Genomic DNA, 62886 nt, shown 5'->3' with positions numbered 1-62886 from the left:
CGCACATACACTCATAAATCACCAATCATGAAATGGGCAAATGTGTTGAAAGAGTCTTCAAAAAAAAAAATTCACTGAAGCTGAATGCAGCCTCTCACAACAATGCCAGCTGGTACACTGATACAGATGGGTTACTAGAACACTCACCTAGCGGGGAAAGCCTGTACTACAAATGGCCCGCCCTCCAGAAGATAAGTACGGTTTTTTCTGCCTCCCTCCTTGTATACATCAAGGAATTTACACTAGAATTGAAAAAAATTTAAGTTATGGGATATAAAAGGTAAAGGAGAAGCAGAGTTCATGGATAAACCTGAAGTTTCAAACTTGGATGACTAGTTAAAACAGTGGTATCATTAACAACCACAAGTAAGTCAGAAGGTGGCTGTGAATAAAAAATGATTTTAGCCAACTTACAAAAATGACTTCACACATACAGAAGCACATTAGTAAGTATAGCCCCAAAAATTATCCCCGCAATGGAAATATAACAATTTGCCACAGGATCGGGGCTAGCAAAATGATTTTGTCAAGTTTGCCTTTGTCCCGTCTGCTGGCCCTAGGCTGAGGGGATTCATATCTTCACCTAACTTTGACTCCAGGGACAGCTAGTTCAGTGCGCTCGAAACACCACTTTAGACTCCCTCACCCCATGACCTTCTGCTGTGCCTGCTATACTAATCCCCAAGCCTAATGCACCTTTTTTTAAAAAAAGGATTTTATATATTTGTTTTTAGAGAGGGAGAGAAACATCAATGTGTGGTTGCCTTTTGTGCGCCCCCTACTGGGGGCCTGGCCCTGCAACCCAGACATGTGCTCTGACTGGGAATCGAACCAGCAACCTTTTGGTTTGCAGGCCGGCTCTCAATCCACTGAGCCACGCCAGCCAGGGTCTAGTGCATCTTTTTGGTATATTTTCTCTACTCCTGCTGTCCATCTGCCAAGCATTGCCAAGGAAAGTTACAGACACGTGCTCATTTGGATCAGTATAGAAATTAATGCCATCTGCCACCCATCCGGCTCTCTCTGTTGCTCTAAAACCCTTTATTAACTGTTCTGCATTCACTATCACTTTCCATCAGTTCCTTCCCTCCTTCTCCGCCTATTTAAGTTCTCAAACCCTCCTCTACTCTCAACTTCGAATTCATCAGATTAATTGTGATAATTCAGGTACAGCAGGTACCATAGTATCTGAAACATCAAAAGTTCTAAATAAATCCTTACTGCCCTGACCGGTGTGGCTCAGTTGTTTGGGCATTGTCCCAAAAAGTGAAAGGGCGCTGTCTCAATTCCTGGTGAGGGCACATGCTGGGGTTGCAAGTTCTCTACCTGGTGGGGCACATACGAGCGAGAGGCAACCAATCGATGTTTCTCTCTCACATCGATGTTCCTCTCCCTCTCTTTCTCCTTCCCTTCCTTTCTCTCTAAAAATAAATAAATAAAATATTGTAAAATAAGTTAATAAATAAAATAAACACTGTTATTATTATTAATACTGAATGAACAACAGAATATGTTGGTTAAAAAACTCAGGCTTCGGATTCAGACAAACGCCAGTTTGAATCTCAGTTCTGCCAATTACTAGTTAGTGTGCAAGTTGCTAAAACTCTTGAGTCTCAGTTTTCTCATCTTTAAAATGGAAACAGTATTACTACTTTACAGAGATTTAGTAAGAATTAAATGGAAGTATGTATGTAAAGCCACGAGGAGAGTGTCTGTCACATGACAGTTCAATGTTAGCCACCAGGATTAGGGATTATTGTTATTATAACATCCAGTTACTACTTTTTTTCTGAAAAAAATCATCATTTCTCCTGTGAGAGACCACAGTTTGTAGTGTCCTCACCTCCATTTCTTCACAGCCTCTTTTTTTACAACACATATTTTTTACAACATATTATTTACAACATATATTTGAGTACCCTACTATATGCAGGGCACTGTTTTAGTGCTGGGGATACTACAGACTTGGAGGACGAAGTATCCTCATCTCTAAGATTCATACTTTCATCTCCACCTTGGATCCTTGTTCTTCCTAATCACTGAGGGGGTTTTCTTGCTACCTTTCTGTTTTCGTCTTCTAGTATCATAAATGTGTACCTCTTCACTGGCATCTTCCCCTTTGCTTTAAAGTGGCTGTAGGGCCCCGGCCAGGTAGTTCAGTTGGTTGGATTGCCATCTCTGTACATAAAAAGGTTGTGGGTTCGATCCTGGTCAGGGTGTGTACAGGAGGCAACTGATCAATGTTCCTCTCTCACATCAATGTTTCTCTCTCTACCCACCCCCCTGTTCTCTCTCTAAAAATCGGTAAGCTTATCCTCGGGGGAAGATTAAAAAATTAATAAAGTGACTTCAGGTTTTGCCAACTATTTCTGTTTGACCTGTATAACTAATTTAATTAACATTTTATTTCACTCCTTTTAATTTCCAAACTTCTTCAATAGGGGGTCTCTCATCTCCATTTCCTCATGACCCAGTCCCTTCTCAATTCTCTGTCACCTCGTTTCTGCCCTCACCACTTACTGAAACCACCGACTGTGTGGTCTCCAGTGAACTCCATGACACATCTTAAGAAAGTCTCTCAATCCTCATTTTCCTTGTCCTGGTTTCAGCTTTTGTCATTGCTAACCTTCCCGTACATATTATTTCTTTGTTTCTTATTTTCATTGATTGCAAACAATTTAAAATACAGGAAAGGACATGAAATACAAAATCAATATATGTATCAACCACCCAATTCTATCAAATCTTGCAATATCAACTTTCAGATTGTGTTTAAAAAATAAATATTATAGATATAGTTGGTATTCCCTATATACTCTTCTCCAGTCTCAGGATTCTACCACTTTCATATTTGTTGATGATTATGCCCTTTCATGTTTTGTATATTTATACTGTTATATCTAATCACCATAAGCAACATACAGTATTTTCAGACTTTGTATAAATGGTATACTGTACATGTTTGCAATTTTCTGTTTATGCTCAGCATTGTATTTTGAGATCTAACTCTGTTAATACATATAATTTGAGTTATTTATTATAATTTCAAAATAGTAATGAACTTAATGATTACTGTGATTTGTTTATCCATTCACCTGCTGATGGAGATTTAATTTGCTTCAATTTTTTTCTGAGATTGTAAATAATGTTGCAATGAACATTCTTTTATGTGTCTCCTTGTATACAAAGTATAGAATTTTGCCTGGGTCTATAACTAAAAATTGAATTTCTGGGTTGAAGTGTATTACATACAATTGTATCATATGACATCAAATTCCTTTTTATAGCAGTTCTACCAACTTATACTCCTTTCAGTGACCAGAGTTCTATCTGTTATACATCCTTAATAACACTTGGTGCTGTCTGAATTTTAATTTTTGCCAAACCAATGGTTGTGAAATGGTAGCTCATAGTTTTAATTTTCAATTTACCCAAAGAGTAATGAAGTGAAGAATCCTTTTGTGTGTTTATTGGCCATTTGCATTTCCTTGACTATGAGTTTCTTATTCATGAATTTTGTACATTTTTCTACTAGTTTTCTTTTTTTGTCACTGATTTATAGGGGTTCTTACATATTCTGGATACTAATTCATTCATTCATTTAATCTATATTTTTCTAGCATCTACTCTGTTATAGAAATGGTTATAGGCACCGGGAATGAAGCAATGAACAAAACACACAAAAATCTCTGCCCTCGCGGAACTTACATTCTAGTGGAAGGAGGTAAGCAATAAACAAAATTAGTAAGTAAAATAGATAGACTAATGGATAGTGAAAAATTCTCTGGAGAAAAATAAACAGGGAAGAGGGATAAGGAGCATGTGTGTACAGCATTGGGAAAGAAGACTGTTGAACTACAATTTCAAATAAAGTTGTTTAAGAAAGCCTCACTGAGAAAGTGATATTTGAGCAAAGACCTGAAGGAAGTGAAAGTTCAGGTAGGGTAAATAGCAAATGCAAAGGCACTGAGGCAAGAGTGTGCCTGCCAAGTCCTAGGAATAACAAGTCCTGGCAATGTGACTAAGCAGAGTGAGTTGGAGAGAATGGTAGGAGACAAAGTCAGAAAGGTGATAATAGCTGGTTAACCTCCCAGGTTATCCTTTGTCAGTTATATGTATTGCAAATATCTTCTCCCAGTATGTGGCTTGTCTTTGAATTTGTTTATGTTGTCTTGGAGTGCATACATTTTGGAGTATAATATAGTTAAATGTGCCAATCAATTTCCTTATTGTTTGTGCTCTTTAATATCTTTTAAAAACGTTTATTTTTTTGAGAGAGAGGAGAATGGAGATAGAGAGGGAAAGAAACATCCATGTGAGGGAGAAACATCAATTGGTTGCCTCTTGCACATGTCCCGATGGGGGGACAGAACCCACAACCCAAGGCATGTGCCCTGACAAGGAATCAACCGGTGACCTTTCTGTTCATGGGCCAAAGGTCAACCAACTGAGGGCTGTGCTTTTTAGTATCTTAAGTAATCATTCTCATTCCCTATTCCAAGGTCATACAGATGTTCTCCTATTTTCTTCTGAAAGTTTTAAAGATCTGCTTTTTCACATTTAGATCTTTAATCTGCCTGGAATTGAATTTCCCCCTCTATTGTGTGAGGTAGGGATCTAATTTTATAATTTTCCATGTGGATGATCAATAGTCCCTTCACCATTTAGTAAATAATACATTTTGCTCCACTGATTTCAAATGTACATGCTGCATATCAGCTGTCCACATATGTATGATCTGTATTGGGGCTCTGTATTCTGTTCTATCTACTTCTATACCACACTGTCTATATTACTAAAGGTTTAAAATCAGCCTTTTTTAAATATTTTATTTATTTATTTTTAGAGAGGGGAAGGGAAGGAGAAAGAGAGGGAGAGAAACATCAATGTGTGGTTACCTCTCGCACACCGCCTACTGGGGACCTGGCCTGCAACCCCAGGCATGTGCCCTGACTGGGAATCCAACCAGCAACCTTTTGGTTTGCAGGCCAGTGCTCAATCCACTGAGCCACATCAGCCAGGACTAAAATCAGTCTTGATATATAGTCCATTGTAGATTCTTGAACAAGTTAGTAATGATTGAAGCATTCCTCTGGGAATAGTATCCTTACAACTGTCAACAGAGCAAAATGGTCAATGGAGACATCTATCACAAAGGCTTACATAAAGTGATGGTGGTACAGATAGAGAGAAAACATGTAATCTAAAGGTAATTCCAAAGAAAATATTAACAAGGTTTGTTGATTGCATACAGAGAAATGAGGAGAGAAGAAGAAAGCATATGGCTTTGAAGTTTCAAGCCTACATGAGTATAAGAAATTATGACGAGTTAGTTTTGTTATTCAGTGTTGTGATAACAATGGGGTATATTAGGCAAGGGGTCAGGGTCAGAGACATATAATTGGTCGTTGCCTGTATAGAGGTGACCTGTAGGGGGCACGAAGTTCTGAGCTTTGGGCATTTTTCGGATTTAGAGGGAGGGAGGAATAAGAGCAATGGGAGGAAGGGACATCGGAGAGATAGGGTAACCAGCACGTTGAGTTATAACCACCATAAAGATATTTTGAATGGATGATGTGGGTTCTGTTGGCTCAACACTTTTGAGTTGCCTCATAGGTATGACTATGTTTTGTTTCCATAGCTATCTTCAAAGTCGCAAGGACAATTCTGGTGTCACGGGCAGCATTTAAGACCTATTCGTTGCTGGACGTGGTGGAGACGCCCCCGGTCCGTCGGGTCTCTTGCTGCAGTTCTTCATTTTGGCCGCAGGGGGCAGACGCTGCGGCGGCCTGGAAAATTGGTGGGGGCGCGAGGTGCCGCTCTCTCTCGGGTCAGGCTTTCGGCTCCCGGCGCGCGCGGCGCGGAGGTTTTCTTAAAACGACGCGCAGCTGAGGCGGGAGGGTAGGAGGACACGGGAGGCAGTGTCGTCGGATCCTCCGGCAGTCTGCAGCCCCGCTGAGAACGGAGACCGCCTGGATGGAGCCGCCGCTCCCAGCCGGAGCCCAGCCCCTCGCAGTATCCGCCAGAGAGAAGGGGGAGGGGAGGCCGCGGAGGACGGGGTGGGAGGTCGGGGTGAGGGGACTGCGGAAGGCGGCTGAGGCGGAGAGCGGGAACAGTCAGGCCTGGAGGCCGAGCCTAGCCAGGGAGGGGGTCGGCACTGGAGGCAATGCCTCCGGCACAGGGGAGGGCTGGCAGAGGGGCGGCAGCCTCTCACGACTCTGCACCTTGCCACCCGTCTCTGGCAGCGCGTCCAGTGCAGACCCTTGACTAATGTGCACATACTGTCGAGGGTATAGAGATGAGAGGTCCTCTCCGGGAACCCTGCGTCCTGACCCTAGCCCAGAGGAACGGGCAATATGAGTAAGTAACCGCCTGATTCCCACAGAGGAAGGGGAGCCTGCCATTACCTCCCGATCCCAAACCTCGAAGAGCCACCCACCCTCCTCCCACTGATGCAGCCTGGACAACAGGTTCAGGGCCAGGTGTGAAGTGCGAGTACTCTAACCACGGGGCTTTGTCCTCAACTTCCAAGCCAATGGATTGCTCCTGTCAGTGTTGCTCAGTGGAAGGACCCAGTGGGTGGGGAAGCAGGAAGCCTGGGTTCTTAGTTCCTGCCCCAGCAACTGACACGTGTTGTGTAACCTTGGGCAAGTCAGTAAAGCTCCCTGGGCCTTAGTGTCCTCATCAGTTAAACAAAAACATTAACTGCTTACCTTGTAGCCTTTGCGGTTGGAACTGAGAAAATAATAAATGTGAAAGTGGTTTAGAAAAAGTAAAAGTGCTATAGAATCGCTTAACCTTAACAGAAGTGCTTTTTCTTAATCCCATTCAACTTGTTGCTCTAGTCTCCCCACCCCTTTAGTCCCCTTGCTAGAAGGCATCTTCATTAATTCAGTAATGGTTCAGTGTAGCCCGGTAACTGCCTCATTTATTGACTTGACTGTTAGAAAAAGTCATGAAATATACAGAAATATATACGACATTTGGCATTTTATCTTTGTGTTACCTTCCACTCTGCCTAGCACATAGGAGCTCAGTAAATACTGGTGACTGATGGCTCAAAAGATTATTTTGATAAGCTATCAGTGTAGCTGCTGGTCTCACTCCCTTGCCATTAATGCCTCATTTTAGAGGTATCTATGGTGACTGTTACATTTCATAGGCCCTTATCTACCCCTGTGTGATCAAGCTACCTCCCTTAATTGTTCACAGGTTTCTTGACATTAGAGTTTAAAAATTGGTGATCACTTAAATTCTGCCATCACTTACTAACATTAGATTCCACCTAAAAACAGTTTTTCTCAGTCCCTGCTTTTAGATGGTCCAGACTCAACCTGTATTTATGTCTAATTTTACAGAAGAAATTCCCACTAACCTACCTTGCCCTTTTCTGTCACTCTTGCTGCCAGCCTAACTGGACATCAGCTGGTTCTATGAAGTAGCTCTTCCCTAGGTGCTACTTGGTCAGTCCTATTGATGTGAGAAACTCCTATTATTTTTCCTAGATTTCATCAAACTCTGGAAGACCAATTTAATGAAAGTCAATTTAACAGGAAACTGAATTGGAAAATGAACTACCACTGCTACTTCCAAAGACTAGGAAAGGATGGAGAGATGTGGCCCTTGGGAAAATCAGTACATTTTTTGTGTCTTGGTTTCCCCCTATGTAAAAAACAAAATTATGTGGATTAAATAAAATAGTTACATTGTTGAGATCGTCACAGCCCCGGATCTACTCCCTTGGTTCCACTCCCTTGGTTCCGTAGTTTTGGAACTCTATTCCGCTAATAAGGAAGTGAACAGCTGGCCTTGAGATAAATGTTTCACTCTATCTGAGCTCTTGTACTAGAAGAACTTTTAAACTTGGCAGTGGTAGCTCTCCTTACTACTTGTGTCTTTCCCACATAAAATCAAATTCTTGTGGTCCATAGCTGCATAAGTTATGGGGGTATAGCAACAACTAACACTTAATTGCTTGATCTGTGCCAGCTACTCTTCTAAACACTTTTCATGAATTAGTTCATTTAACCCCCATGTGAGCAGTACTATGAAATAATAATATTTTTATCCTCATCCTCCTTTTACAGATAGAGAAATTAGACACAGAGGTTAAGTCACTTGCTCACACTTGGGATGCAGAATAGCCAAGATTGAAACCCATGTAACACATCTCAGAAATACATTGTCTGAGAAGTTTCTTTAGAAATCATTTATTAGAGACACCTGATATTATCATACCATCTATAACCCTCAAATTCTTATCTCTTGGTTTCTTTCTGTGAATTGGGCGTCCAGATCTTTTTTACTTTTGGCCTATTTTAATCTTTAGTTCTGTAGTTATTGCTATCAACCATGGAGAAATGTACACGAGAGACTAACATTGCAGTTAAAAATACGTTTTTTAGAAACAAACACTAATATATTTTTTTCAAGGCAAATAGATTATGATGCAACCTGCTGTTTCATCTTTAACCTTCCTCGAACAAATCAAAGTATTTCCTAGGGGTAATGCTGAGAAATCCACATTTACAGTTTGTCATTCTGTTCTGTATGACAACTACCAAATTCTTGTTTCCGTTGTTTCCTGCGCCTCTGCCTCTGGACCACCAATCTGTTCTATATGAGTTTGTGTTTGTTGAGATCATACAATATTTGTCTTGCTCTGCCCGATTAATTTTACTTAGCATAATGCCTTCAGGGTCCATCCATGTTGCCTGTTGTGTGATGGTTTTTTTTTTTTTTTTTTTTTTTTTTTTTTTTAATTTATTTATTGTTATTTAATTACAGTTGTATGCCTTGGTTTTTAACAACACATTCTAGTTGAAGCCTTACTGCTAATGTTTAACACCATTTCTAGTCTAGTTACTTTGAGATTACATTGGTATGTGTTCATTTTCCTGAAAATAAGTTCTTCTTCCTTGACCCTTGCTTTGTCAGCCTTTATCTAGTTTCTGGTCTTTGAGTTTATAGGACTCTCTGCTCAACTCATGAACTTTGCAGACTGAAAGAATCCCATATTCCCCTACTCACCTTAAAATACAAACCCCTACAAATTAGGATCAGAGTAGGAAAACAGCATTCTTTTTCTTAGGTTATTTCCCTTAGTTCTAAGTAATTTCTTTCCCTAGGTTATCTCCTTAAAAGTTAACACATTTGAAAAACTTCATAAAACTGAAACAAGTCCCCCAAAAGATAACAAACAAATCAAACCCTTCAAAACAATGCCATTTTTAATGTCAGAAGTTGAACAGTTAAATTTAGAACTTCATCTCTGTTTATAGCTTAATCTAGTTGTTTTATTCAACCAATATTTATGTATTAGGCAGGAGACAAAAGTGAATATGCTAGGGTTCTTACTTTCAAGGATCTCACATCAGTTTGGGAGATAAATATAGCTGTAATGGAGTGCGTAAGTGCTCTATTACAGGAGGAAGCAAAGGAGGGGATGAGGCCTCTGGCTCTGCTTGGGGGTTTTGGGGGGAACATCACATAAGAGGTGATATTTGAGGTGGGTCTTAGTAAGAAGAATGTTCCTGGCAAAAAGAACCCCCTGAGGGGCGCTAGATTTGGGGTAGGCAGGGATGTATTCAGAATGGCCATTTACCAGTACGTTATACCTTGATTCTGAGCTACAATGGATAAATAGTAAATGAAAATAAATATTTCAGGAGTACATAGGAATTTAGAAGTCTCACATTTCATGCTGGAGGGCCAAGTTTTTCAGTCATGTTTACCTAGAACTACCAGCATGAAGTTGGAAAAGCAGAGGAAACACAAGGGATGTGGAGACAGTCTGGTGATGTCTGCTACCTTGTTGGTCACTGGGGTTATTTTGACCAATCCACCCGGCTGGGCACTTCCTCTTAGTCCTCCATGAACCTGTATTGTCTGAAGAGATAGAACCATTTTTGGTCAAAGCCATGGAGATATCATTGGAAAGCTAATTTATGAAATTTCTCATTGATTCATTCAACAAACTTGAGTGATTGCTAGGTGCCAGGCACTGTGCTAGGTACTAGAAATACTATGGTAAAAAGATAGCCATAGTTCCTGCCCTCATGGAGTTCACACCCAGTTATTAGCTCTTCACTCTGGTATGCATGCCCTGAAGGTGTATGTGCTGTAATTCTTGCTCCTAAGATTGTAAGTTCTTCTTAGGTTATAGACTGTTCTATGTTCTGTATGGCACCAAACAGTGTGGGTATTTAGATACTGATCACCACTACTATCCTTCTAGACCTAGAGCAATATCTAGCTGTTGCGATGCTCAGATCCAGGGGACAAGTTACAGCAAGCCTGATCAATACAGACTACATTTTTGTAACAACACAGCAGTGTATTCTGTTGTTAAATGTTTGGATTTTTCAGTAGCTATTCGTTGATGCATTCTTCTGTTTCCTAGGTTAATAATCCAGATGCACGCGAAGGAACAGCTTGTTCAAGATATCATTCCTATAAATAGCCACTTTAAATGTGTTCAAGGTACTAGCTTTAATTGCTTAGCTAGTTTTATAATGTTTTTCTATGGTCATTATTGCCTTGTATAATACCATACATATTTAAATTTGTTACTGTAAAATGAAACATGTCACTCTTTGCATAAATCTACCATTGAGAAGATGATAAATGCATTGTCTAAGAGAGCTGAAGGGTTACATTGAAAAATATATATATATAAAATATATATATTCTCAACTGCTTCCCTGACTGGGGGTTAGAAATGTATGTGGTCTGTTACCTATGTAGGTAGTCTTTTATGCTGTCTGACTTATATGTGTATTTAAGTGGCATTCTTGGATTTAGCTGACACACTGCTCATTGTCAGGTATCAAGGTTGCTTGGATTCACACACATTCAGCACTTTATCCCCTCGCTGCTTGAAATTAAAACATTTGGCAATATGCCTTGAAATACCATAATACCGTATACTCCGTTGTGCTGATTCTCAAACCTTGGCAATGGTAAATCATAAGAAAAATGACTCAGGGGAGAATGTATTTGGCTTTTTGCCCTCAAATTTAGAGAGGGAGAACAGAACATCTGTTGTTTCATCTGCTACCATGAGAATCAAAAAGTTGGGAGGACTGTGTAGGAGGTGTTGCTTCTGTCATCTCACATTGCTCTTGAAAGGAAATCGATTACTAGAGAACAAATGCATTATGTTTCCAGTAGGTGCATTGGCTTCATCGGAAAGAAGCATTCTGTGTCAGCTATAGCTCCTCGAGAAAGTTGAATTCTACCTAGCATGGATTCTTTCTTACCCTACATTGAATTTTTTTATCACAAAAGTGATACATGTACTATAAAAACTTTGGAAAGAACAGAAAATTATAAAGCAAAGTAAACTCCTATCCTTTAGAGTTAAACACCTAACATTTTCCCTTTTCCTCACATAGAAATTTTTAGAGTGGGTGAGACTCAAACTACATATGGTTTTTTGTCTGTTCTTCAAGCCATCATATGATGAGTGCTTTTCCATTGCCATTAATAGCTGTATAGTATTCTGTTTTATGGATGGACCATAATGTAATTATTTCTCTGTGTTTGACGTTTGGGTTTTTTCCTGCTAGTATGAATAGTAATGTGATAAACTTCTCTGTACATAAATCATCCTACATATCACTTCTTTCCTTAGGATTTATTCTTGTAAGTAGAAATACTAAGTGGGTATGACTTTTTAAGATAGCATGTATTAAGAATTGAAAATACCTGTGATGAATGGCATCCACATTGTATAGAAGAATGAAGTCTTAGCCATTCAGTTGGCCCTGTGCAAGAGAGACATATTGAACAAGGCACCTGTATACCTTGCAAGTTGCTGTAGTCACTTCACTTTTCATGGTGTAGCATCCTTTGTTACATAACCAGCCCTTTATAGAGGAGAAAAGCCAAAGAACACGACTTTAGATTAATATCTTATTAACTCTATACCTTTTGGTACTACTTCTAGAGTCTCTCTCTTTTTTTTTAAGATTTTATTTATTTATTTTTAGAGGGGAAGGGAAGGAGAAAGAGAGGGAGAGAAACATCAATGTGTGGTTGCCACTCATGCGCCCCTAAATGGGGACCTGGCCTGCAACCCAGGCATGTGCCCTGACTGGGAATCGAACTGGCGACACTTTGGCCTGCACTCAATTACTGAGCTACACCAGCCAGGGCCTTCTAGATTCTCTTTTACCCTGTTCTCTTAGTATTGTTTTTAATAAGAAATACACAGAAGAGTGTTAGTTTGGAATCTTGGAAAATATGTGTGCTCACAAACATGGTTCCCCATAACAAAAGGAACAGTTACCTCGAGTTTTCATATATTTTGTTTCCTGACCTGTGCCTCCATTTTGAAAAGTCTATAAATACTCAGGTTTTAAAGAATTAGTTACTTAAGAACAATGGTAAACATATAATAGCTGTGTTCTGATGCCCCGCTATCTTTTCCTTCATCATGCTAGTGAGAGGATTGAGATTTTTTTTAATATTAGACAATTTAATATTAGACCAGTGGCTTCCGTTGTGCCTGAATAATGGAGCCAAATACACGAATACACATGTCTAGTGAGGAACTAGAAAAGGCTGAGACTACTCCATATGGGCCATAGTAGATCCAGGCTAATCTGAAGGAGTCAGTACCCAGAGTGCAACTAGCCAGGAAGGTCTGGCAGGTTCTGTTGGCCAAATTCAGGGAAGTCAGAGAGGAAGAGATGGATTGGGTCTAGACGCTAAAGGTAAGGAAGGAAGTCCAGGAGAGCCATGGAGGGAAAAGAGGACTCTGAAGTTGAAGACTATGCTTTGTTCCAATTTATACTTCTTGTTGGGTGTGAGAGGCCTTGCAAGACCCATAGGTATTCGTTACCGCCTGAAGGTAAAGAACTTTGTGTATTCTCTGTTCCTACATGGGGCAGGGGTAGAGGTAATAGGGTCACCGTTAAACTTTCAGAGACTAGATCTGAGTTAAAAGTAATTCACCTCTGGGCTTTTGGGGTGACTTCCTTGGCTTCTTACAAGAATTATCTCAAGACACAGATTATATGAAATTTGTGTGTTATAGTTGGGGGGATTGAAACTTATCTTCACTTGAATTAATATTTTATGTTCCCCACTATTGTAATTCCTTGATTTGCTTTGAGGCGTTCCATTTGGTTACTTGTTCAGTTCATTTTTCTTTTAGTTGAATTGCTCATGATCTTTAGCACTGTATTTTTCGGACCATAAGATGCACCTAGGTTTTAGAGGAGGAAAATAGGGAAAAAATTTTGAAGCAAAAAATGTGGTAAAATATTTAATAACATAAATAACCGCCTCCCAGCGAGCCAGGTAAGCTACATTCGGACTATAAGACGCACCCCCATTTTCCTCCCAAATGTTTGGGGGGAGTGCATCTTATAATCCAAAAAATACAGTACTTAGTGTTATTAAAATTATTTTTAAATATTAAACAAAAAAGCAAATGATTTTTTTAAAAATGTGTTCTAAGACCTAGAAGTGGTGATTGAGAGAAGCAGTTCTTTAGTTAGGCATATACCGTACTTCTTTTGGTTGTAATGACTGGTTTTCTCTTCCCTGATCTTGCGCTTTCTTCTTTTCCCTCAGAAGCGGAAGAAAATCTTTTGATTGATATAGCTTCAAACAGTGAGTATCTTTCTGAATGGAGTTGATTTTCATTCAACACACATTTACTTGAATACCCACTATACTAAGACACCTCTTTGGTGCATTTTTTGTCTTGTCATCTTATCCTGTATTCTCCATTTTCTTTAGGCAGCCATACAAATCAGCATTGTTTCACAGAAACATTTAGGCTAAGCTTAAGAAAAAGCAGGTGGCTGGCAATAATCTTTTAAAAATTTGAAAATATGATCTGCTTTTCTAATGCTGAAAACTTCCTTGAGCTACCAGTATTGTTGCTGTCAGTTAAATCATTGGTATGGAATTGATCATTGTAGGAAGGGCCAGGAAATGTTTAAAGTACATAAGGTTTATGACTGTTTTTTGTTGTTGTTTTTTAAACTGCTGTTATGTTTTAAGATTTTTCATACCCGTTTATTATTTTTGCATGTTAAATTATAATGTTTTCCTTTATTTGTTATATTATTTTGGAAGAGTCCCTCTTGTACCAGACATACCTTTTTTTTTTTTCCTTAAAATAATTTTGGGCTTTTATTTAAGCTCCATCCCCTTAAAAGGATCTCTTTATTAGAGAGAACATCATTTTCTCACTGTTTTCATTGTTTCATTTGTGTCTATTTGAAGCAAATCATCATTGACTTTCTGTGCAAGCTGTTCTTTGCTTATCTAATTGTACTCTGTTGTGGGGAGGAGAAAATGGACACTGTACGCTTGCCGTGGGAAAGAGTACATGACCGCATGAATCTGAATTAAACCGGTTGCCTTATCTTCGTTGAGTCCTTGGATGAGTGGGCCTTGGATCTTATCTTGGGGCTGTGTATTATACACTTTTGTTTAAACATAGTCCCTGTCCTTACTACCATTAATTTGCACTGAACAGTTTAGGTGAGCTTTATTCTGCATTGGGTTTTATTATCCTTTGGTCATGGAGTTTGGAAGTCTTAAGGGCTGATCCTGAAAGGCTTATAAGTAAGCTCAGTCGCTGGCTTCCATTACTTCTACTGCAGGTATCCAAGAGAGCCCATAACTAAATATCTATGTCTTCTCATGCTTAGAAAGGCAAAAAGAACACTTAGAAAGCAAAATTTGAGCAAAGGTACTTCAGCAGTAACTGACATTGCTGCTGAAAGAAAATACTGAAATATCCTGTTCTTGGTACAGAAGGAGGTGTATCATCCAAAGCTGAAAAGTTAAACTGAACTGTACCTTATCTCTTATGAACACCTAGTCTGTGGCATTCATTTTCTTGGCCTCTCCTACATAGAAATTAGCCATGTGTTGCTCTGTCCAGAGTTCAAGTTACTAGATCATAGAGGGGAAATAGTTAAGTAAGCATTTGAAGAAAATCCTTTTTTATTTCTGCCCATTTAGTAATATTTGCACCGAAACCAAATTTTATCTTGATCCTTGGGCTTTATACATAAACCTCAGAGCATACAGTATGTTGCAGGAGGGGGACCCTGGGTTCGTTGGTATAAATACATAAGCATGCAAAGCTCACAAGGAAGGTCTGGGTCACTAGCATATAGATAGTATTTGAAACCAAGAGAGATGATGTGATTGCATGTAGAGCTGTGCTATCAGATACAAGTGTGACTAGTTACATGTGCCTATTTAAATTAATTAGAAAAAAATTAGAAATTCAGTCCTCGGTTACACTAGTCCCATTTCAAGTGCTCATTAGCCACATGCGGTCAGTGGTTACCATGTTGGGCAGTGCAGTTATAGAACATGCACATCATCACAGTAAGTCTGATGACAGTGCTGTGATGGAGTGAGAAAAAGGTTTAGGATTGAACTCTAAGGAACTCTACTTTTTAAAAGTTAGATAGACATGGAGATACTTCAAAGGGCACTGAAAATTAGTGACCTGAGAGAGAGACAAACTGGATCAATGTGGTGTCATAGAGCTTTTGGAAGAGGTTATTTCAAGGAGTGGTCAACTGTTGACTTCTGTTAGTAGGTCAGATAAGATGGCAGAAGAGTACTCATCAGGACTGAGCAATGTGGAGGTTATTGGTGATCTTAACAAAGCGATTTCAGAGTGATGGAGGGAGCCAGTCGTATTGGAGTGAATTAAAGAGAGAAATGGGAGATGAGAAGTAGCAACTTTGGTGTTTTGAAGGAGCTTGACTGTGGAGGGGAATATAGATACAGCCTAGAGTCAGAGGGAAATGTGGGGTCCAGGGAAGTATTTTTGCTTTTTAAATATGGAGGATTTAAAACATTTAATTTAATGCTTATGGGAAGTAACCTATGAAAGGGACAGGTTAAAAATATTCGGGGGAGGTGTCTAGGAATGATTGTGAGTGTGAGATTCCTGTGAGAATCAGAGGGGTTGTAATTCACAGAAAAGGTGGCCTTTCCCAGCGGTACTTTTCTTCCTTGTATCAGAAGGGAATGGAGAAGATGAGTGCAAATACAGGTAGGTTTCCATGTGATCGCCTCCGTTTTGTCAGAAGTAGGAGGTGAACTAATCAGCTTGGAATGAGGGGGCTTACAAAGAGGGGGATGCTAATTTGAGGATAAATGAACAGATGTAAGTAGTTGTTCTAGAGAGTAATAGGACACTAGTTGAGTATGGAAACTTAGATTTGCTCCCTGTCATAGAATGCCCAGTTGAGGTTAGCAATCAACTTATAATGGTGTGCGTGTGCATGTGCGTGTTACTCACTCTGGTTGCTCAGATATAAGTAGAGAAGAAAGTTAGTTGGATTTCTGGGGTTTGGAGGTTAGCCAGGTAGGTGCTGTGAAAGAAAAGAATGGTAAGGCAGTTCTGGGCTTTTGGAACAGCATAATGATGGCATCTGCTTGGTAAAAAGGGAAGTGAAAGCAGAAGGGAGTGCGTGAGTGGGTGCTGAGAAAGTGGAGGGATCAATGGGCTGGAGATTCCTATGTGAGCAAGTAAGCTAGAAGGCATAAAAGGTCAGAGCGGCATATTTGAATTAGAGATTTGTGAGGCGGTGATGTTTCTAGGATGAAAAGGTCCAGGCTGTAACTAAGGAAGTCCCAGTAAGGACTGGGGGAGTGGTTGGCTGAGGTAGAGCGGCAAGGCCATTGGATAAGGAAGTTGAAGGCATTGGCTGTTTTCTGAGATAATTTTGAAGGGACGCAAGATCAGCGCCGGAGTTTGAGTAGGAGTTTGAGTGGAGAGGAAGTCTTATGAGTCTGGTATTGAACGCTGGATTCAGAAGTTTCCAGGAAGACGGCAAATAATCTCACGGCGTAAAGAAGGAAAGAAGCTGGTATAGCTCAGTGGGTAAGCCTCAAAGGGGACGGGATTTTTCCTGAGGGAAGAGAAGGAATGGCCTAGAGATGGCATTTACAAAGGGTGTGGGAGACTCCATTTCAGAGGGCTACAGCGGGTGTGCTGCTCTCAGGGGCCAGCCAGTTTGCAGGTGACTCTGATTTTCAAGAGAAGGAATGGCCTAGAGATGGCATTCACAAAGGGTGTGGGGGACTCCATTTCAGAGGGCTCCAGCGGGTGTGCTGCTCTCAGGGGCCAGCCAGTTTGCAGGTGACTCTGATTTTCAAGAGAAGGAATGGCCTAGAGATGGCATTCACAAAGGGTGTGGGGGACTCCATTTCAGAGGGCTACAGCGGGTGTGCTGCTCTCAGGGGCCAGCCAGTTTGCAGGTGATTCTGATTTTCAAGAATCTGGATGCACATAGAGTTACTCGAGGAGTAATTTAAAAACTACCAGTGTTTGGGCTTCACCCCTAGAGATTCTGTTTTATTGGCCTGGGGTGGGGCCCAAGCATCAGTATTTTCTAAAAGTGTCTCTGGTACTTCTAATGCAGCCATAGTTGGGGACCACCGAGAGTTGCAGGGAATGTTGAGAAAAGTTGAGGTTCTAGGAGTGTTTGCTGATCACAAAGAATCCAGAGGGTTTTGGAAGGGAGCCAGGTCAAAGGTAGGGCGGTGGGATAATTTGTCCACTTTCTCATGATGAGAGAACATCTAGTGTTATTTTGTAAGCAATTTCTGGAATCTTATGTCCATTAAATGGGCTAATTTATTTTTTATCTCTGCTAAAATGTATCTTTCAAGGATTGTGGGAGAGAGACTATGTGTTCTTGTTCTAAGTTTCTATCAGATTGAAGCTTCTCTTTTTTTATTTTTTATTTTTTTTTACTGCTTTTAACATAAATTATCTGAGAAAGAAAGGACTACTTGTGCCCTGAAGGAGTTTTTCCCTGTATCTCAAGGCTGCTCTTAACTGGCCGCTTTTATTCATACGCCCTCTTTTTTCCTCCTCCTTACAGTGGCACCGTCATTTCTTTTCTTATTTTTGATCTACTCGGGTGCCTTCTTTTCCATTTATTTCTCTATTTTTCTCTCTTTTCTGGTCACTTAATCTATGGAGGTGGAAACTTAAGGAAATGCAAAGGGGCCAAAAGAGAATCCAAGGTTCATTCAGCAGTGGATTTCCACCATAAGAAACTAGGACTTTCATTTCATTTTCTCATCTCTCTGTTATTTACAAGTGTGAAAGAGTCCAGTTAAATAGTCATTATTAAATGTCTTCTGTCTGCTAAGGCTGTCGTCATATCATGCGCTGGCAAAGTGACCAACCATCTCTGTTTGCCTGGGACTTTCCTGGTATTAGCTTTGAAAGTTCTGAGTCCCGAGAAGCCCCTCAGTCACAGACAACCCCCGGAGACCGTCAGCAGTGTTGTGCTGGATGAGCCGTATGTGTGCGCCTTTTGCTCTCAAGGAACTTATAGTTTCCAGGGGCATAAGAAAGCAATGCATGTGCTAAATCAGTTAAAATAAAAATGTAAGCAGGTACATAGATTTCCTAGTCATCACATCCAGATGATTGATACAGAAGATAACTATAGGGCATCACAAAAAAGGACATAGTAGGTTGTGTACATAAGAAACTAAAGTCCTAGATAACTTTGCTTGTAATTATACTATTTTCCAATTGGTTGTGCTTGAACCAGACCACTCTTGGACATAGGTCATTATATTGTTTTTGTAAGTTTATTCAAGACATACATATTTCACTAGTAATGAGGTATAGATGCTTCTTTTCAGAATAATTCAAACGAATCCCATCAAATCCCATCATTCTTTTCTTTTTAATTAGTTTGTAAATTTGATTGCCTAAGTACAATCTGCACCTAGGAACAACCATGCTATTTCTTTTGTCCCCATTTTCCCCCATCACTCTCCCCTACCCTGCCTATGTCCTCCCACATTCAATCCCCCACATTGTCCTTGTCCATGGGTCCTTTATACATACATGTTCCTTGACTTGCCCCTTCTCCCCCCCGCCCCGTTATCTCCCTACCCTCGCCCTTCTGGTCACTGTCAGTTTGTCCTTTATTTCCATGTCTCTGGTGATATTTTGCTCGCTTATTTGTTTTGTTGATTAGGTTCCACTTATAGGTGAGATCATATGGTATTTGTCTTTCACCGCCTAGCTTATTTCACTTAGCATAATGCTCTCCAGTTCCATCCATGCTGTCTTGCAGGGTAGGAGTTCCTTCTCTTTCTGCTGCACAGTATTCCATTGTGTAAATGTACCACAGGTTTTTTTTAACACTTATTTTTAGAGGGCAAGGGAGGGAGAAAGAGAGGGAGAGAAACATCAATGTGTGGTTACCTCTCACATGCCTCCTACTGGGGACTTGGCCTGCAACCCAGGCATATGCCCTGAGTGGGAATCAAACCAGCAACCCTTTGCTTTGCAGGCCAGCACTCAATTCAGTTAGCCACACCAGCCTGGGCATGTACCACAGTTTTATAATCCACCCCTTTACTGATGGGCAGTTAGGCTATTTCTAGCACTTGGCTATTGTAAATAATGCTGCTATGAACATTTACTTTCTTCACACTTCAGATATTCTTACTATATGAACTGGATTTGAAATGGTAGGAATTTCCAGCTAGGAGATCAGAGGAGAGTGGTTGGAAAATTAACATTTTGCTAGAATTTAGAGGTCCTTGCATTAACCGAGAGATATATCAGAACATAGGAAAGAATGATTTTAGTATGTATCATGTCACTATATTGAGCTGCTCATTGACACAGTTCACCAGCCCCTTAGATTTCCCTGTCTGCTTTGCCCCCCAACCTCGCATGACCCCACTGCCACTGCATTGAATCCCTTGATCTTATAGACATGCTTCCTGCATTAGACATCTGGCATATATGTGATCTGGGCATTCTCCTATTAAACTGGTAAGCTGAGAATATGATCCCAAGAAAACAGTGTATTCTATATCTATATGTCTATGGATTTCAATTCTTTTTAGGTGGCTGCAAAATTCGCGTTCAGGGAGACTGGACTAGAGAGCGCCACTTTGAAATCTTTGATGAGGAACACTGTTTGAAGTTCCTGTCACAGGTCCATACTGCTCAGGAAGGTAACACAGGACGCAGCAGTTTTCTTTCTACTATTTGAATGGGAGGGGAATTCTGACATGCTGATACAGAAGCAAGCAGCCACGAGCAAAGTGCCTCACCCCGTGATCCTTGATAGCTGTTTTTTTCAAAATTCAAGAATGAACCCAGGGATGGGCTAGGGAACAAGTGTATTCAGCTTGAAGGACACTGAACCAGTTTCCAGAATCTTCAGTGTCATGACGTGACAGCTTGATCCCTGAGCTACCCCCATTTTCATTTTCTTGTTTTAAATATTTTTTTTTATTGATTGTTTTGAGAGGGAGAAAAACATCGGTATGTTCTTCTGCTTATTTATGCATTCATTGGTTGCTTCTTGTATGTGCCCTGACCAGGGATCGAACCTACAACCTTGGTGTATTGGGATGGCAGTCTAACCAAATGAGCTACCCGGCCAGGGCTGCCTCATTTTTCTAGTCTCTTCCTTTATATTCAAGAGTGCTGCTGTCCCCTGGTTTTGAGCAGTGCTGAGTGAATGGCTTTGGTTACAGTAAATTTCACTCAATAAAGGGCTCCCCAGTTTCTAACCGTGACCCCTATCTCTCCAGTGCAATCACAACTTCTTGTTCCAGAACAGAAGGACTCATCCAGCTGGTACCAGAAATTAGACACTAAGGACAAGCCTGCTTTTTCAGGTACTGAAAAGATACCTCCCCCCCAGTTGCACTGATTATTGCAGAGTCAGTAGATTTATCTGGACAGATAACATAATGTGGATTAATGTCAGTGTTAGGCTTCTCCTATGGAGGGGTTTTATGGAGTCCATGCCCACTGTGCACTCCTGATCCTTTCTGTGGCATGTTAGCTCTTCAGGAGCCAGCTTAGCAGTATGGCTGGAAAAAATGCAGGCTCCAAGGCCACAAGGCCTTGGTTTGAATCCCAAATTCTATAACTTACTAGGTACATGACCTTGGTCAAGTTACTCAACAACTTCTGAGCTTCCATTCCTTTTTCTGTAACATGGGAAGATTTTTGATGGCACCGACCTTGTGGAATCTTTGTGACAATTAAGTGAGATAATGACATAATCACTTACTGTCAACTAGGCATTGTGCTAAGTCTTCGATAAACATTAGTGCTTGTTATTTAAGGTTCAAATTAATGTAAGTTACTGTTGTTCTAGTTAATATGTCACTGCTTCAGGGACAGATGTGCTTCTTCCCCCGATGTAAGTTATCACTACCTTTTTGTTTGGTATTTGCCATTGAGCAAGTAGTGATCAAATAAAAACCACTGTCCAAAGCAAAGCCCTGTTTGTCCTGGATAAGTTGGATGTTATTGCTACCCCTGGCCCCTGGCCCCTGCCCCTGCCCTTTGACGCTAGGTTCTGTGTCCTTCAGGGCTTCTTGGATTCGAGGATAATTTTTCATCTATGAATTTGGACAAGAAAATGAATTCACAAAGCCAGCCTGTGGGGATTCATCGGGAACCCCCACCCCCACCCCCTTCAGGGAACAGAATGTAAGTCCTATGTCAAAACATTTCCCATGGAAAAGATTTTTCTATTTTAGGCAGTTTCACTTTTGAATTTCTCATTTATTTGCTAGGCTTCCACGTGACAAAGAAACTTCTAACAAGGAGCAGCCCAAAGTGACCAACACCATGCGGAAGCTCTTTGTACCAAATACCCAGTCTGGGCAGCGCGAGGGTCTCATCAAACATCTCCTGGCAAAGCGAGAGAAGGACTATGTCAACATTCAGACTTTCAGGTTAGTCTCTCTTGTACTGCTGAAGTATCACAGAAAATGGCCTTTTGATAATTAGCTTAAATAAGAATCAAAGCATAATAAAAAGGAATGGTCAGCTGGTTCAAGCCCTTGTCTCTATCCAAAGTAGTGTAAATGCTACAATTTCCCTTGGATTTATTGACTACTAATGATACTGTCTACTAATGTTTCTGGGAAACCAAGAAACATTTCGGTTAGGGAACCAAATCAAGCTCATATGTACTAGAGCAGCGGTTTTCATTCTGTGCGCCACAGGAATTTTTAAAACATGAATACCTGACTGTTTAGTCAGGGACACTGACCTCTTTTCCTTTAGATTGTCAAATAATAAAAATGACAACAGCCCATTCAACAATAGCCTTCCAGTGTGATCGAAGCAAAATTATACCTGTTCTTTGTCAGATCGGCAAAAAGTAATTTTTCGGTATCCAGCAGAATTTTAGTAATTAGTTTGTGTGCCATGAGATGAAAAAGGTTGAAAATTGCTGTAGTAGACAATGGTACCCTAGCACAGTCTATAGCAAGTGTGTTTATCTATCTTGCCTGTTGATTTTTTCCCCACCAATATTGGAAAATTAAAATGCATCATAACCACTAGATCCTAACTTACTTTGGGAGTTAACTAAATAAAATGTCACGTAATCCTCTTGATGGGGAGGTCTGTCTTAGATTCTTGCATCTCTGTTATATTTTTCATGTCACCTTTACTTGTTGATACCTGCTTTTCTGGACCCAGTGTGTGTGGTGTGATGTAGCCAGGCGTGTATCCCAATGTACAAAGCAGTGACACTTTTCTTTGTGATTTGTGAACAGCATGTACCCTTGTCTCCCAAGATTCCAGTCCAATCTGCTATCCCAATTATGCCTCATTTATTCTAATTCAATCATAACTATATCCCTATGCTAAAATTTCCAGTTCCTCATATACCCCATGATGCTTATAATTGTATGTAAACAGTTAAGACAATCAGGAGTTTTTCCTTCTGCTTTCCCCCTTAAATCTATATCTGCCTCAACAGAATTTCCTACACAGATGATGTCCTTGTAATACTGAAAGTAAGTTTTCAGATTCAGCTATAGTTCCTTACAGAACATTTATCCATATTAGATACACTTACAGCATGAAGACACTCTTTCCCTCAGCAAGCTCTCTCTTCAAGTATGAGTTTCAATGGAGTTTAATTAATTGAAAGGAAATATGGTAGAGCAAATTAACTTTGTGTTTTTAAAATAAAGACTTGGTTCCTTTCTGTAGGTTCACCTAATGTAAAACTTAGAATAAGCACACTGCCGTTGTGTTCTACATGCAGACGGTTTTTCTTGTGTGTGACAAAACATTTGAGAAATTACGTCGGCTTATTGTGAACATACCTTTGTATAGAAGTGATCAGAGCACTTCTGTTGGTTCATTCTTGACCTTTGTTTTCACGTTATTTCTTTGTATTATGTATTAGATTTTTTGTTGGAACTTGGAACGTGAATGGCCAGTCTCCAGATAGCGGGTTAGAACCTTGGCTGACCTGTGATTCACATCCTCCTGATATCTACTGCATTGGGTAAAGAACGTGTCTGGAATTTCTTTTTGGCTATATGTTTAGTGTTAGTTTATGTGACATTTTGCCTTCCTTTAAAAAAAAGACTATCTAGTAAAAACCTACTGTAGACTATAAGTGAGAGTTAACTTTTGGGTCAAATTTGTGAGATCAGAAAGGAACAGATACCTAGAATGGTATAAGAAAACATCTGGTCCCCTCGAAACACATAGAAAATGATATTTTTCACAAAAACTAAGACGTGGGGTCAATTCTAACAGTGCCTATTCCTAGGATATATAAGCAAATCTCTACTGTTATGCCTTGTGGAGGCTTTTTGTTTAAATCTTGTATCGTCTGTGTATATACTTGTGGGGAATCTTTTGAAAAGCTACTTGTCCTTAGTGATCACCTGGTCAACACACCAGTTCTACAAAATCTCTCCCATTCCTTTTTTCACCTAATGTCTCAAAATGGGACAGGACGTAGTCAGAGATAATTATGGGATATGTATAGATTTCACCTCTTGCTTCTCAGATTCCAAGAGCTGGACTTGAGCACCGAAGCCTTTTTCTACTTTGATTCCATGAAAGAACAAGAGTGGTCCATGGCTGTGGAAAGGGCTTTGCATTCCAAAGCCAAGTATAAGAAAGTAAGTCACATTTAATTATTTTTTTTAGTATGTGGCTATAAATAGAACTCCCTAGAATTTATTGTTATGTATAACTTGTTCCAAATGAATGGTTTAATTGAATTTTTCCCCTTGTGTAGTACTGGAATAGGGAAGCCTATTCGTTTTTATACTTATCTCCTAGAAAAAAACTCCCTGAGCTTTCTCATCCTATATTTTCATTGCTCGGGGAGCTTTTAGGAGAAAAAAAGAACTTTGTTCTTATAACAATAATTAACTCGAAATAATTACATATAAGGTCACTGATTTGTGCGGTAAGAGTTTAAAATTGAAATTATTCACTGACGTGGTCAGAAATGGAGACTTTACAGAAAAGCAGTTGGAAGGATGTGGGTGCATAGGGGATGTTTTGGAACAGAGCAAGAATACAAATGTTAGGGAATTTAAATGAGTTCGCAACTTGGTTGTAAGTCAAGAGTACAGTTGACTTTAGCCAGATGGGCCAATTTGTTGGTCTTCAGAGGGCACAAGGTGGAGACTACCAGAAGAGTCATTTTAATTGGAGGGCTACCACGCTGAGACCTTTAGAAGGAGTCACCTGCCTGAGTAATTTTTTATCTGTACCTTCTAACAGTTGATGTAGATAATTAAAATCCTGATGATATTATTCCTGTCCTGTAGATCCCTGGCTGGTACATATTTCAGACATATTTCTAGCTGTAGTTCATAGACTTAAGATAATCAAAATAAAAAGGACTGACGTTTTATAAATGTTCATTTCTTAGGAAATTGGAAATCAGAAACTAGGAAGGAGGGCAAAAGGAACAAGCTGGGATAGAGCCTTTCTCTTAGCTATTTGAATTTTTAATGCTCCCTACTCCTGATAGGCTAAAACAGTGATTAGAATAATGGCTCTAGAGCTGAGTGCACTTATTGTCCCCTGAAGACTTTTAACTCTTACTGGTCAGAGCCAGGTTAGAGCTTCCCCAGAGAAATTTTATTTCCTGCTTTATGGGGTTCACTGGGAAATTAGCTGATTTGGATTCAGATTTAGGCATTTGCTATGTCTTCTTGGTGGAAAATTAGTTGTGGGAAGTTAGATAGGTGGTATCTAAAAAGAGGGCTATTGACATGGACCTTTTCTAACTCCCTGGATCTCGTAGGTTCAACTAGTTCGCCTAGTTGGGATGATGCTCCTGATATTTGCCAGAAAGGATCAGTGGCAGTATATCCATGATGTTGCTACAGAAACAGTTGGAACTGGAATCATGGGGAAAATGGTGAGTTCCTTTGGAAATGAGCTTGATGATTATTGTTTATGTCCATGAGAGGTTCATTCGCTATCTGTGTCTTTATACTAACTGAGTAATTGCTCTTGCCAACAGGGAAACAAAGGTGGGGTGGCTGTGAGATTTGTGTTCCACAACACTACATTTTGTATTGTCAATTCCCACCTGGCTGCGCATGTGGAGGACTTTGAGAGAAGGAATCAAGATTATAAGGACATTTGTGCACGAATGAGTTTTGTGGTCCCAAATCAGACGCTCCCGCAGCTGAACATTATGAAACATGAGTAAGTGGTTAAGTCTCCTTTAGCCTTTGAATAGTGGGGTTGAGAAAAGAATAAACGGGTGAGAAACTGTAGAACAGGGGAGTCAAACTCATCTTCACCAGGGGCCACATCAGCCTTGAGGTTGCCTTCAAAGGGCCAAATGTAATTTAGGACTGTGTACACGTAACGACTCCTTAACAGTTAAGCAAGAGCTTGGTGCTGCCACCGGGTAGAAACAAGGTGCCGGGCCAGATAAGACCAGGTGAAGGGCCGGATTCGGCCCGCAGGCCTTGTGTTTGCCACCTGTGCTGTAGAACCATGAAGAGTAAGGGATTGCCATTTAGGGATGGGGTTACAAAGAAGAGAGGGTTGGAGGAGTAGCAGATTCATTGAGGCAGAGAAATTAAATTTGCTATCAGAGGAAAGGTTAGTTCTAGAGGACATCTGGAGTAATGCAGGAGGGGTCTGTCGATCAGAGTCCATTTTCACTGTTTTTTTAAATTATAAAATAGAAATGTTTATTATAAATTGTAATAAGAGATAAAATTAAAAGTAAAAATCCCTGATTTCTTATCCTCTGCTCTTCCCAGCCAGTCCCTCTCTGCAAAGGAATCCACTGCTAACAGTTTGGCGTGTATCCTAGGCCTGTGCTGTCCAGCATGGCAGCCAGTAGCCATGGGTAGCCGGGGCACTGAAAAGCGGCTAGGCCAAACTGAGATGTGCTGTAAGCACCCACTGTACAGTGGACTTCAGAGACTTGGGAAAACATGTGAAATATCTAAAATTTTTAGTAATGATTACATGTTGAAATGATAAACATGAAACTGAGTTAAATGAAACTTATTGTTGAAGTTATTTTCACTTGTTTCTTTTATTTTTTTAAATATAGCTACTAGAAAATAGAAAATTGCATTTGTGATGTGCTTTGTATTTATTTTGAATAGTGATATTCTAGACTTCTCTGTATGCACATACAGACACACACATACTTGTTATATGGGGCCGTGTTATCCTTTTTATTGTAGATCTCTTTTCAAGCCAGTATATGTAGGTCTACATTATTCTTTTAATAGGTATAAATCATGAAGAATAGGGGTGCTAGAGATTTAAAGACCCCAATGGATCAATATGAGAGAAAGGTTAGTGAAGAATGGAACTTAACAAGGATAGAAGCAAAAATCAATTGAGGGGAATGGGTTGGGTGGTAGAAAATGATTTGTTGTAAAGAAATTAATACTGGTAATTGAAATTCTGAGAAGGCGATGTGGTTTAGAATAAGTGATTTGAGATGGGAATTGTAGGAAAAGAAAACATAGTTTCAGGGTATTAGAATCAGTACAGAGTAAGGTAATTGAGGAAAGAGTGAGGAAGGAGAGTGATGTTGGCCTGCTTCCACATTGTGTCGGCAACTAGGTGCAGAGGGAGCTCTGCTTCACAGTGGTAATGTCAAGGCCTTGACGTTAATGGTCATAAAGTTGCCCTGAAGTTCCATAAATTTATTTCCACAGGATTCCAGAAATTTCGTGTTACACTTGAGATTGGCAGAGACTCATTCACTGTTTGAGATAGCTCACAGGAGACTTTGTTTTGGTGTGGTAACTTCAGGGTCTTCCCTGTGGGGTTCTCAGTGCATCTAGGGGCTGTTGGTTTGGTTGGGAGCCTGAGGATCTCATGGGAGCCTGTAGATCCCAGCGTATTGCAGCCTCCTTTCTGCCTGGATTTGGGGTGCAGGTCTGGGGCAGGGGTAGACAGATTGGCCGCAGCACAAAGCCGTGGACCCACTTTTCCCAGTGAGCCCCCCTGCCTGGGAAAGGTGTTGTTCAGACCACGCAGACCTCAGAGGAGAGTCTGCAGAATGTCAGGGCTCATAGAGGCAGAACACGTTCAGATTTGCTTCCCCTAGAGACCTGGCAAGCAGCCAGGCAAAAGTTTGAAGCTAGTCCAGCAAATAAACTACATACTTTTCTCAGGCAGTTAACTCCTTGGCTTCTGAATTCCATACATATACTGTATTATTTCCCCATGTTTGTTCTCCGTGTTGGCAGTGCCTATCCTCCCAGCTATTTTTTAATCCCTAGTCTCTCTCAGGTGTTGATAGTCCTTGCCCCAAAGGATAGTTACAGGTTCCACCCTTGGTCAGAGTGTGATAAACAAATCCTTATCAGTAATCTACCCATTTTTCTTTTCTCCCTTCTGTGATTGATTTTTATGCTAATTATGGCTACTTCCTTTCATATATTTCTTGATACTCAGTGTTGTCATCTGGTTGGGAGATTTGAACTATAGACTTTGCATGCCTGATGCCAATGAAGTGAAGAGTCTTATTAACAAGAATGATCTTCAGAGACTCCTGAAATTTGACCAGGTAAGTAAATTTTCATTTTGTAGGTACTTTCCTAGATAGCAGATACATTGTTAGGTTTATGACATAGGCGTGTGGGAGGTGTGCCTTACTCTAGGAATAGATAGAAAGGTCTCACTGTGTTGGGAAACAGTGTGACTAAGTGACGCAGCGAATACACACAAGGTTGGTACTGCTTTTATTAAGTGCTTAGATGGCAGGAGGGGAGGTAGCGTTAGTGATAAAAAGTAAATATAAAGTTTATTCATTAAGTTTTGTCAAGAAGAGATTTGTGTCAGTGAGTTCAACGATGGGTGGAATGAATTGGAGAACACTTCCTGGAGGAAGTGGGCCTTCAGCCATATTCATGTGGTTTGGCAGGCGGAACAGGGAAAGCTGCTCTATGATTATTTGGCAGGCTCGGCAACAGCTTGGAGGTAAAAGAGAGAGGCCCTGTGAGGGGACTGGGAAGCACAGAAGAAAAGTTTGGGACAAATAGCAGAGACTGGTTTAATGAGAACTGATTAAGAAGCTGGAACAAGCTAGGTTATAGATGTTAAAACCTGCAGGGAAAGCATTGACTCAGTTAACATTTCTATGGAACTTGATATTCAGGGACCTAGTTTTCTGTAAATATACCTCAGAACCTAGCACATGACTTGAATTTTTCTTTCACCTTATGGATACAGGATGCTAAAAGTAAATGCTTCTTATTAAGGGAAGAAAATGTTTCACTTGATTTGAATGTCTTTAAATCCTTATGGGAGACTTTTGACCTTTTCATATTATGAAATTTCAGGTGTTTTGCAACAATAGTTTTTTTTTAGTGAGCCTTTCTTGCCTGTGTCTTCCTTCACACTGAGGTTGGCTGGTGAATTTCTGTCCATGGCTTCCTCTATTCTGCATCCAAAGGGGGTACAGTTGGAATAAATTGTTAGTCTTATGTAATTCTGATAAAAATATTTGAGTGAGGATACCTTTCAAATCAATCTGTAGCTATTCACTGAATTTGGCTTTTGGAATTAGCCATTCAACATTTTGTGTGCCTTTTTTTTTAAAGTAAAATTATAATAGATGGTTCTTCTGTACCTTCAGGGAATTTAGGATTATTCAGATTCTATTTTTCCATTTTCCCTGACTGCTATTACCAATAAATAATTAGCAATGTGCTCATAATGAGCATCCTATCTATTGGTGAGTTTGGGTGATATAGAAATGGCATAATTTAATTTACAAGGTACAGAATTTTTTTTTTATATATCTGACAGTTGCAAAGGTTATTATGGAACTAGCTACTTAGAAATGGCTGATCACTTACATTAAGGGTGTTACCCTGGTAACGTGATGCTTCTTTCTACTTCTAGCTAAATATTCAACGCACACAGAAAAAAGCTTTTGTTGACTTCACTGAAGGGGAAATCAAGTTTATCCCCACTTATAAGTATGACTCTAAAACAGACCGATGGGATTCCAGGTAAAGTAGCAAGAACCTCCTCATGGAGTAGAGTAAGGCCTGATCTTTTTTCTGTCCCTCCATCTTGGTGAAGGGCTAGGAACTTTTTAGATCATGCCAGAAGCAGAAATAAAAGACCTGATGGCTCACTGCTATTATAGAAAAAAAATTTATTCATGTGTACTCAAAGGTGATCGTATCTTTAAAAAGCATAATCTCTGCGTCAGGGCTGTTGAAGTTTTACAGGCTGTTTGCAGTGCCTTATTTCTGTCACCCAGCAGACTTGCTTAGATTTTGACCTTCCTGATCTTACCCCTACTTCCTTACCTATTGCCCTGTTCCAACTGTTTTTTTCTAAACTATTTCTTAACTATTTGACTCAAGACACCAGAAGATGAAAGCAAAGAGCCATGAAAGTTCTTGAAGCACAGTGGTTCTCAATCCCAAATACACATTAAAATCTTTTGGGGACTTAAAAAAATACTGCTGCCTGGGCCCACCATCTGCAGTTGCCAGAGAACTCTAAGACCCACTGTCTGGGGGGCCCTTTGATTTCCTAATTACCCCCAGTACAGGGCCAGTGGTACATTTCTGGTAACTATTTGTCTTCCACCTATGGTCTCTTTCTTTGTTTCCTGTGCTTTCCTAGCTGGCTGAGCCCAGAAGCTTGAAAGAGAGAATCCCTGGGTGTATTTAGCTTCTTTACACTCGGAGCACTAGGACGGGGTGGGAGGAGTCTGTGGTCCATGGGAGCTGGTCAGAAAGTGAAAAGTGACACTGACAGAAGATCTCTACACTTGGTCTTGTTTCTTCCACTCACCTGACTTGCGAGTCAGTTGTAGAGCTGCTGCTAACTTATTCGTGTCACCTTCTGGATAAGGTGCACGAGGCATTCCTCACTTTAACAGAATGCTAAGCGGGCTTTTTCCCGACCCTTTTTATTCTATGGGCTCTTATGTGTTCACACTTCCATGCTTAGATGTTAGTTCATTTCTATTAGAAGAATTTAGACTTGCCCATAAAAGTCCATGTTTAAAGGAGAAATCCAATTGCTCATCTCCAGAGATTAAGCCCAGCCTAGGAATATAGGATTGGATTTTTAGATTCTATTAGTTGTCTAGCTGTTGTAAGTATCATTGCAGTTTATAAAGCAAAGGAGGAGGACATGTTCTGAATAGAATTCTGACCTTCTGAGGGTATTTAAGAAGGTACCATCATACTTTCCCCCAGGACAGTGTTGTTGAAGATGTAATCCTAATTTTAAGGGGACTGTTTATTTCATTAGATAAGTGTTCATTGAACACCTACTTTGCAACATTTACTGTGCTATGGGCTGGGAATTCAGTGAGACACGTCCCTTCGCAGAGTTTGCAGTATAGCAGGGAATATACTTGGGTTGTTAAGGAAGGAGAGGTGTATAACAAGAGGGCCTAACCCAGGTTTGAACCAGTGTGGTAGGTATTACATTCTTGCATGGTATGTTCTCATTATAATTCCTTTCTTTATTTGCAGCGGGAAATGTCGGGTTCCAGCCTGGTGTGACCGAATTCTTTGGAGAGGAACAAATGTTAATCAGCTTCATTACCGGAGTCACATGGAGCTGAAAACCAGTGACCATAAGCCTGTTAGCGCCCTCTTCCATATCGGGGTAAACACTTGTTTTTTCATTCGTTTGTGTGTTAAGTATCTATTCTTAGGGCATTATTTAAACTCAAAACAGATCAACAATTCCCTGAGCCATAAGTGTTTCCATAACCAAACAGTCATTTGCTGCATCAAGAAGTTAGCACCCTTGACACTCCTAAATGCTGTCTCTGTGGCTCTTAAGTGACTCTCATGCTACATAATGGCTCAGTAGTAACCTTAGCCTCCTAAAGTCCTTATACCTAAAAAAGAGAGGCTAGGTTTTGCACAGGCGGCAAACACAAGGCCCGCGGGTCGAATCTGGCCCTTCACCTTGTTTCTAGGCGGCAGCGCCGAGCTCTCGCTTAACAGTTAAGGAGTAGTTACGTTTATACAGTCCTAAAATTACATTCAGCCCTTTGAAGGCAGCTGCGAGGCTGATGTGTCCCCCGGTGAAAATGAGTTTGACACCCCTGTTTTAAAGGATGGGTAGCTTTTCGTCAGATAAATAGTAAAGAGCTGAAGCACCAGGAGAGAGATTCCAGATGGAGGGGTGGGAACAGCAGGAGCGAAAGTACAGACTGGTCAGAACAGAGCCAATTTTGTGTAAACCTAAAGAAGCATATTGTCAGCCCCACAGTGAAGTTTTCCCATCCGGGAACACAGGTTTTACATTTTTCTTTAACTCCGTTATATCCTGGGCTGGATTAATGGCCGGTTATTTAATTTTTTGTTGTTGTTTGTTTGAGTCTCTTGTGAGGAAAGTTTTTGTTTTTACATTTATAATCTAGCTGTTTGTTGTTAGTATGAAGGTTATATCTTGGGATCGTGTTGATTTATTACAGCTAGTACATTTAGATTATTTCTTACAGATTTCCCAGACCCGTGGTCATGTAATCCGTCAGAATCTGTATGGTGCAGGGCTGGATAGGATGGGCTTTAGAGTTAGACTGCCTGGATTTGTGTCCCAGCTCAACCACTTTCCATGTAACCGTGTAACGATGGAAAATTTATGTAACATTCCTGTGCCTCAGTTTTCTCCTCTACAAAATGGAGATAAAATGTACCTACTTATGAGGATTAGTGAGGTTAAGACATTCTAAATTTTACTGAGGCACTCATGATTTGACTTTTGTGCATTTTGAAATTTTAAAATAATAATAATAGTAAATGTTCCTCAAATATAGGTAGTATGTGCCAGGGACTATACAAGGCAATTTACACATATCTCACTTACTCCTTACGACAGTGCTTTCAGTTAAATATTTCTCATTTAACAGATGAGCAAATGGAGAACCAATGCATTTAAATAGCTTCTTTAAGAGCATTCAGCTAGAAGAATTGCTGAGATTCAAATCTTAAGTCTTTTTAACTCCCAGGCCTTATAGATGTTCTTTCTACTACCCCCGCAATGGTTCCAAAGAACTTACTGACTAGATAGGCTATCAGATATGTTTGTATTTCTTTTCAGAACTTTGGACTATTTGGAATACTGCATACATATTAATACAGAGCTCCCAGTAGGATATTTAATTTTTTCCATGCTTTCTGTGTATTTTTATGTATTTTTAATAAAGGTCAATTTTTCTAGCTTTTAATACTTTTTAAATTACACAGGAATTCCAAAGTGTTTTCTCTTTAAAATTAAAAATATTTAAGCAGAATTTACAGATAAGCCTGAAGTTCTTCAGTTCCTGTTCTATCACCTCATTCCCACCTTTGCCCAAACCCCTAAGTCCCAGCTAGGCCAATGACTAGACCAGCACTGTCTAATAGGTCTTTCCGTGACGATGGAAATGTTGTCGATCTCTCCTGTCCACTGCAGTCGCTACTACCTGCAGGCAGCTATTGACCACTTGAAGTGTGGCCAGCATGACTTAGAGAACTGAATTTTCAGTTCTGTTTACTTTGAAGTAATTTAAAGGTCCCTATGTGGCAACTGGCTATTATATTGGACACAGTTCTAGACCTTTGCATATACTTTTCTCTTTACCCACAGATAATACAGTATTGTTTGGTACGTTGGTGTGTATATATCATAAGTGGTCTTATACTGTATGTGTTGGTCTGCAACTTGCTTTTTAAAAAAAATTTCAATGGTGTGTTTTGGTGAGCTATCCTTTATTATGTAAATATCTAGTTCATTGTACTTTTTTCTTAATTCCGAATCTTGTCAATAATTTCCTTTTCTGCCCTGGCTGACGTAGCTCAGTGGATTGAGCGTGGACCTGCAAACCAAAGGGTTGCTGGTTTGATTCCCAGTCAGAGCACATGCTGGGGTTGCACTCCAGGTCCCCATTAGGGGACGTGCAAGAGGCAAGCACTCATTGCTGTTTTTCTTCCTCTCTTTCTCATTCCCTTCCCCTCTCTCTAAAAATAAATAAATAAAATCTTTTAAAAAAATGTTAAAGATTAAAAAATTAATTTCCTTTTCTGAAATGGATTTACTAGATGGTGACATTCTATCACGTTTTCCCTTCATTGTCTTTAAGGTGCCATTAAGGGCTGTGATCATGATAATCTGCTGAGAAAGCTTTGATTTTTATTGAATAAACCACCCCATATTTTGGATTCTTAGACATGCTATGATTAGAGGCTTTAAAAACCACATTATAATTTTACCACCATTGGCATCAATGACTTTTAACAAAGGGATCAAGTACTCAGTGGCTGATTAACTTCAGAAGACTTGCTCTGCACTGGCTGAAACTAAGCTAAGATAGGGTTCCCACTCTTGCACTTGGTAATGGGATCTGTTGCATTGGCTCTCAGACTTCAGTGGACATAAGAATTGCCTGTAGAGCTTTTTAGATGCAGGTACATGGACCCCAGCCCTGGAGATTTTGATTAGTAGCCTGAAGTATCTGCGTTTTTAAGACCTACCCGAGTTGATCCTGTTGCACAGCGGGTGTTTTGGAAAGGGTCTTACACTAGAAGTTCAGGTTTCACCTCTGGTATTAACTGTGGCAGTGAGCAGCTCGGTTTATCTATTGGTATCTTGAGGTTCTCAGCTATCAGAACAAGAATCTTTGCTTTGGCAGCCTCACAGGTAGTTGTGAATATAAGATGACACATGTAAAATAGTTTTTGAAATAAAAAGTCGTAAAGTTGTGTAAAAGTACTAAAAAGTATAACATTCCTTTTAAGCTAACAGTGTAGTATGGACTCCGGTGACAGTGGTGATGGCTTACTCCTCAGTTCTCAAGTGTTATGGTTCAGAGATGTAAAACTTCCCCAGTCTCTTGAGATGTTTGCTCAGCTTTGATGTTTTTATTTTCCAAGTTTGATTTATAACCTTTACTGCCTTCATATTGTATTTATGAAGTTTTCTATTCTAAAAAGAAACTGGGATCTCAATAAGTTCAAATGCTGTGTTAATTATGTTCATTTTTGACATTGATTTGTATGAAGTTTTTAAAAAAGATTTTATTTATTTATTTTTAAAGAGAGGGGAAAGGAAGGAGAAAGGGAAGAAAAGAAACATCAATGTGTGGTTGCCTCTTATGCACCCCCTACTGGGGACCTGGCCTGCAACCCAGGCATGTGCCCTGACTGGGTATTGAACCGGCGACCCTTTGGTTAACAGGCTGTCACTCAGTCCATTGACCCACACCAGTCAGGGCGATTTGTATGAAGTTTTACTAGTGAAAAAACACAGCTACATCAGGAAGCTGAAAGTGCTGTGTCACATAGGAGGATTTTTGATCTCTTGGACAGGATGAGTTGTCTGTTATCATGCTGTTAGTCTAATCTAGGATATTTTGGGTCAGCCCTCTTCTAAAATGGTCATGGGCTCCATTTACTAACCTACATTTATCATTACGTTTGATCTGAGCATTGATGTTACGATTCTTGGCATTGCGAATGACAGCTAATAGAGGTAAATGCTTTAACCATTTTTTCTGCTGTTTCAACACTTTATGATCATTGTTAGAAACAGGAAAAGGTACGTTTTGACACTGTCATTTTGTACAATGCAGGAAATCATGTTACAGAATCATCACATTTTCTCCACCACCAAACAATCATGGATCAAGAAAATATTCTTCTCAAATATATATTATTATCGTCAAGCTTAGCACAGATGTTTAACTTTTCCAGGAAGTTAACCAGTTAACCTTACCTTTATCTTAAAGTGTGTGATTCTGTAATGCTTAGTTTAATTTATGTTTGCTTTAGTGACCTTTTAAAAATTGCTAGCCTCAGAGATATTTATGTTGAGAGCCCATAAGACTGAAATAAGGGTCTGTTTTCTCTCAGGTAAAAGTTTTGGATGGGGATAGCAGAAAGTGTTTGAGGGTGTTGTTTGAGCCAGAGTTTATTTGAAATGATTGCTGTAATGACCAGTTTTAATTGTTAGGTAGCCTTACAAGAAGATGAGGTAGGAGCATGTAAGAAAAGAACGTTTGTTTTCTTTCAGGTGAAGGTTGTCGATGAAAGGAGGTATCGGAAAGTGTTTGAAGATATTGTGCGCATCATGGACAGAATGGAAAATGATTTCCTTCCTTCCTTAGAACTCAGCAGGAGGGAGGTGAGCAAAAACACACAGCAGCGCCTTCTGCTGCCCATCGTGCTTAGCACAGGGAAAACCATGTGACTTAGAGACGGCAACATGGCGAAGTGGCGAAGGCTGTGTCTGCTGAGGGCAGACTGCCTCCATTCCGGTCGCAGCAGTGCCTCTAGTGTATTTATGACCACAGGCGAGTATCTTACCCTTTCAAAGCCACAGTTTCCTTTTCTGGATAAAGGGGTGGTTGCGAGGACTGCACAAGTTAAGACATGCGAAGCTCTTAAAACAGCACCTGGCCCAAAATAAGCCCTCAGATGTTAGCCACTCTTATTTACGATTTTAGAATTGCTGGCTAATTCATATCTGAACAACCAGGAACGATCAGAGTAGCCTAGAGAAGTAGTAAAACCTGTGTAACTTCTCCTCTGCTGGTGTGAGTATAATAATATATGAGAGGGGATGGTGTACAGCTGGCTGAGTTGGTGAGTGTATATGGCAGTTGCACACCTGGTTAATAATTACCTCATTCTTTATTCCTATTTTCTATGGAATAATCCAACTGACTTACTTCCCCTACTAGTGATGCATGTTTGTGTCTGTCTGTTATTCCCCAGTTTGTGTTTGAGAATGTGAAGTTTCGGCAACTGCAAAAGGAGAAGTTCCAGATCAGCAACAATGGACAGGTTCCCTGCCATTTTTCTTTCATCCCTAAACTTAATGACAGCCAGTACTGCAAGCCATGGCTTCGGGCTGAACCTTTTGAGGGCTACTTGGAGCCAAGTGAGTTTTTCCTTTACCGTTGTCTCTGCTGCACGTACTACCTCCTCCTATCTCCTCCCTTTGTTTAACTTCTTGTTTTCTAACCACATGTCTCTTACCTTCACTGTCATTGACTGGGCATGCCTCTTTTGCTTGTCCAATCTCCCCTTTGTCTCTTGATAATTTTTTAGAGGACACTTCTTCCGTTAGTTCTCATCCCCATTTTTTCCACTGGACGATTGTCTTACCATGTGTCATGTCACATTTCAGATGAGACAGTGGACATTTCCCTTGACGTGTATGTCAGCAAAGATTCTGTGACCATCCTGAACTCAGGGGAAGATAAAATTGAAGATATTCTTGTCCTTCACCTGGATCGAGGCAAAGACTACTTTTTGACCATCAGTGGAAATTACCTCCCAAGCTGTTTCGGTACATCCTTAGAGGCTCTGTGCCGAATGAAGAGACCAATTCGAGAAGTTCCTGTTACCAAACTCATAGACTTGGTAAGAAACATCCCAAGACATGAACCTCCTTTAAATATAATTTTCACAATACTTAAGTAATGTCCCCATTGTCTCTGTGCTTTCTTTTTTGTTGGGTGGGGGGGTAGGGTGGGGCTGAGGGGGAACTGTCATGTGATAAATAAGAACAAGACTGTCACTTGCTCTCGCACTACTTTCATTAGATTATGCCTAAAAGGAAAGAGGAAAGGGTAATGTTATTGGCTTTTGTCAGGAATATAGTAGGTGATATTAAATTCACTGAATTAGATTAAAGGTTCCCTTCTCAAAGATAGAATGCTTGTTTGTCACGCTCTTCATATTTCTAAGTCACTTGCATAAAGTGGCATGTGTGTGAGGTGCAGTTGGTGGAAGAGGCAGTATTATGCTCAGTAAACACATGAGAAAACTGAGGCACAGAGACAGGAACTTGCCCAACGGGGAATACGTTAGTGACAAATCTATTTCCCAGATTCTCTAACCTCCAGTCCACAGCTTCTCAGTATATCTTATATAATCCAAGTAAAACGTGGCTGCTTACTGCACCCCAGACCTACATGTGAACCTCAGGGTATCTGCCTTAGGAGCCCTGGGGGTGGTCACGCAAGTGCAGGTCCCTCACACCACCTCTGGCAACTGAATCAGAGTCTCAGGGTGTGTGGCCCAGGAATCTGCACATACCAACATTCCAGAAGATTATAATGTGCCCAGAAGTTTGATATATGTTTAATGTGACTCAAGAACAGAAAGAAGGAGAATTTTTCTTCCCCATCACTAAGCAGTAATATTAGTGCCCTTATGGAGGAAATGCTTGTGTTATCTTTAGTGTGATGCGAACATGTTAACCACCACCCTACAGAAACTGTATTATCTTTAGTACCATAAATTGATTTAGTAACAAGTTCATCCTGTTAAGTTTTCTTCTAAATGAATGTATTGTTGGATTTGTGTGCAGACCTCATTAGGCTATTAAAATATATTCTTGATCTTTTCCCAAGGAAAATTAGGTGACGGGAGAGCCATACGTTATCAGGACCATTAGAATTCACTTGATCTTTCGCCCTGGCCGGAGCAGTGATCGTATCATCTCACCAGAGGGCTGGGCCAATGGGCAGGCTGCTGGCTTGTCTGAGTGTGGTCTGTTCTGTTGCCATGGAATTGTTTTAGCTATGACTCAGAGGGCAGATTAAAACACTTGAGTTCAGTGCCGGCATTCTTTCTTGGAATTATACTTGTTTCCCTAGAGCCCTCATGACTGAAGATGTTACCTCTATTCAAGAGAGAACCATTTTCTTCAGAAATTCATAGGCTGACATTCTGTTATTTTTTTTATGGTGCTTGTTTTTAATTCTACCACCATAGACCTGTCTTCCATTTTTAACATTTAACCTTTTAGAATATACTATAAATCAGGAGCCTCAACCTCCAGGCCACAGACCAATAGTGGTCCGTGTCCTGTCAGGAACCGGGCCATACAGCAGGAGGTGAGCAAGTGCAGCTTTATCCCACTCCCCATCCTGCCCCCATCCTCACCCCGGTCCCTGGAAAAATTGTCTTCCCTCTCTATTTTGTATCCCAAACACCATTTTTCAGGGGTTTTTCAACTTTTTGTGTCTAAGAAGACTAGGCAGTCTATATAGAGATTTCTCCTGTTGTCCCAAGAATTTTGTAGCTTTCTTAAAGCCAAAACCCAATCTGGATTCATACGCTACATTTGGTGAGGTCCCTTCAGTCTCTTTTAGAGTAGAAGAGGTCTCCCCTTTTTTTCTTTAATGGCACTGAGTATATTTAAGAGTCCAGGACACTTAACCAGTCAAAAATCCACCATTTCCTGTATTTGTTTGTTTCCTCTTGGTAATTTTTTAAACTTATCCCTTTAATCTCTCCTCCCGCCTTATTTCCAGTAAACTGGAATCTACGTTTACTTTTGGTCAGGGTTGGCAGAAGCGCTATAATACCCTTGACTGTAATTGTCCCACATTAAAGTGGCTGGAAGGAGGCTCAGCCAGCATAAAATTTTAAAATTTTATTTGAAATATTATCAGGTAATTTAACCATGTTTGATCATGAATACGAAGTAGCCAAACTCTTTAGTAAAGTTAATGGCCCTGTAGGAAGCCCATTCCTTCTTTTTATGCACAAATGATTTAAGGTTGAAAAAAATAGAACCCTGATCATTTTTTTCTTTACAAAATTGCTAAGTTCTTATCAAATTATAAGTGTGTGGTCATTATTTCTTTATTGTTTTAAAGCTTTTATTTTGTAGGATTTAGAGTTCTGATTCTTTTCACAGCCTGTTGCATTTTTGCATTATTAAATTCCTGTATTTCATTAATGAGGAAATAATCCATATTAGTGTGGGCCAGTAAGCAAGAAATCGAACATTATCTGTACCCCCTTCATAATATCTTTCCCACTTTTGATTTTTGCCCTTCTGAAATGCTTTCTTAGTTTGTTTCTTCCACGAGCCAATATACTTCAAATCCTTGGAGACTATACTATTAATAATGGTGTCTGTCGTCTTCTTTGTATTATTTGCTCTAAATTTTTACTGAAACCAGAACTCAGTTCGGTGCCTGTGTTGACTGCCGACATACCAGTTCAGAAAGACTCCTGCGCCACACCCTCTTCCCACCAAATGCAGAACTCAGTAGCTGGCATAAGTCTTTTTCATTCTTCCCTCCCATCTCAATAACAGTGACTTTGCCACTCCTACAATTGTTGGGATTAGTCTCCATGGCAAACAGAGGAGAATCTTTAATTATCTTTATTCTTTACCAGAATTAAGATGGACTTTTTTGGTTTATTAACTAGCATATAATTAGCATATAATCACCAATATTTATGCATTACACATTGGATACAAAGTATTATGGAGTTTATGTGGGTTCTGAAATTTAGTGGTGATGAAACTTTACTTGTACAGTATGGCTAAATTCTAAATCAGGGTTAATAGGGAGTTTGGTTAGAGATAATCTAAACATTAACCACCTTTACTGGCTAGTGTCCAATGTGTTTGAGAAGTCAATATTTAGGAATGTCATTTAGAATGAGAGTTATGGAGCTTGTAATTTGTATTAACAATAGATTCCTTTCCTGTGCTGTTCACTCAAGCCCTTATATGCTATAAAAGCTTATTGATTAACCAGCTAATCTCTATAAAAATCAATCTCAGAATCAGGCTATTTTGGCTTTAATGAATATTTCATTCATGTAGCATTAACATAACTAGAAATTAGTTCAGCACATAAGAATAAAGTGGACTAGGAAAGTGTTTTGGGGTTTGTCATAGAAGTATTTTGAGTCAAGTTCAAGTATTTAAGAAATGTGTATTAATACATTAGGTGAGCAGGCTCTTCCAGGCATAAGGGACATTGCAAATTAAGGTTAGAAGGTGAAAGTGAAAAATTATAAGAATTCCCTGGGAAGAGTGGGTATTATGGATAAGAATGTGTAGAGCTGGTTAGGTAGGGAGGGGACAGGGGATAGAGAGTCTCTAAGTCAACAGATGAGTTTATGCTAGAGCCAGAGGGCATCTAGAGCCAGCAGGAGTGCTATGAGCTTGTAAAGTGACACATAGGGAGGAATATTCCAGTGTTGCTTGTAGACTGGACTAACGGAGAGGAAACCAGATTTGAATGCCCCAAATCTGGTTAAAGATTTGATTTTTTTTTAATTTTTATGTATTTATTTTTAGAGGGGAAGGGAAGGAGAAAGAGAGGGAGAGAAACATCAATGTGCAGTTGCCTCTCATGCACCCCCCACTAGGGACCTGGCCCACAACCCAGGCATGTGCCCTGACTGGGAATCAAACCAGCAACCCTTTGGCTTACAGGGCCACCCTCAATCCACTGAGCCACACCAACCGGGGCTAAAGGTTTGATTTGTAAATACAGGGATGGGAAAAGGTGAGGAATGGGTGGACAAACTGTGTTTGCTTGGGGACATGCCTATTAAGGAAAACAATATAAGAAATTTAAAATAATAATAGCAATTTAGTGGTTAATTCATCTCCAGTGATTTCTGTACTACGGTTTTCTTTGTCTTACTGATCAAACCACCCATTTCTTACCCTGTCAAGTGTATGGTTTTTGTTTCTTTTCTTTAATTTCACATGAAGTATTCCTTTCTAGAACTTGAGTATCCATTCAGTTTTCTGCTTTAACTTTTTAAATGTAAATATGCCTCTAAATGACTCTTTTACATTATTTTGGCTGCATTTACTACTGGGAAAATTTCTCTAAGGGTGAATGTTGGAGTACAGAATGATTTGCTGTATGTTTGCAGTGTGCCAGTGTTGCCCCAATGGGAAATCCTGAGCTAGGTTCCCTTTTTTAATGTGATCGATGGTGTAGCGCTGTAGCCTTTTGCAGAGAGTGGGCAGGTCAGTTGAACTAAGTAATTAACAGTAACCTTAGGAGTGCGCTGTGTATTAGTCGGGGCTAAGTGGTGCTTCCATTTTCAGGCTTGAGCCTAGTGTTGAAATAACTGTAATTTATATCTACTTTATGCCTATAGCTAGCTCACAATGTAAATCGACTGTCCATCTAATCAAGGTTCTTTTGATTCTTCTTTCATTCATTTTTCAATGCTTTATTCATTAAAAAAAAAATTTTATAACCAGAGACATTGAAGTTAAGAACAATCTAACAATAGCCAGAGGGGAGGGGGGAGGGGACAGTGGGGAGAAGGGTTTTCAGGAACTACTATAAAGGACACATGGACAAAACCAAGGGGGAGGGTGGAAGCAGGGGAGGGAGGTGGGTTTGGCTGGGGTGGGGAGAAAATACAGACAACTGTCTGCAGAAGATATTTTTAAAAATATCTTCTGATTTTTTGTTTAGGTGTTTACTCTCTTCTGCTTGACATACCTTGATAGCCTTTTGACATTCTCTTTGCCTCTGTATGCCTACCCTTGCATTTTTCTTCTTTGGGGCTGTCAGATTGATCTCTCTGTACTACACCTTTGGGGCCTGCCACTTCCTTGCTTAAAGGTAGTCAGTGTCTCCCCCACAGCTGCTGAATGCAATCGAAATAGCTTTACTTATTATTCAAGGTCCCCCAAAATCTGACTGCAACATACCTTTTCAGATTTATGTTCCACTGGTTTTCTCAACATCCCCCCATGCTCCCCACAAACCCAATGACTAAATTTTCCCTAATCACATCCCATGATTTACCTTCTCTGCACCTTTGTTTATTTCTGCCTCTTACACCTGTAATGTCCTCACCCCACTGCTACCCTCTAAAATCCTGTGAGTCTTTTAAGGCTAGTTAGGTCCCATCTCCATTGTGAAATGTCCCCAGGTGAAATGTCTCTATTGTGACAGCCCCAGGTGAAAGCTACCTCTCTTTCGTTTGAACTCTGGTTTTTTTGTTTGTTTATTTGTTTGAACATTTATTGAGAACTCATATTTGTGAATTATGACAATATCAGGTCATAAATTCTGGACTCCTCACCCCAACTCACTTACAAACTCAAGTCAGGACCCATGTCTTTCTCCTCTGTAGACTCATTTCTCATCCTCCCCACCCCGAAAAGGCATTAGTACAGTACCTTGCACTGCTAGTGGTCACTGTTCAAAGAATACTGCTTTGAGGGCCTGGTTTGCCAGGTTAGTATATAAAAACTCTGCCTAGCCCCGGCTGGCATAGCTCAGTGGATTGAGTGCTGGCCTGTGAACCAAAGGGTCACCAGTTTGATTCCCAGTCAGGGCACATGCCTGGGTTGTGGGCCAGGTCCCCAGTAGGGGGCACATGAGAGGCAACCACACATTGATGTTTCTCTCCCTCTCTCCTTCCCTTCCCCTCTCTCTAAAAATAAATAAATAAAAATCTTTTAAAAAAGAAATATATGTATTTAAAAAACTCTGCCCAGTTTTATTCATCATATCATGTGGCATTTATGGGAGGCAAAATGGAGTTTGACAGACAGGTGGATTCTCTATTTGTTACTAAGTAGTCTACATTTTAAAAAAAGTTGTGCTCCAAAACTGTATTAAATTAGATGTTTGGCACTCAGAATTAACTTTGACATTAAAAAGTATTGTAATTATAAATACTGTATACTTTACAAAACAGTGTTACTCTGATTATTTTTATTTCAATTTATATGTGGTATTTAAAAGTCCAGGTAAACTCACAAAGGAATGTTTAATCCATAATGTATCTAATAAGACTAACAACCTACTCACCATACATCATAGTTATTTGGGGGAAATGCACTCAGCATTACCCCTTGAAATGCCAAAGAACACATAACTCCCCCACCCCCTCAGCCGTCAGCACATCTCTTGACAGCAAGATCAGATCTTTCCTTTTACTATCAGACCTTAGCCATGAGATTTATACTCGAGTTCTTGGTGGCCCGTGGCAGGATTGGGGGGATTCCAGTTGGGAGTTTCTGGCGAGTATGAGGAGCTTTGAGAGACCCAGGCCTTCTGCTGGCCACTGTCCCACCACCCCTGGGTTTAGGCTGCTTCTCTGACCCTCTCAAGTAAATATTGTTATGCCTGTTTTAGAGATGAAAAACTGAGGCTTTATAAAGTTTAGTAACTTGTTTAAGGTCTGTACAGAATTAATAAGAGGCAGAACAGAGATCTGTACCCAGGACTGTCTAACAGCAATGCCTGTACTCTTTCCGCCAACTATGCTGCTTGTTACCGGGATTTCACACTGTCCTCAGCCTGCTGGGGAGTGGAATACATTCTCACAGCTTTCCCCCGCCTCTCTGTCCAGGAAGCAGTCTGATTGTCCTTTTTAAGTTGTCTAAGGGAGCACAGGGGTAATGACTGTGGAGTCAGACCTGAGTTCTAATCCTGATTCTGCCACTTATTGCCTAATAACGTGACCTTGGGCAAATAATTTAACCTCTCAGGGCCCTAGTTTCCTCATCTGTAAAATTACTTTGCAGTATTCCCAGTACATGGCAGAGGTATAGTCACTGTTGCTGTTGTTACTGGATTTAATAATAGCACGAAAGATAGATGCTTAAAACGCTTCTTAATTCAGTGCTTCTTCCCTCTCCCCCTGCTTTTCTTTTTTCTCTCATACCCTATAGGACAGCACAACAGGGGATAGATAAAGATGGATGTTCTGGCCCATAAAGATCTGAAATGAAATTAATTTACATTTGAGAGGGGCCTCCATATTTGGGGTCTTTGAGGTGGGGAGTGGGTACAGGGTGACAGAAAGAATTGTGGCTGGCTAGGGTGAGAGAGGAATGGCAGTTGAGGGGACAGAGACCTACCATTTCCCTCTGAACCACCACCAGCGGGTTCACAACCAAATTCTTCCATTGAATCGGCATTAGGGTGAAGCAAGAAGCTGCACGGTGCAGCAGCAGGGCCTGCCTCCAAGCAACACATGAAAAGGAAATGTCAGTGGGCACTTGGCTGGGTCAGCTGGCAGCTGCCAAAGGACACAAAACTGTAGGGATGCACATGAATGTTTCTTGACTGATAGTCTCAGCAAACTGCACAAAAATTTAATGTGTACGTAACAGAGGACTTGGCATAGGAGAGAATGTGTTCCATTTCGACAGTCATGATTTATTTGAAGAACTTAAAACTGTTTAAAGCTTATGTATCTAGTAAGCTAGTTGAGTGCTAATAATACTGATCTGTTTCCAATTCTGTAAATTAATTCTAATCATTTTCTATCTGTCAATGACTTTCTTCTCTTGCTCTGCTCTCAGGAAGAAGACAGCTTCCTAGAAAAGGTAATGCAATCTCTTGGTGGTTATGCATTTCCCTGTGCTTGATTAACATTTAACTGTGGGCCTTGGAATTTGTCCCTAGGCTTTCCCATTTCAGAGACCTCTGACTCTGTGAAAATCCCCCAAAGGTGACTTTTAGTGTGTCTAAAGTACAGGAAAGATAATTAGTGTACTGGTCAAGTCTTTGGGACCGATGGCATAAAAGCAGTAGGACTAAAGGCTCCAGACTTGTATTTTTGAAGTGAGAAAAAAACTAAAGAGTTATCTGAGATATCTGAACACTCATGAGATGGAGGAAAGGTGCCATTTAGCTGTCCTCCGTTTGCGATGGTAGTAAAACCAGAAGTGGATTACTTGTGCATTAGGAGTGATTTGGGGTGAGTGATAATAGTGATTAATTCCCCCCAAAATATGCAGATATGGTCCTGAAACAGAGCATAAGAACAGAATCACAGAGCTGAATGAGCTCATAAGAGATCATCTGCCCCAGCTCTCTGCCTTCAGACAGGGTCGGGTGTTTTCTGCATTCTATTGATGAGGCAACTGAGGCCCAGCTCAGTTGAAAAGTTCACTAGAGTCATACTGCTCCTGACATCAGGGCGGTCAGGAGTGTGGGGCAGAGGGGACTAGAACCGAGGTCTGCTGAAAGCCCAGTGGAGGAACCTAGGGAAGTGCTCCTCCGTCTCTCTCAGCCGGGGAGTGCCCAGCTCCACACAGGGCTGTGAGCAGAGAAACATGGGCTCGAAAAACATTGCTAGAGCACTTTCACACGGTACCTAACGTGACCTCCCCATTTGATGCAGCTAAGGCATTTTCATGGTGAAGAGGGCATACTGTTTTTTGTGCTTTCGTTATTAGCACTGACATTATGATGTGTGGGCTTATCAGGCACTGAATGTGGCTTGTTAAAGGAAGACAAAAGTGTGCCTGGTTTCCCTTTGAAAACCAGAGTTCTGGATAATTTGTGGACTTTTTAAAAAGTGTTGTTTCTTGTGCATGATCTCTCTCCAGAGTTCAGAGACACAAGTGTGACATTTCGTATTATCATACATGAATTTGAAAATGGATAGTGGATGATGTATATAACCTACTGACATTTTATTAACCTTTTTAAACCACCAAGGATTGTGAAGGTTCTGCTTCCTGGCCCGTTTCCCGTTAATAGCAGGCCATGTTCTGTCTTTTCATCTTGAACAGTACCTTGTGTTGCCTTAAGGGCTTAGTATGGGAAAAGTACCAATTGGATGTCAGATTTTTTTATAAGTACTTGAATCAATGCTGAATAATTTATATATGATAAGTTTGGTGGCATCTGCTAAAGAATTTGTATGTGTTGAGTTTGGTCCAGAAAGAGCAGAGTGCATTATGGACAGGGTTTTGGCTCAGCTATCATGTGGATGCCTGGATTTAATACTTGCAACCAGAAAGAAGTTAGAGGATGAGCCACTAATAGAAGTTCTGGTAGCTCTAGGAAACAGGAATATCAAGTGATAGAAGCCTGGGGAAAGAAAGAAAAGAAGCCAAATCAATGTGAAAAATAGATTTTAAATGGTAACCAGCTGTTGTCATACTCCCTTCTTTTTCTCATTCCCTTAGAAAGACAGAGTGGCTTTAAAAGGTCACCAGTGCTTATTGAAGAACATAATGTTAAGAAGAGTCCTTCGCTCTGCTCTAGTGTACACAGTCTCTGGAAGTAGTAAAATGCTTCTCTTCTTTCCCTTAAAGCTACGGCTGGGGGTTGTACATGGAATTTAGAGAATTTCCTAAAGTTAAACATATATAATATATGACCTTAAGCTAGAGGTGGAGGATGGGGGGAAGATGCAGTAAAGTTGGTCACTGTTTTTTCCACTAGGATTTTTTTGAAGACTACGTTCAGATGCCTTTTAACCCATTTCAGACATCTTTTTCATATAATTTATATTTGACTATATAAATGTAAGATAATTGAGTTTATTCCCCTACCGTGTCCAAGTTCAGATTTAGTTATTGATCCAATTTATGTCACTTCTGGGTTTTCCTCTTAGATTCTCTCAGGAGAATCTAACATTTTTCGTTGTGTTTCTGGCTCTTGGTATGCTGCATTCAGTTAACTAAGCAGAATTTGAAGGAGATAAGTTACAGACAGAATTTCATCTCTTAGGAGAAATCCCTCCTACAGATGGTTCCCTTGGATGAAGGCGCCAGTGAGAAACCCCTTCAGGTCCCCAAGGAGATCTGGCTTCTGGTGGATCACTTGTCCAGAAACGCCTGTCAGCAGGTAAGTGAGAGTGGGCTTGCCCTGCGACTTTGGAAGGTTTGTGCGTCCAGTGGGAAATGCTAATGCCTCACGTCAGTGTAGAGCAGAGGTGTCAAACTCGTTTTCACCAGGGGCCACATCAGCTTTACGATTGCCTTCAAAGGACTGAATATAATTTCAACCCCTTAAAGTTAAGGAGTATTTACATTTACACAGTCCTAAAATTACATTCGTCCCTTTGAAGGCAACCACGAGGCTAACGTGGCCCCTGGTGAAAATGAGTTTGACGCCCCGGGTATAGAGCTTTCAACTCTGCCGAGCTACCTCCACACAGTAGCACTGTCAGATTGCTTGGGCAGATGAAAGTATCCCTATTGACAAATGTGAGAGCTACAGCTTGCAGGTGACCTGACTTACCTAGGATCAGGGCATAAGCGTCATGGCAGAGCTGGGTCCTGAACCCTGTGCTCCTGCATCCCGGCTACACAGACTTTCCCCTGGACCGCTGCGTGCCTGAGTCTGTCATGCCCGCTTTAGCTGTCACACAGGCAGCACAGATCTTAAAGTTCAAAGCAAACTTCAAGCCTGTCTTCTAAATTTGGTCCTCATTTTTCTTTTATATCCTACCTAATATACTAATCACCTCCAACCCGTTCCCCCAGAGAAATTTATTGGGACCAAAGTGAGGGGCAATGTTGCCTTATCTACTGAAGAATAGTAGAACTTGAGAGCAAGGTTTGCCGTGGACATGCCATTTACTCCTGTCCCAGCATTCCGTAACACAGGTCTCCCCACTACCCGGAAGTAGAGTGTTCCTATGAAACCTTTCTTAAGCCAAAATGGTGTACAGTATAGAAGCAGTTACTGTTAATTTATACGAAAATATTTTTGAGTGTTCCCAAATCTCCAGAATGACACAAGGGTGTCCAACGTTTTGGCATCTCTGGGCCACACTGGAAGAAAGAGTTGTCTTGAGCCACACGTTAAATACACTGTGACATGAAATCACAAAAAAATCTCATAATGTTTTAAGTAAATTTACGGTTTTGTGTTGGGCAGCATTCATAGCCATCCTGGGCTGCATGTGGTCCGCAGGTGGGACACCCCTGATACCAAATCATAACAAATAACACTTAAAACCCAAAATAGCACTAATATATAATAAAATCAGGAATGCACAAAATAAATGGAGATAAAGCAGATGCTCACAGACACAGTACAAAACTGTGGTGGCTTGATGCTGAGATGCTGTGTGGTTTCTGGGGAAAGAGCTCGGCAGGGCCCCTCTGGCTGCTTGGGGTGTGGCCTGCCTGTGTGATGGCTTGCTGCAAGACAGACACTGAATGCTAGTTTACTTTTTTTCATAAAAACAAAAATTCTCTTCGGATTGCTTTCAGTTAGCAAAAACGGGTACTTACGTAGGTCTTTCATGAAAGCAAAGTGGCATAACGTGAGCTTTCAAAAAGTGGGCAATACCTGTATCAGTGTTTGGATGTGGCTCCACTGTTTGGACTCTGCCTTGTACCCTGTCAGCAGACTAGAAGTGGAAACACCCGGTCTCCTGATCCAGCCATCCAGTCCCCTGCTGTATCAAGTACAGGCTAAAACCTTTGAAGATAACTTTCTGGTTTGAAATAAAGTTTGACACAAATCATAAAGATAAGAGAACAGGCACTGTTGTCAAACCTCCATTCCCAATCAGGAATGTGCATACCACCCTTCCCTTTACTTCCTGCTGCTCTCATGCTCCCTGGGAGGTCTTCAGAACCTGCGGAGTTTTTATCTTATCTTGTTCCATTCCTTGTGATCTCTTTGGTAGGAGGACCTGTTCCAAACGCCTGGAATGCAGGAAGAGTTACAGCAGATCATAGACTGCCTGGATACCAGCATTCCTGAGACAATCCGTATCCTTTTTGAGAAACACTGACGAAGCTGGATGAGTGCTTGGCCAAGCTCTTCTTCCCACCTACATTTGATTTTGTGTGCTTCCACCTTTTCTTCATAACTGTCTTTTGTTATAAGGTAGTCATTTACTATACAATTATTTCTCAGTTTCTTTTAGGAAAATTTGACCTTTCTTTGTATCAGACTCTTCTGAAAAGACAGGATAAGTAATAATGACTTTTAATAACCATGGCAAATAGGACCCACAGCACTGGTACTGTCATGATTCAGGCGACTGATCACTCCTGCCACCCCACATGCCGTCACTATGACAGGGGGGAGGATTGGACTAGTTTCCAGGACTGATCCCGTGTGGACTGGCATTGTGCAGCCTGTAGTCCCCAGACACACAAGTTGGGCCTAATCTCCTAAGAGTCTGATCAATTTTATAACAACTCAGCTGCCACATACATGGACCAATAAAATAATCACACCCCGATTAGATCAGTGTGGGAGCTTGAGGAGGGAAGCTAATCAGGTATCTGTGTGCCCTTTTTCCTGGAGCCCCTTTCCCTTGACTGAAGTCTCTCCAGCCGGCAGTAATCACTCTGTGGCTGAAGCACTGCTCATTTTCCTGGAGGCCCTGCCAGAGCCCGTCATCTGTTATGAGCTGTATCAGCGATGCCTGGACTCTGCTCAGGATCCCCGGGTCTGCAGACAGGTGAGTTTTATTGCTCTGAGGATGTGTTTGGGGCAGGTTCCCCCATAGAGAAATCATTGATTTACAAAGCCAGCTACGTGGTAGGATGAGTCTGGATCAGTTTTTCATGGCTTGACACCAGCATTGAGAGTTGGAAGCCTGACATTTTACGTTGCGTTATTTCCTGTTATATTTTGCACCCTCTTCCAGTTGGCCCATTGAGTAGGATGGATACCTCTACTCTGGCGTAAGGTGGCTGAAGCCGATCACACATGGGGTTCTGGCTAACACTATGTGTGAGCCTTTGTTCTTTTTGTCTGCTTGGCATTACAATAGCTGAGAATACCTCTGAATCAGACCAGGGAGTATTGGGAGGAGCTCCCACCCATGCTAAATGACATCGCAGAGAAACTATTCAGCTAGGCAGATGCCATGGGGACCTGCCATTTTCCCATCATGAGGAAATGAGAAAAACCCAGGTTAATGCCAGCCTGCTTGTGACAGGAGGTGTACATGTGAGTGTGCGATCATGACGTGGCCTGTCATTGATTGCACAGGGGCCAGACGGTATGATCGTTCTGACTTGGAACTTATCTGGCAACTACTGCGTTGGTCATGAGTAAATCAAGGAGAGTTGTGGCAGATGAATGGGGTCCTGTAAAGGTTGGATTATAAACTAATTTTATGGCAGCTTAAAGCTCTTCTTACTCCTTTCTTCCACCCGTTCTCCTCACTGCCTACCCCCCTTTTTAAATGGCAGGTGATTTCCCAGCTTCCAAGATGCCATAGAAATGTTTTCCGTTACTTGATGGCATTCCTTCGAGAACTCTTAAAATTCTCCGAATACAACAACGTCAGTGCCAACATGATCGGTAAGACGACTTACTAAGAATGGTCACGGTGGGTGTCGGTAAGAACAGTCTGTGTATGGTGTACACAGTGCATTCCATCCCTCATGTCCGAGAGCAGGACAGTCACTTCCTTCCCACTGCCATCATCCACTGGTCCCCCACCCCCATCCCTGAGCTTTACTTAGGTTGTATCTGACGAGGGGGCTTCCCTTTTCTTTCTCTTACCCTCTAGCTACTCTCTTCACAAGTCTTCTCCTAAGGCCTCCACCTAACCTGTTGGCAAGACAGACTCCAAGTGACCGCCAGCGTGCTATCCAGTTCCTTCTGGGTTTCCTGCTTGGGAGCGATGAAGACTAAGAAGCCCTGTTCTGTTAACTACCCCCCGAGATTCTAGAGGTGGAAGATCTTGGGCACCAAGTATTTTAGAATGCTTTGCAAAGTTATGCCACAGGAAGGGTCTGTTGCAGAATTTTGAGGCTGTTGGCATAAAAAAGGAAGAGTTTCCTAATCCTTCCCTTACCGTATACTACACAGCAAAATACTTTTAGACTTATATTGCCAAGCCAAAGTTACCATATTTCGGTGTTTTTGTGTTCTCTCTTTATAAGGCAAAGAGATCTACCCGGGGATGTGTGTGTTGCCCGCTGCCCGGCTGTCATGATTGTCCTTAGCACCCTAGGCCTAGATCCCGAGACGTTCCCGTTCTAGGCCTACAAGCACTACTTGATGTAGCTCAGACTTGAGTGTAGTCCTTCTTCGAAAGCACTTTTGCCCTACCATCCCTGGATTACCCCTTTGCACTCCACCTCACTAGTACTGTCACATCAAAGGAAGTCTGAGTGAGGCTTGTGACTCCTTGGGTGTCCCCAACAGCGAGTTAACCATCTGCGTGTGGTTGTTACCTGCATTTGTGCATTTCTACCACAGTGGTACCTGTATGTCTCTGTAACATTGACCTTTTCATGGATCTGCACTGGGTGGAACCATATTGTCTCGTCTCAGACCGCATTTAGTACCAGAACATTAGGGACTATTTGAGATGACATCCCATTGATGTGAGAGAATCATAATGGAAGCAGTTTGAGTATTCAAGAGTGAAAATATTCATGTTTGACAGGTCCTGCTTCCTACCGCCCCTTTCTCTTTTTCAAATTTTACATGAGAGCTAATCCTGGGTGTCTAGGAGACCTGTCCACCACTTAGAAATCCGCCTCTGGGGCAATACTTGCACCACGGTCAAAAAGCAAGTCAAACAGGCCTTTCTAGAAATATTTCTCCTTCCCCCGGCGACAGTACAGAAATCCCTCTCTGGTCTCCTCACATACAAGGGGTCAGATGTCACCCCCTCCCTCATCAACACTGACTGGGCTGTCAAGCCAGCTCCCTTTGGCTCCCAGCCGTTCTGTCCAGTGGTGTGTAAGAGAGATTGTGCAGTGGGACCAGCCAAGCACCTTTCTCACGCCTGAGACAACCCTTTGCGCTCTACATTTACTCAAGGTCTGTGGGGCAACCTTTTTAAAAAAATTAATCTCTGTTTGGCAAACCAGCCACCAACCACTAACTGCAAAACTGCCTGGTGCAATTGGCTTCCTCTTGGTTTTCTTTCATTAAAACCTCCACTTATTCTTGCCTGTTACCATTAAATCCAAGGAGCTGAATGGGCAGGCATTGTGTCAGGTCTTGGGCATTGACTCCTGATTCTTCTGGTGCATCAAAGGAGAGAGCCAGGAGAAACACCACAGCTGAATGGTTCTCCAGTTCCACCATCTGTTAAAAGTTGCGTTTTGGGGGAAAGAAATCATCCATATCCTGCGATAGACTGGTTAGGAGTCAAGTTATTGGTGCCAAATAGCTACAGATCTGATAGGTTAGGGGCTGGATGTTGACTTAGTCAATGGAAGACAGTGAGCAGAACACTTTTGTCATCTCCGTTAGGCCAGAAAGTGATCATAAGTTATACAAGGCAGGCAAGGCCATAACACAAAGATGGGGCAGTGACTGTCCTGGGCACATTTTCTGGTAGGTTGCCAACCTGGGCCCTGTGGGTGATCAAAGATGTGGTTAGTGGGGATTGTGTGCAGCATCCTGGCTCTTTCCTTATAGGGTAAATGCACTAAGTTAGTTAATTGCCTCAACCTTTTTTCCAGCTGTGGTCCTGGGATGTACACAGGGTTGAGGATTTTAGACAATCTCTAGGTGAGGGAGACAAGATACAGAGCGGACATAAGAGATCTGCCTCCCTGCTGTGCCTCCTCTAGCACCACAACCGCTAATTCCCGAGTACCTCTAATGTACTACTGCGTAGCAGCTCTGCAGTAAGGAATTTAGATCCACCTGGTAGGGAAGGGCTCTGCATCTATAGTTTTAGAGGGAAAAAAACGGTTCAGACCCATGTGGTAATGTTGCATTAGTCTCCCTTTCACTGTTCTCTGATTCTTATTCTGTAATTGTTTGTTATATTTCCCAAAAATGTCTTGGTCACTAAGCAAAGCTGCTAGTTGGATTCTGTATTTTGTGTTATCTTTTTTATTATAATTTATTGCAATTTTTTTCTGAATAAATGTATGTTGTGTGAGAAATCAAAGTGTGATCTTAGTGAAGAAGAACTGAGGAGGGAGGCATATGTCCCTGCGTCCCAGTTGACTGCTGCAGCCCCCCCAGCTGTGCCTGTACTGTCGTTTCCTGTCTTACAGAGGAGTATCAAGAATTCTCAGTATATTTGTCCCTGGACAGGAGAAGCAGCCACGTATTTTCAGAGGCTAATAAAGAAGTCACAGTGCTTTTAGAGGCAGGCTAAGAATCCATATTTTAACCCTGGGGATTGAGGAAACAAAATAACACTGTTAGGAGAAAGAATATGGGTTCTTAATGCATATAAATGTCACACTGGGTCAGATCCATGAGCACTCCAGGCCCAGAAATCTGACAAACTCCCAACATACACGTTTTGAGAGAACCCAGTTGTCCTTGCTGACAGCCTCAGTAGTTACAACACACCCCCTAAAGAGCCTGTTGTCACCATAAATTCAGTTTGCAGCATTCGAAAACCAGTTTTGAATTTTTATTACGCTCTTGGGGTGACAAAGTCCATAAATTCAATACCTGGGGGGGACTCTAATAAGAACTCTAGCACTTCAGGAGGAAATCCCTAACTGGAGCATGAGACAGTTACTTCCCCGCCATCTCTGTTAAGAATTTGCACGTTCTGATTCCATTCCCTTTGAGACTGAAGAGGCCGCAGCTGGAGGTTTCTTTTCACCCAGGGCCCTCTTCCAGTTCGTTTCAGCTGTGAGCTCGACCCTAATGAATGTGCTGATTCAGTGTTGTCATGAACAGTGTTTCTAGCCTCACCCAAGACTTGGCAGAAGAAGGTGTGTTTTTTTTTTTTTTTTTTTTCCCTAAGAGTGATCTTCCCCCAGTGGGCGGAGACTGACCCAGTAGTTTTTACACAGCAGGAGGCGATGTGGCGGAGCGGCCTCAGTGACCGCCTTTCCAGAGTTTAGAAACTACATCCCTGGTTGCCGTTCCAGGACATCCATTAAGGCCTTTCTAACTGCAGGGCAAATTGAAGACCTGGTTCTTGTGTAGCCTAATAATCTAAAGCAGGGGTGTCAAACTCATTTTCACCAGGGGCCACATCAGCCTCGCGGTTGCCTTCAAAGGGCCTAATGTAATTTCAACTCCTTAACTGTTAAGGAGTAGTTATACAGTCCTAACATTACATTCAGCCCTTTGAAGGCAACCGCGAGGCTGATGTGGCCCCTGGTGAAAATGAGTTTGACACCCCTGATCTAAAGCCACGCTCTGCCACCGTAGGCTGTCAGAGTGTTAGGGAGAATACCTTACTGATGATCTAATCCAATCTCATTGTTCTGATGGGCAAAGTCGGGCTCAGAGGGTACAATGGGGGACTTAAGATCACAAGTTTCATTTGAATGATTACACAGTATACAAGTATACACAACCTGCCCCCTGAAAAAAGCCTGCCTTGCAAGATATTACAAAGAACCCTCTAAACAAAGGAAAGAGAAAATGCAAAGGTGCTAAGGCAGCGAAGCATCTTGCCATGTTCATGGGACAGCCAAGCAGAGCACAGGGTGTGGATGGGGGGGAATGCTGGGTAAGAGGTGGGCAGGGGCCTGATCACTCAGGCCTGTGGAGCCCGGAGCAGGAGGCTGCCATTTATTCAACGTGCAATAGGAAGCCATGGGTGGCCTTGCTCAGGAGTGGTGCGATTTATTCTCCTTCCCCCGACCTTAATAATAGTAGCAATAACTAATAAGTATAGCTATCATTTATCCCAAGTGGTATACTAATACATTTCACCTCACCTTTGGCCTTGACAACCACCTTATAAAGTACTACTTTATCCCACTCTCACAGGTGAGGCTCAGAGAGACTACCTGACCTGGTACTCGACTAGTGGCAGGCCAGAATACGACCCCACTGGTCATCATAAAATAAGACATATACAGTATAATATTTTTTAAAATGAAGGAGGAAGGGAGGAAGAGGAAGGGGAAGGGAGAAAAGGTGTCAATATCATGGGACACCCACAGAAAAGGGGCCAAGGTAGGGTCATTGACTGTGCTCTCTATCGGGCCCCTCCTTTTCACTGCTCACTTCCCACAGCCCACCCCCAAATTCAAACCCCATGACCTCAGGCCTGGTGTACACCCCCATTTTTTAAAAAAATGTTGAACTACAATTTATATTCAGTATTATTCTGTATTAGTTTCAGGTGTACAGTGTAGTAGTTACACGGTCATACACTTTACAAAGCGTTCCCCGCATACTTCCAGTGCCCACCCGGACCCCCACATAGTTATTACAATATTACTGACTGCATTGCAAGTGCTGTAACTACATCCCTGTGGCTATTCTGTAACTGCCAATCTGTACTGCTTAATCCCTTCACCTTTCTCACCCAGGCCCTCCCCTCTGGTAATCATCAGCATCTTCTCTGTATCTATGAGTCTGTTTCTATTTTGTTTTTTAGACTTCACATGTAAGTGAAGTCACATAGTATTTGTCTTTCTCTGTCCAATTTACTTCAGTTAGCATACTGGGGTATCCTTTTTAATCCCTTTCTAGCCGATTTCTCAGCTGCCAGTACCTCTCCCTTTTCATCTATCCTACATACATCACTGCCAGACTGACATTCCCCATGCACTACTTCACGCCGCTCCCCCAAGCAAAACCCCTCTGGGTCCCTTACCCCCACTTAGCACAGAAGTTCTAGTTCTTCACCCCAGCATTGAAGCTCTCCTTAGCCTCTCCCACTCAGCTCTCTGAACCTTCCCCTCGACCTTCTCGTGCCTTCTCCTTCCCTAAACCCACAGACACTTTCCACTCTGGTTCAGTGTATGCCAGCCACCTAGAACCCTCAAGCCCCATAACCACTGCACCATTCCATACACTACCATACCCAAATGTCACCTCCCCCAGGAAGCCTTTCCCCATGACTCCTGCTTCCCCTGAACACTTAGAACTTTCCATTCGTACCACTATTTTAACACACCACACACCAAAGGATGTTGCTGCCCCCTCCGGGACTAGAAGCTTCATGAAGGTGGAAACCAAGCTGGGCATATTTTGGATTTTCCCATGATGCCTTGCAGTGAGCAAGTGCTCAACAATACTTGGTTAATAAATAAGGATTGTCCATCAAAGCACTTAAAGACACAAGTCTGCATGCAGTAGGTGTTCCTGAAATGTATAGTACATTTAATTATTCATACTGGGCTCTATTAATTTTAGAGGAACTCATGTGTGTGTGCTTAGTAAGTTATATTAATGTAGTCAAGAAGAGAATAGCTTTTAGCAGCCATCCAACACTTTTCTATTGTCTTGTAGGGAACAATATCAGACTTGCTGAATTTGCTTTTTAAAACTGATTCTCAAGGTTCCTCAAAAAATTAAAAATAGAACTACCATATGATCAGCAATCCCACTTCTGGGTATATATTCAAAAAAATTGAAAACAGGGACTTGAACAGATATTTGCACACCCATAGTGAATTGCATAGCAGCATTACTCACAATAGGCAAACCATGGAAGCAACTCAGGTGTCCATCAATGGACGAGTGGAGAAACACGAGGTGGCACGTGCATACCATGGTATATTATTCAGCCTTAAAACAGAAGGAAATTCTGACACATGCTGTGATATGAATGAACCTTGAGGACATTATGCTAAATGAAATAAGCCAGGCAGTCACAAAAATACAAATACTGTATGATTCCACTTATATGAAGTACCTAGAGTAGTCAAATTCAAAGACACAAAAAGTAGAATGGTAGTTGCCATGGGCCGGGCGGAAGGGGAAATGGGAAGTTGTTTAGTGGGTGTAGTTTCAGTTTTGCAAGATGAAAACGTTTTGGGGATCTGTTGCGCAATGAATATATGTCTCGCTACCAAACTATACACTTTAAAATGATTGCAGTGGTAAATTTTATTACTTTATTTTTTACTACAATTTTAAATTTTTAATTTTTTAAAAGTGATTCTCAAAAGGCAAATTTGATCACATTACCCTCTGTTTAAAACCATTCAGTGGCTTCCCAGAATTCTTATAGGACCCACAAAACCCAGCAGGTCTCCTCCCACATCCTGCCACCCCCATTTTCTTTGCTTCAGTCTGTCTGGGGACTGCTCTCTGCTCCCTGCTTCCTCTCACTACAGAGACAACTCTTCCTCTTGTGCTGTGTTGTCACACCTCCTCCAAGGCATGCATCACAGCTTGTAATTATACATTAATTATTTGATCAAGGTCACTCTCTCCTACCACATCAGCAATTCAGCGGTGGCATAGACCAGTAGACCACTTTCCTTCTTTTTTTTTTTTTTTTTTTTTTGTCTATTTCCTTACTATGGTATCCCCAGCACCTAGCCTAATGCCTAGGACTCAAAAATCTGTGTCATCTACAGCTCTAGTGTTGGCAAAGCCAAACGAAAGCATGTACGGCTGCTGCTTGTTAAAGGGTAAATAAGTGTCACCTTTCTAGAAGCAATATGGCAGTATATATCAAAAGCCTGGAAACATTCACAGTAGTAATTCCACTTTGCCTAAATCCAGGAAGGTTAATCCCAGCACTATTCATTACAGGGGGAAAAAAAAAAAAAACCCAACTGGAAACAGCCCTGGCTGGTGTGGCTCAGTGGATTGAGCACCAACCTATGCTCAGGGTTACTGGTTCAATTCCCAGTCAGCGCACATGCCTGAGTTACAGGCCAGGTCCCCAGCAGGGGGCGTGCGAGAGACAACCACACATTGATGTTTCTCTCCCTCTTCTTTCCTTCCCCTCTCTCTAAAAAATAAATAAAGTATATTTTAAAAAACTGGGAATAATCTGCATAGACTTCAGAACCAGAAGGTGGGAAAACACTGTAGATTTTTATGGATAACGTGTAGCTATGTGTGGTAATGCATGTTAACTACACTTATTTTGGTGATCATGTCACACTACATGCAAATATCCATCAGTACGTTGTACACCTGAAACTAATTTATGTCAATTATAAACTAATTATATGTCAATTATATCTCAATAAAAATAAATTTAAATATTATAATACATAGGCACAAAAATGGTAGAAGTCGATGCTCTGTTTGGTAAAGAACAGTCCCTCCAGCTGGTGGTATTGTGGTGGCTCCAGAATGTCATTGAAAGGGAGACTAGGGACTTTGTTTTGAAACTGCCAGTTGCCCTTACATAGCAAACGGAGTTTTTCCTTAAATTGTGTGTGCATTTGGAGGGACTGGGGATGCTGATGGAGATTATGGGAAAGCCCCCAAGCCACCCTGTGGTGCCAATCTAAATGATTTTTATTTTTCCTTTTATATTCTCCTGGTTTTCTAAATGTTTTACAATAAGCGTGCATTACTTTTTATATCAGAAAAAGATTAAAGAAAACATTATTTCATAAAAGAAAGAAAGGTCTGTGTGTTGGAATGAACAGACACAGTGTCTTGCTCAGGCATGTAGGCAGCTGGAGAAGGCCAAGCGGGCACAGAGCCGGGCCCACTGCACCCCACTCCCTCCCATCCCAGACCTGCTCTGTTCTTACATCTGCAGGCTTCTGTCCTCCAGTTTCTGGCAGGTCAGACCAGCAGGCCACCCGGCAGCCTCGGGGCTCCACAGGGCCTGGCATTCTAAGCCATGCCCATTCACAAGGCATATAATCGTGGCCCTCGCTCTGAAAAGCAAGGATCACTTACCATTTGTAGCTGTGGCCAGCAGATGGCAGAGGAGAATGACATGTCCAGCTGTAAAACTGGTATTTAAAGCTGCACTTACTTTTCTGGTTTCGTGATCATTTCTTTCTATTTTGAGGAAGTTGTCTATTCTCCTTAAAATCTACTTGTGGCCTAAAAGGTCAACAACAACCACAAAACGTTTTTTCAGGACTACATTGAAATTGTCTAAAGGCCATGGAGGTTTCAGCCCTGTCTTCCACTGAAAACCAGAAGGAATTAAATAACATTTGCCTCTCGCGGTTCCTTTACTGTCCCTCAGTGTTCCAAGTCATTTAGAAACTTTCAGCAAGGGCGGGAAGGTAATTTTGCTGTTGAAAGCTGATGAGTTAGATCTTCTCTGGAGAGAAGTGAGCTGGAAGGATGGAGGTGATGGAACAGCTGGAGGAGGGGAAGGTACACATATGAATGGGAGGGAAGGGAATGATCCCCGACTGGATGACTGGAGAGGAGTTGAGAGAAGGCAGACCAAAAGGCTTGTTATAGGTTGAATTGTGCCCCGCCAACAAATTTCGTGGTAGACTCCTAAACTCCAGCACCTACAACTATGACGTTATTCGGAAATAGGGTCATTTCACATGTAATTAGTTAAGTAAGATGATGAGGTCATATTTGTCCTAATTCCATATGGCTGGTGTCCTTATAAAAAGGGGAAATTTGGACACAGAGACACACACAAGGAGAAGGCCATGTGAAGATGAAGGTAGAGATTGGGGTGATGCATCTATAAGCAAGGAACAAACACCAAAGCTGGCCAGCAAACCACCAGAAGCTAAGAGAGAGGCCTGGAACAGAGTCTCCCTCGCAGCCCTCAGAAAGAACCAACCCTGCCAACACCTTGATCTCGGAGTTCTAATGTTCGGAACTGTGAGACAATCAATTTCTATCGTCCACTAGTACCACCCAGTTTGTGGCACTTTGTTACGGCAGCCAGAGCTTTGGTGCAAGGCTCTCAGGGGCAAATGAAATGATAGAAGAAAATGGACAGGATTCCTTGGCTCATCCCCAGGACTATATGACAAGTAGAAAACTGGGGACTCTGAGGGGAAGGAAAAGGGAGAGTGCTTGAGAGACTTCACACTCAAGCTGGCGTCTAGATCCTCATAGAGGCTCAACCTCAGACTCTGAGAAGTATTAACTATAACAACAGTAAAGCACTTTGCATGTATTAATTCGTGTAGCCCGTGTGACCAGCCTATGAAGTAAGTACTGTTATTATTCCCATTTGATAGATCAGGCACATGATAAGTTGTATATTTCTCCATAGTCCTGGTCCCAGGGGCCATGGCAAAGGCTGATGGCCAGAAAAGCCTGCTAAGAAAGCACAGCACAGGCCATACCCAGGGGATGGCTCATCATCTCCAGCCAGATGGTGCTGGAGACACCAGCAGTGGGTCATTGATCACTTCAGCCTTCCCACCACAGCCTAGGCTGTCCCGTGGCCACCACAGCAAGTGTCTGTGGTCAGAGGGCTGTGTTTCCTGAGCTGGGCTCCTTAGAAACCTTTTTCAATTGCTGCAAACCAGCCTTGCACTCCACAAGCTCCCCAGAGGCTCTGATGTCTCTCCGCCATCCCCCCCCCCCCGCCCCCCGGCCCTGGCCACTTGGGGCATAGAACCTCAGCTCTGGCCACACACTCACAGGCTCTTGTGTGGAGGGGAGAGAGGGTGGGCCATTTGATAGGTTCTTTCTGACTGGCTGTGATGCCAGAGGGGGTGGAGGCATGCCAGAGAGATGGGCAGCCACTCTTCATGGTGGCCAGGCCCACTGGCTGGCAGCATGCCTGCTGTGAGGAGCCCAATTGTGATACCCACCCCACCCATCCAATTTTCTGGATGGGGATGTCCACAGTCAGGTGACTTGGGGGGTGGTTACTCAAACACAATTACCTTTATTTGTAGGGTGGTCTCTATCAAATATGGAAGGCTGGGGATTTCAGAGACTCTAACCTGTTCCACCTGGAGCTTCTTCCTGAATCCTTTCAAGAATGGAGACCTCAGGGCCTAGTTGTTTGATTCCTCTGATGTGATCTTGGGCTACTGGCAGGTCCACCGAACAGATGTGTTGTTTAGTTCCCTAAGAGCTGAGGAGTGCCATTAGCACTCCTGATGTGTGGTCTCCAGCAGGGGGAGGATCAGGCAGAGATAGGAAAGTAAAGCTTTCGCAGTAGTCTGCAAACCAGTCTCCCATCTCACCTCAGTCTGCAGTGTACTGTGTGACCACTAAGAGGCACTGTTGGGTCACAAGAAGCTCTTAGAAGCCAGGCCACTATTGCAGTCCCAGCTTTTTGAGAGTAAGAAAGCCCTCAGGGAAACCTATGGTTTTCTGGGATGTCTGGGATTTTCCTCCATGGTACGAAGGAACTGTCGTAGTCAATCTTTGAGGCATGGGCTGGGCGCCTCATGCTGGCCTTTGCAAAGAGTAGCGCAGAGGCAAAGAACAGAGGACTACGGGAGCCCTAGCTTGATTCCAGGCACCAGACCCTGGCTGATTAGCTGGACCAAACAAGGGGTGAGACCAAAATGCAAAACAAAGTAGGTGAGAAAAGGAGACGAACCAGGCAGGAGGAGGATGGAAATGTGGATGACGTTTTGGTTCCTGGGTTCAGTTTTCTAGGATGTTCTTCGTAGGAAGGATCCTTGACTTCAGTATGTGTGGTGGTTAGGCTGGGGTGCAGTTAGAGGACCGAACACAGAGCAAGCAGCCCAAAGTGGACAATGAGCATTGTATTTGACACCTCTCTCTCACCTTCCTTCATTCATATCATTCCCTTTTGAATTTTCCCACTTCTGTCCAGCCTGCTTCTACCTCCACCCTAGTCTAAGCCTCCATCATTTCTCCTTGATGAATTTAAGACAGGGTTGCCAGATACTGAATGCCTAATTAAATTTCAATTTCAGAAACACAAAAATTATTTTTAGTGCATCCCATACAATATTTGGGATACTCTTATACTAAAAATTGTTCTGTATCTGAAATGCCGATTTCAGTGGCATCTTGTGTTTTTTTCCTCTTGCTTTGTTTCTAAATCTGGCAACACTCCCAAGGGCCTCCCCAGTCTTACACTCCTATAACCCATTCTCTGCAAAGCAGCCACAATGAACTCACAGAAGTTCATGTCTAATCATGTCATTACCCTACGCAAAGTCCTTCAAGGATTGTCTACCACCCGGGGATCAGTCCGAGCCCTCTGCGTGGCACACAATTGTCTCCATGCCCCAACCCCCGGCCAGCTCTCCGCTTCATCTCCCACTGCCCTCCCAAACCCATAGTATGGTCCCAGTATACAAAACGTCCTGCAGTCCCTTACATGTGCCCCCATGCCTTCGCACACCCCCTGTCCTGAAGGCTTTCCCCCCAGCCACACAAAGAGCTCAGTCAGTCATCAAACTTAACTACCACATCTTTTTTCCAAGTTCTCCCCAACATGTTTGCATTTCCCCAAGCCAAGCTCACCCTCCTTGTGCCACATAGTGATCTTTAACACAGCACTTATTTAACTATCGAAATGATCTGTGTGTCTGTCTGTCTGCCCCGCTGAACTGCAGCCCCCTTCAAGGATGGGCCCTAGTGTTATACATCTTTGTACCCACAATGTACAGCACAGTGCTTGGCCCAGAGCGGGGCACTCCATAAACGCGTGAGGCATGAATGAATGAACATCAGTGATTCTAAATTTCCTGAATCCTAAGTGGGCCACTAACAGTGACTGCAGTGACAGAAAAGGACACCAGGGGGCAGAATAACCTTAGTTTTGTTTGGCTTGTGGGGGGAGTGGTGTGGAAAGCTGCCTTCCCGGCACTGGTTTCCTCTCTCCAGTTCCAAGGAGGGTTTTTGTTGTTTTCTTTTGTTTTTAAATCATGGAAACACAAAACAGGAAGGGATCTTAAGAGACCATACAAACCAGCCCTCTGCTTTCACATAATTAAAAACGTCTTCCATTTCCATTTAATATCTCCTTTCAGGTAGTTGAAAACATTCTTTGGTTTGTTGCAGATCAATCACAGAGAAGTTGGGAAACTTGATCCAAGTAACACAGTGACTGAATTATACAGGAGGCTCTGTTACTAGCTGTTCAAGTTTGGATAAACCACTTCCCCTCTCTGAACCTCTTTCTGCAGATATTAAGTAGGGATGATAACACCTCCTTTGGGACGGGTGTGGATCAGATTCAGATGAGATAGCATATGAGAAATGTGAGCTAGCAGAGGGCTCCCTAGGTTGAGGTGTGCAATCACTGTTGGTATGGCTACTGTTAGTAGGTCAGCAGGCATTACAAAGGGAAGGGGGAGACAGGGAGGGTTTCTTGGGGGAGATTAGGCTTGATCTTGACTTTAAAAGGGAAGAATTTGGACGGTCACATGGAAAGAGATATTTGTAGGTAAGTCTTGCCAAGCATTTTTTTAAAAAAACAAGGCCCTAAATTTCACTTCCATTCCCCGTCATGGGTGGCCTAAAGAGACCGTCATGAGGGTTGTCCGGCCCAGGAAGGGCACACCAGTGAGACGTCACAGGAAAAAATGAAGTGGTCCCTGTCCCAGATGAAATTCAAACCTCCATAAGGCAGGGA

General features: G+C 41.7%; 1 protein-coding gene across 4 annotated transcripts; it reads left to right on the top strand.

Moving 5' to 3' along the window:
• The first annotated feature begins 5798 nt into the window (after positions 1-5798).
• On the top strand, positions 5799-52630 carry OCRL (OCRL inositol polyphosphate-5-phosphatase). Of its 4 annotated transcripts, none has more exons than XM_053917327.1 (24): positions 5799-6015; positions 6281-6360; positions 10403-10482; positions 13588-13623; positions 19888-19998; positions 20584-20670; positions 21376-21496; positions 21583-21744; positions 23217-23318; positions 23832-23946; positions 25089-25205; positions 25311-25498; positions 27731-27842; positions 29183-29292; positions 30784-30919; positions 35315-35425; positions 36019-36184; positions 36434-36669; positions 44363-44386; positions 46527-46643; positions 48442-48526; positions 49100-49227; positions 49967-50078; positions 50290-52630. In XM_053917327.1, the coding sequence occupies exons 1-24, from the start codon at positions 5977-5979 to the stop codon at positions 50412-50414; spliced, it is 2700 nt and encodes an 899-aa protein (XP_053773302.1). In that variant the 5' UTR covers positions 5799-5976; the 3' UTR covers positions 50415-52630. The 4 variants fall into 4 exon arrangements, with proteins under 4 accessions (XP_053773302.1, XP_053773303.1, XP_053773301.1 ...); XM_053917328.1 differs by having other exon boundaries at positions 13585-13623; positions 46545-46643; XM_053917326.1 differs by having other exon boundaries at positions 13585-13623.
• Positions 52631-62886: the final 10256 nt, after the last annotated feature.

Source organism: Desmodus rotundus, chromosome X, assembly GCF_022682495.2.
Source record: "Desmodus rotundus isolate HL8 chromosome X, HLdesRot8A.1, whole genome shotgun sequence".
Classification (NCBI taxonomy): Eukaryota; Metazoa; Chordata; class Mammalia; order Chiroptera; family Phyllostomidae; genus Desmodus; species Desmodus rotundus.
This window is presented reverse-complemented; position numbering and strand designations above follow the sequence as displayed.

Coding starts and splice junctions, on each gene's coding strand:
- OCRL (XM_053917326.1), top strand. CDS start 5,977: ATGGAGCCGCCGCTCCCAGCCGGAGCCCAGCCCCTCGCA. Junction 36,185..36,433: donor TGAGGGCTACTTGGAGCCAA/GTGAGTTTTTCC, acceptor GTCACATTTCAG/ATGAGACAGTGGACATTTCC. Junction 49,228..49,966: donor ATCCCCGGGTCTGCAGACAG/GTGAGTTTTATT, acceptor TTTAAATGGCAG/GTGATTTCCCAGCTTCCAAG.